The following is a 72,089-nucleotide window of genomic DNA, read 5'->3' on the forward strand; positions in this document are numbered from 1 at the left end:
CATGCATTTACCAGTAGAATAGGGCGCGGAGGAAATATTTCCCCTCATGCAACTTCCGTCCGATTTCGACGAAAGAATTCGTGTCTGTGAACTCTCTATTTGTCAGAAACATAGAGAAAATTAAATAACTTCGTGAAGGAGTGAGACATAGATTCTATATTAAGTAAATAGTCCATACACCAGTTCCATTTAACTCTGAATTTATGGCAATTAATAGATGAACTTACACTGCAATGAAGGATTTAACATGGATGCCGTTTTGACTGGCACTTTTCTTCTCGTAATGAAAATATTTCCTTTGACGTTTTCACATACACGTCGCACAATAAATCAACTGCTATGCAGTATTGCACTTTTAGTATTACACTTTCACTTTACACTAAAATAATATTATTTTAACAATAATCATACGGCGGCAAGACATGCGCGTCCGACGCAATTTACAAGAGACAAGAGAAGAAAATGAGTAAATGTTCATCGAGAGTATCTTCTACATAAAAAAAAGAAATGTGTAAAAGTGTTCTTCTTCTGTCCGTTTTTCGCGCCGCGGTATTCAAAGTCAATAACTCACTGCATCTCTGACGGCGCTTCGACAATAAACAAGTTACGTCTCAGGTCGTTCACCTTTTACATTCTCGAAACATTATTTGGTAACTGTAGCTGTTGCCGAGCGACTGCTCGATTAAAGAATGATTTAAAATGATAAGGCAATCACATAATGCTACATACTCCACAGAATCACTGACGCCATCGAGCCACTCCTGATCCCACAACAAAGAGGCTTCAGACAGGGAAAATGCTGCACGTCACAGGTGCTAAAATTAATGCACACATAGCGGATGGGTTCGAGAACAATAAGATCACCGGCGCTGTCTTCCTAGACCTATCAGCAGCCTACGACACAGTCAACTTCTGACTGCTCCTGGTGAAAATATACGCAATGAGTAGGGACTTCAGACTAACCTTACTGATTGGGAACCTACTCCAGAATCGAAGATCCTTCGTGGATTTTCATGGACAGAGAAGCCGGTGGCGGATACAGAAAAATGGCCTCCCCCAAGGAAGCGTACTGGCCCCAATACTTTTTAATATGTATACTAATGACCATCCCCTCCCCCAAGGCACCGAAAGCTTCATATATGCAGATGATTGCGCCATTCCCGCTCAAGCCAATAGCTTTGAAACTGTTGAACAAAGTCTGTCAGAAGCCCTCGGACAGCTTGCCACCTACTATAAGGAGAACCATCTCAAACCCAACACAGGGAAAACCCAAACCTGGGTCTTCCACCTATAGAACAGACAATCTGCAAGAAGACTACAACTTACCTGGGAAGCAGTGCCCCTGGAACATTACGAAACACCAAAATACTTAGGCGTCACCTTGGATTGAGCACTCACCTATAAAAAAGCACTGCATGAACACTAAACACAAAGTAGCCGCGAGAAACATCATTGTGCGCAAACTAACGGGCTGGAATAGTGAGAACCACAGCTCTTACTTTGTGCTATTCAAGAGCGGAGTACGCGTGCTCAATGTGGTACAACTCTAGCCACGCCAAGCAAGTGGACATACCGCTTAATGAATCCTGCCGCATCATCACAGGCTGTCTGAGACCAACCCCGACTGATAAACTGTACTGACTGCCAGGCGTGGCCCCACCAGATATTAGAAGGAAATTAGCGGCCAGGAAGGAAAAGACAAAGGCGTTGACTTCACCAGCCCACCCGCTGTACAAACACCAGCCCTCCCGCCGTCGACTAAAATCTCGATAATGCTTCCTGCACACAGCAGAAAACATCGCCGCGACACCGCACCAATTGAGGCTGGCAGTGTGGCGGGAAGGAAACGCTCACCTTGAGGAATGGTTTGTTCCAGACGAAGAACTCCCACCCGGCCATATGGAAGGATGGACGACATGGAAATCTCTTAATAGGCTGCGCTCTGCTGTCACACGATCCAAAGAGAATATGCGCAAATGGGGCCTCTCAAATGAAGCGGGGCTGTGTGACTGTGGACGCACTCAAACCACCATCCACCTCACGCAGTGTGTGCTGTGCCCAAGCACCTGCACCGTGAAGGATTTGATGAATGCCACCACGGAAGCGCTGGACGTGGCAAGGTTCTGGTCCAAGACTTCATAAAATAAAAAACTACTTGACCCTGCTTATATATCTGTATACTTTTATTCTCTTTTTGTATTTGTTATATACTTGGTATGTATGTGTTAATTATTCTGATTTTATGTACGATGCTTCTGACACAATTAAAAATAAATAAATAAGTGTGGTTGAAATGAGAGAATGTGGAACACAAGTTAAGTTTTAAACACACGAGGACTGTCCTCGTTCGACTCACCTGAAGGTGGCTGGTAGTTGTCCAGTCGAAATATCGTGCAATGAAGTTAACGACGACCGTCTGCAAGCCCGATATCTTTTTCAACAGTTGATTCGCCGGGAAAATATCAAATTTTACAAGTGCTCGATATTGCTACCTCCAAAATAATTACAATTTGGATATCGTCTGAGGAAAGATTAGTGTACGCAGTTGAGTGAAACTGGCATCTCGCTAATCATCGTCGCGACTGCAAGTAACTGTGGTGCTCGGCTGTGCCCGAGTGTTGACATCCACTCTCTAGTAGTAGACTGGTTTTATGGCCATATACAATCTCACTATCCCCTTCAACTGTTATTCTACGCACCGATCTGTCTCTTAAACCTCCGTTTGTTCTTCGGACTCTCTCTCTGTCTTTGTCTCTCTCTTCCGCGGGCGCATATACTCTATACGGCTAAATCTGGAACGAAGCCGTATTCCGCCTCCTGTTCGCGGGAGAACTGCTTCCAAATCAGGTATGCAAACTGGCCGGAGCTTGGTGCGGGTGCACACCTTTCCCCGTTAACGAAGGTGAGCAGTCTTTTATGCCTACTCTCCCTCCACCCCTCCCAACCCGCCAGGCACTTGCGCCAGAAGTGGGTTCTGGCGTTCATTTAAAAGCGATTAACAGCGGCAGCGCGACTCTAAAATCCGACCAGACGCGGCCTGTGATGCCGGGTAATGAGGACGGACCGCCACCGCCGCCTCCGGCGCCGCCCCCTCTGCCAATTACCGGCGCGGACCCGCGCCGGACGCGGCCGCCCAAGACAACAGCGGCAGGCAAGGCGCTTCTAATTAGCGCCCGGCAGCCGTCATCCGGCCGCTAACGAGTGACGGCCCCCACCACTGGCCGATTAACCAACTTGGGATCAGATGTCGCAATTAGTCCGGCCCCCGGTCGTCGCGGCTGCGGACTCCTGCGTGGGGGAAGAGGGCGCCGGCCGTCCTGTCCGAAAGGTGGCGCCTCTCCGCCCCTCTCGTGTCCAGTGCACAGTGGACGCATATATGTCACTGATCCGCCAATGACGTGTGTCCTTCTACAGCTGCGTGCTGATTGGAATTGCTGGAACAAGGTGATTGGAGTTGCGTGAAAGAGTTGGAGCCATGTATTCCTTGGCAGTACCTTGCACAACTCGACCGCTTTAACTCGACAACGCGTTTCGAGAGACAGTTAGCTTTATCAATTCCTCAGAATTAAACATGAACGGATAAAAGATTAAAACAATAACAACACGCTCGCGGTATTCGTGAAATAAACGAGAATAAGTAAATGCTGGATTGCACTGTGGTGACGAAAGCCGTGGGGTAGTGACATCCACGTATACAGATGACTGTAGTATCGCGTACACAACATATAGTAGGGAAATGCATTCGGAGCTGTCATTTGTACTGAGGTGCTTGATGTGAAGGGGAGTCCGAGGTGATTACGGCCGTACGATGGGAATTAACAGACTCTGCGTCTTGCTCCAGCTGCTACCCTCCATTCATAGGTCCTTCCATTTCGCAAAGCGTTAGAAAATTCAATATTCAGAGGTCCACAGTGTCAAGAGCGTGCCGAGAATAACACATTCCACGCATAACCTCTCATCACAGACAACACAGTGGCGAACGGCTTTTACTTAACGACTGAGAGCAGCGGCGTTTGCTTACAGTTGTCAGTGCTGACAGACAAGTGACTCTGCGTGTAATAACTGCAGAAGTCATTGTGGGACGTAAGACAAACGTATACATTAGGACATTGGTGTAATTTGGCATTAATTGGGTACGGCAACAGACGACTTGTAGGAGTGGCTTTGCTAACAGCACGACAGCGAATGCAGCGTCTCTACTTGGACCCTAGACGACTGGAAAATTGTTGCCTGTCAGATGAGAACCGATCTTAGTTGGTTATAGCTGATGGTAGGGTTCGAGTGCGGCACTGACCTCACGAAACCATGGACTCAAGATTTCGACAGAACACTGTGAAAGCTGTTGGTGGCTCCATAATGCTGTGGGTATTGCTTACATTGAGTGGACTGGGTTCTTTTTGGTCCAAACGAACTAATCATTGACTAGAAACGGTTATCTGAGGCTACTTGGAGAGCACGTGTAACCATTCGTGGATGTAATATTTCCAAACAACTAGGGAAGTGTTATGGATGACGGAATATTGTTGACAATTCGAGTTTATGGTTTGGCCGCGCACATCTCCAGACATGAATCCCATCGAGCATTTATGAGACATAATCGAGAGCTTAGTTTGGACAAAAGATCCTGCACCGGTAACACTTTCACAAATATGGAAGGCCATTGAGGCAGCATGGGTCAGTATTTCAGCAGGGGACCTCCCCTACTTACTGAGTGCATGTCACGTCGAGTTACTGATCTACATTGGATTGAAGAGGGTCCGACACGTTAGGAGGTATCCCATGACAAAAGTGACAGAAGACACCTCAGTGTATTTCTCCTTCTGTTACATGAAAACTACCCATTTTGATGTTAATGGCCTCGTCATTTTCCACCCCTATACGCTAGGCCATGTCCTTATCAGCCATGACCGCTAAGCAAGTCCAGTGGATCCTTCGTCTGGTGAATGGACGTAATTCTAGGCTGGCATGCTCGAAATACCACTGCATGTGCAGACTTTGACTGAAACACAATACCATCTCATCAGTGACCTACTTGCCCCTCGTTTTACAAGCGTACCGCCCACCACAGCTAGGGTCGGTGTAACTTTTCTTTCGCCGTTGGTTCTCCTTGAACTGAGGTATGAGTAGCGCGGCCGATAGGCGTTGATCGATTCAGCGTTCTGGATTCCATCGACTCTGGAGCAGGAATATGGTCACCGTGCTCGAGATCACTTAAAAAATAATCGGGTGATGTAAAATATTTAATTAACTGTGGAGGGACGCAACGATATAGCGGGCCTTTGTAAATGTGTCTCACGGTAATCATTTAATATAACCAGAATAATTGTCGGTGGTAACTGATTTACATTTAAGGGGTATAGAATTGTAATGTAAATAGTGTGCGTGTAAGACCCAGGAACCATATGGAAGTATCTGGTAATAAATTGCTTATGATTCTCCATCAGTAATAGTACATGCTCATACAAATGAGTTCAATCTTTGTTGTGTTGCTGAGGAAAACAGTCAGTGTCACAAGTGAAGGCAACCTATGGCCCGGGCTTTGCAACTAATTAAACAGTAACACTGTTAAAAATCAAGGTAATTGCGCTTATAGTTTGTTAGTTGAGAGCATTCTGTTTCCCAAGAAGCCACCTGTACGTTGACATTTACAATTGTCAACCTCTTCACATTACGTGAACGAACCATCAAATACTTATAACTAGCCAACACTGTGAATCAGATAGGCTGTCAAATCATTTTGTTCTGTTGTCTTTCATTTTCACATTAACAATATTTTCATATATCATATGATCAAAGGCTAATTTTATTTTCTACGTGCGTGATTCCGGTCTACCCCCGTTACCGTAAAGGTCTGCCTGTTCTTATCACATGGGCAACTATTTCTGGCTTGTCGTAATTCCTCAGTCCAAACGTCTGTATGTGCCTTGCACCAACCCGGGATAGTTATTCCCATCTATCCAACATTCATTGCATTTTAGGACTCACACTGAATTTAATACATTCCTCATCTTTAAATAACAGAGCGAGGTGGCGCAGTGGTTAGCCCACTGGATACGCATTCGGCAGGACGACGTTCCACACCCGCGCCCTGCCATTCTCATTTGGTTTTCCGTGATTTCCCTCAACCGCTTCAGGCAAATGCCGGGATGGTTCCTTTGAAACCGAACGGCTGACTTCCTTCTCCATCCATCCCTAATACAATGGGACTGATAAACTCGCAGTTTTTTCCCTTCCCCCAAACCAACCAAAAAACCACCCTCTGCACCTTATTACCGGCATCACGCTCCAGGATTTACGTGCCTACATTGGTTTCTCTGGTGCGCTACTCTAGCGCCGTAAGATTTAAAAATATTATCCACTTCGCCGCGCGGGATTAGCCGAGCGGTCTGGGGTGCTGCAGTCATGGACTGTGAGGCTGGTCCTGGTGGAGGTTAGAGTCCTCCCTCGGGCATGGATGTGTGTGTCTGTCCTTAGGATAATTTAGGTTGAGTGGTGTGTAAGCCTAGGGACTGATGACCTTAGCAGTTAAGTCCCATAAGATTTAACACTCATTTGAACTATTATTATCCACCTTTCCGAGGCTGTTCATTAATACCATGCAGTGACCATCATTTTCCCTTTTGGTAACAGGAGCATGGAATGGTTTCATCCGACTACCTACGATATCTACTTCTGTGCAGAACAATAGAATAGTACCTAGAATTACTTCCTAAATGACTTATGGTACATAAACTCTTTCTTCCTCTACATTATTTGCACTTTACATCCAACTTTCGTTCAATTGCAGTTATTCCCTGACAACTTAAGTCATGTCCTACCATCCTGTACCTCATTGTAGTCAATGTTTTCCCTTAGGTACTCTCCTCATCGATTCGGAAGAAAAACTTATTATGTCTTACCACTGTAGATAATTACGGTGTCCTTCTATTCGAACATGTTATCATAGCGTGAGTTTCTCGCACAGTTCATGATTTCCATCACACATCTTACCGCGCCACTTGTACTTTCTGAGATAATTTTTTCTAGTTATGTCCCATATTTAATACTAGTTTTCGCCAGTTATCGACGAATGTTTTCTTCACCTGCGTTAGGTTGCTTCTCGTATCCTACATTTTTGGTATGCCAAGTGTTAATTTTCTTTCAAGGTAGCAGAATTACTTGACTTGTTTACTATGTGGTTCCGCTTTGTAACACTAATACTAATTTGATATAGAGGAAATCGCAAAACGGTGCAGAATGTTGTAAGATATTCCGTATGGGTAGAGAACAACGGTGGTGTGTTGTCGACGATTTCGCAATCCACCTTGAAACAGCAACCTTGCTTACTGTTGGCTGACCAATGCTCGACCACATAAGGTGGCACAAATTTTCTGGGCTATGATTAGCTGAAACGCTCGACTGAGAAGCTCTCCCTGTGAAAGCAGGAACGATAGGGTGGCGTCCGTTGCTGAGAGTGGTCAGAAATTTAATGGTCTGGGCAAAATTCTGTTCACTGCTCAGAATGTCTAACACTGAATGTCGTTGTTATGAAAGTGATTCACTCCAATAAAAAGATTTGGGTAAGGACTGTATTCAACAACAATTTTGAACGTAAGAGTGGTGTAATAATTTTGAGGTTATATGAGAAAGAGATTGTGGCATGACTAGAGATGAATCTGGATGGATATGTGACCAGCTGTGTTAATTGTTCTGAGATTTCATCAGAGGCTTTCAGGCACGGTCGGGATTAGCGTGGTGTCATGAAAGTTTAGTCACTGAAACAGAATCACTCAGTCGCAGACCGTAGCTGAATCGTGTCACATATGGATAACAGTAGTGTGAAATTGAGTTCATCCGTTATATTTATTTACAGGTATTAAGTACAACATCTTGTGGAATAAATCGTCTATTGTTCATAGTGTTGTCTCAAGAACTATAGCACAGAATAACAAGGTATCACTTGGAAAAAGTTATATGTTCTCTTTACCTACCTGTATTTTGCTACGATTATAACCACTACATCAACAGTTCATAAACAAAGCTACGGCCGAGCATTATCTTCTGCAGTGAGAGGAACATACTTACAAGACAAGAAGTGAGTTATAGAGAAAGACTGTTAGGTCTTTCTGATATAGTACATCTCCAATGATAACCCTCGCGTGTACAGTCGGCCTGTTACAACCAGCTACAGGGGCACGTTTCAAAAGAGTGGAGGAGCTGAACTTGCCATCCGTGGTGGGGATCATTTTCGGTGACTGGGACGTTGAATAACTGTAGAGAAAGTGAACTTGCAATAACAGTGACTTTATGACTACAACAGTGACTCTGGTCAATTGGACAGGATAAAGTATAGGTTTTCTGAATGTTAGAACACTGCTTACAAACTTTTACAGGGACACTGGCCTTAATCTTTTGGATTCCAAAATTACTCGACATTACAGTGACATTCATCTCATAAAGAGGCACGAGGATGTCTGAGGCGGGGCAATGCTAGACAGCTGTCGTGGCAGAGAGCACTGCTGGATGTAACAGTAAAATCGAAAATCACCATCTGCAAAGAGCAAGAAAGCCCGCGCAACCCTAGACAACGAGCGGCAGTGTGTTATAAATTTTGTGGCAGATTAATCTGATGTTATCTTCAGAATGACATTTTCACTCTGCAGCAGAGTGTACGCTGATATGAAACTTCCTGGCATATTTAAACTGTGTGCCGGACCGAGACTCGAACTCGGGACCTTTGCCTTTCACTGGCTCTACCAACTGAGCTACCCAAGCACGACTCACACCCCGTCCTCACAGCTTTACTTCTGCCAGTACCTCGTCTCCTACCTTCCAAACTTAACAGAAGCACTTGCCCGCGAAAGGCAAAGGTCCCGAGTTCGAGTCTCAGTCTGGCACACAGTTTAAATCTGCCAGGAACTTTCATATCATCCCACACTCCGCTGCAGAGTGAAAATCTCATTCTGGAAACATCCGCCAGGCTGTAGCTAAGCCATGTCTTCGCAATATCCTTTCTTTCAGGAGTGCTAGTTCAGCAAGGTTCGCAGGAGAGCTTCTGTTTAGTTTGGAAGGTAGGAGACGAGGTACTGGTAGAAGTAAAGCTGTGAGGACGCGGCGTGAGTCGTGCTTGGGTAGCTCAGTTGGTAGAGCACTTGCCGGCGAAAGGCAAAGGTCCCGAGTTTGATGTTATCTTTCTTAAAAGCCCAGGACAGTAGCGTAATACAGCACCACAACACAGCACATGGCTGCAGTGCGCTCATGCAATATTAGTCATAGTTTTATAGGATGGTGCTGTAAATAAATTGCAGTAGCATTTGCAACCATGACAAGTGAAAAGGAAAAAGGGATCGTAGTTACGAATAGAGAAGTATGTTACTTTTCTCAATGGAGAGATCATAATCATGAACAACTATAAGAAATACATGATGAGAGATCGGCATCAGTGCAAGACATTTAGGATGTCATGAAAGGTCTTGACCAGGTGTATCCACATTCGAATGGCGCAGAAGAGAGTGTACCAAGAGAAACCCACCACATAATATACTAACATTGTGCCTGTCGAGAGAAATGGTGAATTATCTTATGAAGCTGCAACGGTCGCAGGCTCGAATGCTGCCTCGGGCATGGAGGTGTGTGATATCCTTGGGTTAGTTAGGTTTAATTAGTTCTAAGTCTAGGGGACTGATCACCTCAGATGCTAAGTCCCATACAGCTTAGAGCCATTTGAATCATTTTTTTGCAAACATGGAATAACGCGCTGCACCTAAAAAATGACGCAGCGTTAGCACAAAATCATATGGTCACATTAAATGCAAAGCAAGATCATAACAGGACGCTTGTAAGTCATGAATTGTAACGCTAAGCAACATCGGGGTTTTTGCACCAAGCAAAACATGTACCTAGTCCATAAAAGTTTTCCAAGTTACTAGTTTATTTTTCTTCTTTCGTTCTGCGTGTGATCGTGTATTCCATGACTAGTCTCTCAAGCCATCAAAGGGAAAAGCTGATATAGCGACGATTTTCTGCTATTTCAAACCGAAAAACAGATTGGACTGCAATCTCATTTAATATCAATAACGCATATTACCGTTTTGTGACATCGTCAGACTGGACTATATAGCGTACGTTTTGAATGTGTGTGAAAAGACGCGGGAGCGCAAAAGACGGCGACCTCTGTCATGATCAATATGTCGTGTACGATAGTCAAAACTGATCCTTGACTGAATTTCAATCTCCTCCATTGTGCTAAGCTCCATGGCGTCCACCTCTTCATGGAGAGAAGATCTGCCATCCGTTCTTCACCATTCAGGCTTCTTTGGCCACACTGGAAACATTTTCGCCACCTAACCACTCTGTTAATTGATGCTGCATGGATCGTTATTGCATTGGTTCTCTTAAAATGAAAAATAATTACCTGACGTTAATAGATATTATCAAACATGGGAAGGCTTTTTCTGTTATCCCTTTTGTTGAGCTATGCACGAAGCTGGAGCGGAAATTGTAGCGTGTACCAGCAGTGGACACGTGATTGCCCCTGCTACACACTAATGCCGGATGACAGAATTAGCATTGTTCGGTTCTCATTTTGGGAATTTTCCATTAGAAACGAAAACAAAAAAAATTTAACTGTGTTTGTAGCGTAACATCGAAAAAGTGTGGTTTCCATCTATTCGTGGAAACACATTAGAAATTATGAGGCAGGCCTCCAAAAAATATGCACAATGCACTGTTTACAAGTGCAATATCCAAAATAAGTAAAATAGTATGCGGAATACAAATCCTCTAACGGTGCGATGATCATATGTGGTCAAGGAGTCGAATCAGGACTCTATGGATGTAATCCACAGCACTCTTAGACCACAACAGCACGTTACCGATATTCTGCACCCAGTTTTGTTGCCTTTCATGGCACGTCATCCTCGACTTATACTTCAAAAAGGTAACCCACTTCGCACATGGAGTGATTTCATACGGCGTGTCTTGGTTCTTCTCACCCCCCACCTTGGCCAAAAGTATCGCCGGATCTCTCCCCAATTGAGAATATTTGGAGTATTATATTCATTGCCCTCCAGCCAGTTCGCGATTTTGACTATTTAACGCGCCAATTGGACAGAATTTGCCAAGATGTCCCATAGGAGGACGTCCAGCTACTCTATCAATGAATGCCAAGCCAAATAACTGCTTGCATAAGGGCCAGAGGTGAACCAATGTTTTATTGTCCTGCTCAATTTGTGGTGTTCTTTCTCTGGAATTAATCAGCATTTTTTCTGAAACTGAGGTAGTTTGTTTGTCTGTATATGTACGTCACGTCTACCGATGTCCGTCCCATTCAGATAATTTTTTCGTGGTGCGTGTTTTTTTTTATTTTAATATGTATATCGGCTGTTGTCCTATTGTCTCTCCTTACAAGGATGGATCACATCTGGTTAGCTTAGCTGATAATTTGTACTGCACGCATTATATTTTAGCTGTACTGATAGTCGTGATTTTTCCTGATCTTCGACGTCTGCATGAAGTTATCCTTCAAGTACACAGCGGAAGTCCGCATCTTTGCGTGCTGGCCTAATCTACATCGGTGAAGAAGTTACTCGACTACTGCCCTGGCCAACGTGTTCTCCGGGTTTCTGATACAACAAACATCAGACCCTACGTTAGTTTTAGACAACAGCCAAAGTTGCAAATATCAGTTTTTTATTTGATTGTTGACTAGTTTGGGGTTATCCAAACTCATTTACATGTCATCCAAACAGTTAAAGCGGAGCATTGCGTAATAGTTTGCATTATACTACTTTGGCTGTTTGGATGATTTTAAAATGGGTTCTGAGAACCATAGCTCAGTATTAAAAGAAATGAATAAAAGCTGCATTTAGCACCTTTGGCTGTTTTCTACATCAAACTCGTGATCAGAATTTTCTGTCCCGTTATTAACACAACGTGACCATGGGCTGCCGAGAACCAATTGTGGCATCACTCTCTAGTCACTACGAATTATTAACTACAGCACCGATTTGAAGCAGTTTCGAAAGACGTATACAGCACTATCATCCGCTTCTTCGATCGGTACACTGCCAGGTAGCGGCGTAGCTTATTCTCTATGTGACAAGTTTATGTACTACAATACACATGCTGTAGAACCCGTAACGCATTCTTCCATTTATTTTATTTATTTATTTTATTTTTCATCAGTCTACTGACTGGTTTGTTGCGGCTCGCTACGAATTCCTCTCATGTGGCAGTCTCTTGCAATCTACATCCTGATTTACAAGTTGGATGTATTCCGATTTCTGTTATTATCCAGAGGTTTTACACTCTACAGCTCCCTCTGGTACCACTTAAGTTATTACGTGAAACAGATGCCGTAACACACTGTCAGTTCTTGTCAGTGTTTCCCACATATTACTTTCCTCGCCGATTCCACAGCGGACCTCCTTTCCTTAAACAGTCCACCTAATTTTCCATATTCTTCTGTAGCACGATATGTCAAATGCTTCGAATCTTTTACTTCCGCTTTCTACACAGTCCCTGGTCCGCTGCCATACAATGCTGTGGCACAAAGTTAAATTCTTAGAAATCTCTTCTCAGAAATTTCTTCCTCAAATTAAGGCCTGCTGACAGGGTGTTACATCTGTTTCACGTAATAACTTCCGTGGTACTAGTGGGAGCTGTAGAGGATAAAATCTCTGGAGGATAACAGAAATTGGAGTACATCTAACATATAAATCAGAATATAAGCGCCTTTCGGCGAGGAATGACGTTTGCCCCAGTGCTAGTCTGCATTTTATGTCCTCCTTGTTACGTCAGTCATGGGTTATTTTGCTGCCTAGGTAACAGAATTCCTTAACTTCATCTACGTCTTGATAATCAATTCTGATGTGAAGTTTCTCGCTATTCTCATTTCTGCTACTTATAGTTACTTTCGTATATCCTCAGTGTACTCCCAGCCCATATTCTGTACTCCTCAGACACCTGGTTCCACTCAGAAAATCATGTAATTCCTCTTCCTTTTCACTGAGGACAGCAATGTCATTAGCTAATCGTGTCATTGATATCCTTTCACCTTGAATTTTAATTCCAATTTACTACCTAAGTTGTATTTCCGGCTAGCGTCTTCGATCTACAAATTGAACAGTAGGAGCGAAGGACTGCATCCCTGTCTTACAGCGTTTTCCATTCCAGTACTTAGTTCTGGGTCTTCCACTCTCGTTTTTCCCTCCTGGCTGTTGTATATATTGTACATTACCTGTCTCACCCTATACCTTACCCCTATTTTTCTCATAATTTCGGAAACCTTGCAGAATTTTACTTTGAAGAATGCTGCTTCCTGTTAACAAATTCTATGAAAGTATTATGATTTCTCCTTAGCCTTGCTTTCATTATCGAACGCAGCCTCAGAACTGCCTCTCTGGTGCCTTTACCTTTTTTAAAGTTAAACCGATGATCGTCTAAGACATCTTAAGTCTTCTGTTCCTTTCTTCAGTATATTATTCTTGTCAGCAACTTAGATGAATAAGCAGTATATGTGTTCTACAGGCTGTCATTGTGTCACTGTACTTCCTGACCCAGTTTATACACCAAATTCCCGATGGGCAGTGTACATGGGGAACTAACCTCAACTGCCTAAGGCACCAAGCACCAAGCGTGCTTATGCTCCTGACAGCACTCTTAAAATCCTTGTCCCTATCGAACAGAATTTAACAGGGCTTCCATTTGAGCTACTATCTGGGCTCGGGAAGAATGGAATCCGTAAAGAACTTACGTTATGAGGCAAATACGGGGCAAGTAACTTACCTCCATAGTTTTCCCTCAAGCGGAGAAGCAGTCCTTATCGAATTACATTCGTATCTGTAATGCGAAGACGCAATTTCTCTTGACAGCATGAGCAACGGCCGTATGTTTTCCAGCTGTAGACGTCTGTAGCGGGATTCTCATAGCCTGGTCTCCGCCGCAGAGATAAAACGGCCGCCGGCAGGCCGGAATGAATTACAGCAGAGGAAACGCTCTTTGGGGAGCACCCAGCGCAAGCAGCGAGAAACAAGCCAGCAGGCCGGATGGAAACTGGCTCCAGGGGCGCTAAGTGAAACAAAAAAGCACCTCGTGCAAATTATCCCCGACTCCGAGGGATTCTGCTGGATCGTGTTATAGCAACGTCTTGCAGGTGGCAGTCGACGGAGAAATCTTCTGTTCCGCATGCACTCGACTATGGCTCTTCTATTTGTATAAAAAACTGAGCATTCTTAATACTTTAGATACTGGTATTTAAGGCTTCTATCATAAATCAACAACGTGCGTACGTGTATGTGTATGTTAGACATCATTTTCTGGAGCGACTTCTGTCAAATTTGGCACTCATATCCTTTACTGAGATGCAAGAATCATTATAGGTCTAAGAACCGTATACCTGTCGTAGTCCAAGAGATGTGACGTAATAATCAATGAGACGTATGAAAAACTGATGAATCATTGATGACGTTTAAATTTGTTACTTCTGTGCTACTACATCTATACAGAATAAATTTCGCAGAAAGGAATCTCATCTGCTGCTAAATACACCTACACAATTATATAATGGAGCCATACATAGTTCAGGAGGTATAACAAGATAAACACCGAGCTGCGAGAAAAATTACCACTTTGTGCATGACGTTTAAATCTGCACTACTGGCCATTAAAATTGTACACCACGAAGATGACGTGTGAGGAGAAACGCGTACCATCACGTTTCCGACTTTGATAAAGGTCGGATTGTAGCCAACCGCGATTGCGGTTTATCATATCGAGACACTGCTGCTCGCGTAGGTCGAGATCCAATGACTGTTAGCAGAATGTGGAATTGGTGGGTTCAGGAGGGTAATACCGAACGCCGTGCTGGATCCCAACGGCCTCGTATCAATAGCAGTCGAGATGACAGGCATCTTATCCTCATGGCTGTAACGGATCGTGCAGCCACGTCTCCATCCCTGAGTCAACAGATGGGGAAGTTGGCAAGACAAAAACCATCTGCACGAACAGTTCGACGAAGTTTGCAGCAACATGGACTATCAGCTCGGAGATCATAGCTGCGGTTACCCTTGACGCTGCATCACAGACAGGAGCGTCTGCGATGGTGTACTCAACGACTAACCTGGGTGCACGAATGGCAAAACGTCATTTTTTGGGATAAATCCAGGTTGTGTTTACAGCATAATGATGGTCACATTCGTGTTTGGTGACATCGTGGTGACGCACATCGGAAGCGTGTATTCGTCATCGCCATACTGGCATATCATCCGTCGTGATGGTATGGGGTGCCATTGGTTACACGTCTCGGTCACCTCTTGTTACCACTGACCGCACATTGAACAGTGGACGTCACATTTCAGATGTGTTACGACCCATGGCTCTGCCTTTCATTCGATCCCTGCGAAACCCTACATGTCTGCAGGATAATGCACGACCGCATGTTACAGGTCCTGTACGGGCCTTTCTGGATACAGAAAATGTCCGACTGCAGTCCTGGCCAGCACATTCTCCAGATCTCTCTACAATTGAAAACGTCTGGTCAATGGTGGCCGAGGAACTGGCTCGTCACAATACGCCAGTCACTACTCTTGATGAACTGTGGTATCGTGTTGAAACTGCATGGGCAGCTGTACCTGTACACGCCATCCACGCTCCGTTTGACTCAATGCCCAGACGTATCACGGCCGTTATTACGGCCAGAGATGCTTGTTGTGGGTACTGATTTCTCAGGATATATGCACCCAAATTGCGTGAAATTGTAATCACATGTCAGTACTAGTATAATATATTTGTCCAATGAATATCCGTTTATCATCTGCATTTCTTCTTGGTATAGCAATTTTAATGGCCAGTAGTGTATTACTTCTTTGCAACTGACTCCATTAGCAACACTTTTCGCAAACAGTATCCAGATATGCAGCTCAACGTCCATACACAAGTACATAATTGAACGACAATAGCTCTATAGATATCAGTCATACACACTGAGATGGGTGACTAAATCCCGAATAATGGATGAAGCTTCAATACATTTACTTTTTACCACTAAGACACTCCTACAATCGATCAACTTAAGGTAGTCTCTGACACCTGGCAGCGCTTTGAACAGTTTCAACTGAGAAGCGCAAACCGCTGTGGTCAAAAACGGCTGTCTTCTATAGTACTATGAAGCTATGTCGCCTCAGACACGTTTACAAAACGCCGTTGAAGACACGCGCCTCTGCTGCGCGCAGCTGCCTGGATATGTAACTAGAAATATTTTTTAGAATCGAGTTCTGAGTTTAATAAACATTACAGAGAATATGTATTCTGCGTATTACTTTACGTAATTTGGATAATGTTCCTATAATATGAACATTGAACATATTTTTTTAGGACTGCCTCACAATTTCAAATGTGTTTACACGAATACATGGAGACACCATTTTTTCCGATATTACGCTACGAACACAATTCATATTTTGTTTTCGTCTCTAACAGAAAATTGTCAATATGAATACGGGACAATGCCGGTACTGCCTCCTGCATTAGCGCGCAGCAGGGGTAATCACGTGTGCACTGTTAGTACACTCTGTAATTCCCGCTCCAACTTCGAGCAGGACTCAACAAATGGCGATAGCAGAAATTGCCTTCACCTTTTTGTTTAGTTACCGGACGTTACTCCACTAGTATTTTTCATTTTAAGGGAACGAACGGTGGTACGATGCATGCACCATCAATTAACACAGTGGTTAGGTGACGAACATGTTTCCAGTGTGTTCAAAGAAGCGTGAATGGTGAACGAATGGCAGATCTCTCTGTCAAGAAGGGGACGCTTTGAAACATATCGCAATAGAGGTGATAGTCCGAAAATTGAAATCAGTAATGGTTCAGTTCTATCATACACGACATATTCAACATGACAAAAGTTGCCGCCTGCTGCGTTCCCATGTCTTTTCACACACATTCAACAAGCATGCTAAGCAGTCCATTCAAAGAAGGAAAACTGGAGGATAAAATCCATGTAGTTGTAAATTTTTACAGAGTAGTAGGGGGGATTAAAATGAATTTATAATTCTGTCCTACAGGGTATAAGAGTCAGGATGTGGGGGGGGGGGGGGGGGGGGGATTAGAATTATCATTTTTATTCTTCTTGATTATCTCGAAAACTTCGCAATTTAGCGAAAATGTAGTCGGTATAAATTTAAATTACAAGGTTATTACAAAAAAGGTACTGTTCATTTTGTCTCCGAGACTGACGGTTTCCGAGTTGCAGGAGATGGAAAAACCACTCATTATTAAAAAGAGTATTTAAGTGGTATAAAATTAATTAAATTGTTAAATAACATGGGTTGAGACCACTTTTAAATATCTGTATTACGTCTAAACGCATTAGATTCGAATTAAGGGATAATTTATGTGTTGGTGGTGTAACAGGATGTAATGGGAGGTTTGGAGGTTAGGAGCATACCTAAAGTGGGTCGCCGGATTACGGTCACCCTATTCTCTCCTTCATAAGTGTGTAAAATGAAGAGCGAGCGGGCAATTCCCCCATTCTCTCTACCACACTACGCCACAAAAAGCTACTACAGGGTGTTTCGCGATGTTACACTGACAATTCGCCAGCTCACCTTATGAATCGCTGGACACGTAGTTTGCAGACATGCCCGAGAGTGTTTATTTTTTGCAAAGTGCGCATGTAATACATTGAATACAGAATTGAATTACTAATAATTGTAAGGCGGGAAAAGCATACGGACAGAGTTTACCTTCATCTCTGTACATTCTTCTCCGTTGCTGGAGGGTAAATTGAGTCTTTGTCATACTGTATGGCAATTAAAGCGCTCTTCTGGAAAAGGCTTTCTCCACTACGAGTGTTGCTCGTTCTTCAATTTAAGGACAGGCCTACCTTCCCAGCGTTTCCTGTCCTTTTCACACACTAGAAGAAATACTACGGGATTCAATAGGAAATGCCACACATTCTAAAAACAGGTTAGTTTTACACAGGATTCAAATACACCGTATTATTCCTCAGTCTATTGGCTATAAACCTCTATTTATAACATAGTCTCTGTTCGATGAGACGACCGTTGGCAAACTTACTGGGAGGACCTGTATGCCCATATGGTACCACTCCACTGATCGACGTAGGAGCCATCGTCTCGCTCCATACCATCCACGCACTGGTTGCCATTGAGTTCATCCTTCTTTGACCCAAACTCGTTGCTCTTTACGGTCTTCTGTTAGGCGGTGAGGATTCCACAGGACAAGCACTTTTGAGAACACCAAATGGTGGACGAGTATGTCAAACCCTACCAACAGAGAATTCGAGTTGTGCAGAAAGGTGTCTGATTGTGATCCGTCGACCATCTTGAATGAGAGTGTCCTTACGTTCGAGCATTGCAGGAGTCACAGCTGTGTGGGGCCGGTCGGCACGCGGAATTTCGGATGTGTTTGCGCAACCTTGTTGCGATGATGACAGACGCCTTCTCAAATGAGTCACCGTGCTTTTGTTTACTGCCAGGTCGCCGTAGACATTCCACAAATGCCTGTGAATAAGAGTTTTCCGCCAAATAAAACTAAACTACAGCTCTCTGCCTCGAATTCACCTCTGTTACGGACGGTATTTTGAAGGTTAGGGAAAGCGCCGTCACCTAGCGGAACGTTATGAATTTATAGAGGCTAAAACGAGAATAGTCCACGATATCTCGCAACAAATAAGGCATATTTTCAACCGAAGTTCTCCGAGGAAATAAATGTGTTGCATTTTTTATTGAAAGCCCCTTGTAACTTCCCTGAGCTCATGTTCAATTAGCGAAGTTTTTTTCGTTTTGTTAATTGATATATATTTTCTGTTGTTAACTGAACTATTATGTAATGAACTTAACATATGGAACTACCAACTGCCCCATGAGAAACATGCTGTAAGCAGGTATTTGGCAAAAACGATTTTATTGTCTTCACTGCCATTGTTTGGAATACTTTTCACAGTTTGGGGTTCAAATGTATAATCCCATCATCAACTTTCCGAATGTATGAAGAGGCCCAGGGGCTTAAACTGTCTCCCTCTGTGACATAAATAGGTCACCTAAGTGCTGTTTAACTTTAGATATTCCAATACAAGTCAAGTAATGTATTACAGCAAATTTCTTTTCTAGATATGAACATGATCAGTCCCATTCCATCATACATACTGACACTCACCTTGCATGATATACTGTAGGTGTGTGGCAAGTGACTCCAGTTAAGTGCAGCCACTCTGCATGTGCCAGCAATCCCTGAATGAAAGATTACTCTCTCAACTAACAACAGAGCTAATGGTGAGAAAAGCGTAGTAACTCTGTGGTCATTCATCAAATCACAATAAAATGACTACAATACAGTTGCACGGCTTTACAATACGCTTCAATGGCCGGAGGAGAAAGATATACTTGTACTAATGCAATACTTTTCCCACCAACACTACGTCTGCCACTGACAAAACCACACTTGGAAATTAAGTACTTCTCAAGCATTATTACAGGAATGTAGTTATAACTCATTTAACAAATCAGACTAAGAGCAGCCGACCAGTTGCAAAGGATAAAGTAATCTTTACCTAGGTTTCAATAGATATAAATCTATCTTCTTCAGAAGACGGCAGTATTATAACAACATGAAGTGATATGTCCTTATCGTTTAGGCAAACATCTGCATAGTTACATTAATTATATAAAATATAGCCCTGAAAACAGGGTTTGTCAGACAAATAAAATAGGTACATAGAAGTTGCATTTAACAAACTGAAAATAACTCCAGTGCATAAACACGAGCTCAGTGAAGTTAGCGGCACCCCTCCGGAAGTGTCAGCACACTGAGAAGAATAAGAAGAGAAGCAAGAAGATGATACTTTAATGTCAAATGGCAGATAGGGCGGTGTTTCGCGGAAATGATCAGCTGCACGGACTCCGACTTGAATCCATCTAGTAGAAGTCTATGTAGCAATACAATGTCAAGTTACTTGCGTTTCGCAATTTGTATTTTTCTGCACAGTGGAAGTAGACTTGGGCAACATCATGTATAATGACTGTGGCATGAAGCTGCCTTTCACTGGAGACTATGGAAATTGTATGGACCTGTAGTATAAGCAAATGATTGAAATTAGTTTAACTTTATAGTCTGCAGGCATGGTATACTTGAGGGAAACTTCAAATAATTTGAGTACGTCGCTTGTTCAGTTAAATCTATTGTGCGAGTGCAATTATAATATATAATATGCTGCATGTTTGACTCACAGACCACATTTAAATAACATCCAGCAGTTTCCTGTAGAAACTTTATACGATTTTATGTTATGCAGTAGATCTCTGGAGAAGTAACACATGGAGAAATTTATTTAGGTAATTTACCAAACCTAAATCTGGAGCATGCGCCTTACTGTCAGCATCCATGACCAGCTGTATCTTTTCCACCAAAGATCAAACCAACTATCTTCCGGCGAAGCATATATGATTACCTCAGATAAGAACAGCACCGAATTACATCTTCAACTGCAGATTCCAAAAATCAGCAGCTAGTCAACCTTCAGTACCTAAATGGATTCAATTATTTGCAACATAGAAGGAAACTGTTGAACATTCAGAGATAAGGTGAACGGCTAAAATTTTTAAAGTTCAAGTCTGTAGGCATAAACTCACTTTATCAGAACTCAAAATACATGTAGTTTTATAAACAACAACAGTGACATTTTCGCAGTTATTATATGCACAACTCCAGTATAAATACAGCTTGTTAGGTACAAATAGCTTTTGAGAATATTAATAGCTGAAATACCGCTATTTTCGGTTCATTTGAAAGTAGTTGTTCTGTAACATTGATGTTTAATGGGCACGCCTTTATTCAAACACACATCACATAATTTACTTAATTACTTAATACACTCCTGGAAATGGAAAAAAGAACACTTTGACACCGGTGTGTCAGACCCACCATACTTGCTCCGGACACTGCGAGAGGGCTGTACAAGCAATGATCACACGCACGGCACAGCGGACACACCAGGAACCGCGGTGTTGGCCGTCGAATGGCGCTAGTTGCGCAGCATTTGTGCACCGCCGCCGTCAGTGTCAGCCAGTTTGCCGTGGCATACGGAGCTCCATCGCAGTCTTTAACACTGGTAGCATGCCGCGCAGCGTGGACGTGAACCGTATGTGCAGTTGACGGACTTTGAGCGAGGGCGTATAGTGGGCATGCGGGAGGCCGGGTGGACGTACAGCCGAATTGCTCAACACGTGGGGCGTGAGGTCTCCACAGTACATCGATGTTGTCGCCAGTGGTCGGCGGAAAGTGCACGTGCCCGTTGACCTGGGACCGGACCGCAGCGACGCACGGATGCACGCCAAGACCGTAGGATCCTACGCAGTGCCGTAGGGGACCGCACCGCCACTTCCCAGCAAATTAGGGACACTGTTGCTCCTGGGGTATCGGCGAGGACCATTCGCAACCGTCTCCATGAAGCTGGGCTACGGTCCCGCACACCGTTAGGCCGTCTTCCGCTCACGCCCCAACATAGTGCAGCCCGCCTCCAGTGGTGTCGCGACAGGCGTGAATGGAGGGACGAATGGAGACGTGTCGTCTTCAGCGATGAGAGTCGCTTCTGCCTTGGTGCCAATGATGGTCGTATGCGTGTTTGGCGCCGTGCAGGTGAGCGCCACAATCAGGACTGCATACGACCGAGGCACACAGGGCCAACACCCGGCATCATGGTGTGGGGAGCGATCTCCTACACTGGCCGTACACCAATGGTGATCGTCGAGGGGACACTGAATAGTGCACGGTACATCCAAACCGTCATCGAACCCATTGTTCTACCATTCCTAGACCGGCAAGGGAACTTGCTGTTCCAACAGGACAATGCACGTCCGCATGTATCCCGTGCCACCCAACGTGCTCTAGGAAGTGTAAGTCAACTACCCTGGCCAGCAAGATCTCCGGATCTGTCCCCCATTGAGCATGTTTGGGACTGGATGAAGCGTCGTCTCACGCGGTCTGCACGTCCAGCACGAACGCTGGTCCAACTGAGGCGCCAGGTGGAAATGGCATGGCAAGCCGTTCCACAGGACTACATCCAGCATCCCTACGATCGTCTCCATGGGAGAATAGCAGCCTGCATTGCTGCGAAAGGTGGATATACACTGTACTAGTGCCGACATTGTGCATGCTCTGTTGCCTGTGTCTATGTGCCTGTGGTTCTGTCAGTGTGATCATGTGATGTATCTGACCCCAGGAATGTGTCAATAAAGTTTCCCCTTCCTGGGACAATGAATTCACGGTGTTCTTATTTCAATTTCCAGGAGTGTATTATCACATTTTGTAATTTTGTCTTTGTGTTCTCTTCCGTGTTAAACTGTGGGAGCGTGTGTGAATATCTACAGATTTTATTAACAACTAGACATGTGACAGCGCAACAAAACAGTAAAGCTGTCTCTTCGTGGAGGTAGTCATTATTTGCGTCGTTATAGGATAAAGAGAATCGTAAAGAGTCCTGTGTACATTTACCTCAGATGATTGTTAGATAACGCTTGTCATCGACTAAATGAGACACTGCATCTAGTCAGTACAGAGGTGACAAATGTTTAATTTCGGTTTTCTTTTGCCAAAGCGTTAACTAGCATACGACAGTCATTTTAGTTGCATTTACAGAGTTGTAGTGAAATAGTAAGGCCTGTAATATACAGGCAAACGTTTTAGTTGGAGTAAATGTGTAACAGGGGAAGGTGAATGTGCAGAGACAGACGAACAACAAGTTTTGTGTTCGCAATTTCATTTGCTCGAAATGGTGACAATTTAACGGCAAACCCTCGCGTTTACAGTCAAAGCGTTTATGTACGTGTTTTAGCGTTTACTTTTTCATCTGGATACGCAGTAGAAGTTCCGCTGTTGCAGGTGGTCCTTTGACTGAGCTGTTGCAGCAGGCCTATTATTAGTTATAAGCATAACCTAGTACTCGCTAAATACTCTCTCATCGCTCGGATGGGAATAGAAATTGCGTGCACGTTGACCGTTCTGTCACCAGCAGTAGATCACCAATACCTCTATGTCTATGAACTATGTGCTTTAATTAGTTCAGGCAGACACGCAGTAGCCAACTCAATCGACTCTCTTAATGTAATTCGAAATTAGACCGTTCTAATGAAGGACGGTGTGCACATGGCGGACAAAAGCTGATCAGCAGTCTAGAAGGACAGGGTACAGTGCTGCAGATAACGACCTCATCTGATTTACTCCACAACCACTCCATAGTGCGTGCGGGTAATATATTGTTAATAATTTTCAGTCGTATGCACTTTGCGTATTAAGAGAGTGGGAAATAAATGTCTCTATTCCTATGCGTGCGCCCTAATCACTCTCTTATTCCACTAGCCCAACGCGATAAACATTATGACCGCTGCAGAACTGTCACACTGTCTTCTTCGGATAACAGTTATTAAAATCTACTGAACGTTTTTCAGTACCATAAAGTTGTTCCTATTCCTTACATTCCCACTTGAATTCGCCAATCATCGCCGACAAATTTCAGTATATGTTCATCCGTTTGTCTCATTTCTAACAGCATATTTCTATTACAGCAAAATATTAATGTCAATTATCCATTCACTAGACAAAATGAAAATTTTGGCCAAGAGGATATGATTTTCTTTACGGTCTAACAATGCCGATACTTCAAGTAAGACAACATGAGGTGCGAGCAGCCGGGACGGTAGAGCTGGCGAAAGGTCTGTCATGGGAAGAGTGAAAGTGGCTCTTGGAATGTTTTAGGAGCTTGCCATATGGATACCTCCGCTGTGACTAAGACAGGGTTTGAGAGGAGAGTCACACTTTGGCAAAAGAGGAATGGACTCGACCCTACCCTGAGTTGGGGAAGACTCGAAATACTCCACAATTAATAAAATATTCCGTGGTCGGACGGATTTCACATTTAAACCCGACTTTTCGTCCCCACCTGCGAAGGACATCATCAAGGGAGATCGTAAATTGTTCGGGTGTCAGATGCACACCCTCGCTGCAGCAAAATTCTATTTACGCTTGCACAAGCACAACGACGTGACGTCACGTACTTTTAATACCAGAGCCCAATTCACCATTATCGACTGCCGTCGTCCACTGTTACTGATACTCCATGTTGGGGGACTGGTACACATCTTCTTGATCACCGTGATGAAAATGTCATTGAATTTCATGCCCCTCACCTTACTATTGAACTTCCTGTGATATTTAACAATCTATAAGGCGTTTTTGTATTGCCTTTCATTGTATCCATTTAAGACTACCAGTACTTGAGTTCTATTAAAATTAATGTGCTGGTTACCTGGCTGAAAACACAGCAGCTAATCTGCCAGTCTTTCGCCTTCTACAGCTGATGTTTCTCTCTTTTAGTCGTATTGTGACTGCTCTTTTCGGTAAAGGGATTCATTCGAAGTTTCAGTTTACCATGGAGGATGAGACAGGCGGAAGATTTTCTTGGGGTGCTAGTTTTGAAGAAAGAAGCTGGTCACTTAGGCCACACAGTTTACTGTAAACCCATCACAAAACCCACCTCACAGCCCCGGTATCTAAACCGGGATTAGAACAACTAACCACAACAATAGCGTGCAAGGTACATCTGCAAACCAGAGCTGCCTGATGCAGAATTCGATCACCTCACCAATTCATTGCTTAAGAATGGTTATTCGGCCGTTGAGGTAAAAAGAGTGTTGTCACCGCCGTGCAAAAATCATACCGATGCACAAGCAGCTGTGAATTCGAAAGATTTACTGCCTTTTATTAAGGACGTTACCGACCGTGTAGGAAAAGTCTTACAAAACAGGACATCGCTATGATCTGTATATCCACTCAGAATATAGATGATCACCTAAAATTGTTCAAGATCCTCACAAACCGCTGGAAGAGCAGGAATTTACAGGTTTCGGTGTAATTGTGGGGAGGTACACACAGCCAATACAAAAAGAACGGTAAAAACACTACTACAAGCGCACAACGGCATCTGTAGAATGGGAATGATTGGTGCTTCAGCTGATGCGGAACATGCTTTGCACCCAGGGGACCAACGCATTCATTTTGTTAGAACTCAAATATTGGCAGCCATAAGTGGATAGCATGAAAGGCAACACAGAGAGACCATAGCGATTGTTGAACATCGCTGGAATTTCAGTAGTACATAGGAGGGCCTGAAATTAAAAGATATCTGGATCCAGGTGCAGAAGATGTTTACTAGTCTTCCATCATGGAGTGACTGCAACAACAAAGGACGGCAATCGACAACAGCCAACTGTGCTCGTGTGTGACGCCACGCCATTCCGCGGAAGCACGCGGAAAGGTAATTTTGCTGCTGTCAGTAGCGAGCTAGGCTCTGAGCCGGACACTTAAACAACTTACGATCCCCCTTGATGATATCTTCTGGAGATGGAGAAGAAACGTTGGTTTTTAAAGTGAAATCTGTCCGACGACGACATAATAACCCGGAATATTTTATCGGTTGTGACACTTTCGGCCGTGAAAGATCACATTTTACACGAAACAGTCCATCAGTAGAGACACCGTTTTGGTAAGAGATACAGTATATGTACTAAAATTCTCTTAATAACTGTTCCAAGTGGGAATAAGTGTTGATCGCAGTTGGTGCTAAGAGGAGCTATTTTTAACTACGTGTGCCATGAAAACTGACCTACCTGACGCCACACTCAAAAAGTTTACAAATGAGGATGACGTTCCCTTTCTTTAGGCAAAACGTGATGAGGGATGTCAGAACGAAGACCATATTACTAGTGAAGGTCAATTCGAAGTAGTGCAATAAGCTGAACTATTACATTAATAGATAGTTCAAAGTAAAGCATGTTACGGTGGAGTGGGAAGTGACTTTTTATTGATGAGCAAAAGTTTTAATTTGAATTGTAGCATCAACTTGACCTCATATTTTAAGGATAAAAGAGCACACTAGCGAGATATGACCTCCTGTTATGAAGGTACAGCCATTAAACTTCCGCCAGCATCGTCTGTTTGTCAATCGTACCGCCCCACTTAATACGCCTATTGCCCGAGCACGAAATACTGTACACTGGAGTGACAATCAGGGCTCACCTGTTCGGAGGATGTTGAATACTTTGCAAGAGGAGGAGCATGAGTGACACATCCGCCGGACATGTATGGAAATCTTATTCGATAACACATGTTATCCTACAGAAAAACTGTAATATGAGTATCTAATATGTCGATCATCACCAGTCACATGTTGAATATTATTTTTAACAATATTCTAGTATTCATACTCTGCAGCTATACGGATGTCTCTGAATCAAAATGAATAGCTTTAAGCAACTGATCAGTTACTATGAATCGAAATTCATTATTTTCGATTTATATTTCAGTCATGCCAATGAAGAATACCAACAGGCTTGCCACAGTGGTAACACCGGCTCCCGTCAGATCACCGAAGTCAAGCGCTGTCGGGCTGGGCTAGCACTTGGATGGGTGACCATCCGTTCTGCCAAGCGCTGTCGGCAAGCGGGGTACCCTCAGCCCTGCGAGGCGAACTGAGGAGCTACTTGATTGGCAAGTAGAGGCTCCAGTCTCGGATACTCACATACGGCCGGGAGAACGGTGTGCTGACCACATGTCCCTCCATATCCGTATCCAGTGACGGCTGTGAGCTGAGGATGACACGGGATCCGGTCAGTACCGTTGGGCCTTCATGGCCTGTTCGGGAGGAGTTTAGGTTAGTTTAGTTTTCATTGAAGAGTAGCACATCTTCAGAAAATGTATTTCATTTTAAAAGTGAAGTTAACAATTAAAGAAAAGAAGTCACGAGAGCGATGTGATTAAAGTGAGCTACACTTCTTCTCTAATGGCACACTCATTCATTCCATTCATTCCATTCACTTACACTGTGGTTGTAAATCGCAACCTACCAAAATTAGAAGTAAATGGGTCCTTGGCACTAGTTACAGGTTACATACAACGCACTTTGACAAAATGAACATCGCGTGTTAGGCCTAATAATGTAAAAATAGTATTTTACAAGCCTCTTACGATAGTTCAAAATCGAACGTAGATCTGCTCTAGTTGGGCGGAACAGATGACAGACATACGGTAGCGCCGAATTCTAAAAGCAGTAATTTCGGATACTGCATATTGTCAGAACTGCGGCTCAAAGTCTCACGCGGGATCGATGGCTGGTGCTGCTATCTTGCTAGTGTACATTTCTCTCCGTAAAGTATGAAGTCAAGTGGTTGACGTTTCTTTGTTAGATGGGTTTTGATGAGGCGAACAAATCTTATGCCGCAGCACTGAATCAGTAATTTCCAAAGTACCAGAAAGTTGGGCTATACCAACCATCCAGCAGCGAATATTCTCAGAGTTGACTTACATAGCAGCGAATGTCCGTACAGTCGCAGTCAGGTGGGGAATTGTGATAGGATTGCATAATCTTTTGGTCAGCGGCGCTAAGCAGTCAGCACTTCAGTAGCGCTTGGCAGATTATTTCGTACCGGCATCATGAATATTTATGAGTAATGCTCGCCTGGTGTTTTATCTCCCTCTGGCGTCGTCGATTCGTAGGGAATGCACTGAGGAGACGAATACTCCGAATTAATCGCTGCTATTAATATCCCTGAATTCTGGTGTGATGCACATACCTCTTTGATTACGAATATGAAGCTTATGTTTACCGTCTTTATTAGAGGATACTGTTTTTACCAGACAGGTTTGTCACTTACTTTCTCACAAAGCATGTTCCTTGGCCCATCGTTTTATTCAAAGTGTAAGGATGTGTCGCCAAAAGGACCGCTACGTCAGAGCATGTGCAGTGAAATCTAGGTAGAGACTGTAGCGACGCCGAATGGGCCGACTTGCCGAATCAGATATGTGGGTACGTGTCAGATGGTGTTCTTGACTGTTCGTAGCTTGGCCAACTGCCAATGTTTTCGGAGAAACGTTGTGTTTTGTTCTTTAGAACTAAGAGGTAGAAACCAATGTAAATTAGGAGATAGATGAATCTGCTACAAACAGCGTGGTCTTCGAGCAACATAGTAGGGCTTCTGATGGTATTTAACCAGTCATTTACGTATCTTGAAAACAGGTACCTTACCTTCCTTCGTGGCATCACGGGTATTGTTTCCGTTTCTGTTGGACACTCCACGAGAAATATAATTCTCTAGGTTCCGCTAGTGAAAAAAGCTTCGACACTGTCGCATATCTGTAGAAAACAGTCGGTACGATTCTATTTTAATTGTTAATCGACGACGAGGTGCAGTGTCCAACGCCTTTCAGTAACACGGGATGATCGAATCGTTCACCTATATATTCTGGACGCAGTGCATTGTGAGAATATAAAGCAAACCTGTGTTTCGAGCGTACGCGGTTCTCTAAATTCATACAGATTCTATGAGACACATTGCATTCCTTCTAAGAACATTTTATGTTTTAACCTAGATTACGTCTGCACACTTAAATTGAGGTCAGCGACATTCATCTGAAGTTTTGCATAGTTTTTGTTTTATCAGCGTTATAGGCAGGGGTTGCCAACAGCCTTGGAGAATTCCCGTTCAGTACGACATATAGCTACGCGGGTCCCAGGCCACTGACAATGCCACAGAGAGCCTGAACTATCCACTACTAACGCCGATAAACGTGGTTTGATGTCTTAACTGTTTTCACCAAATGCCGTTTCATTTCATTATTTGTCACAATAAAATAAATCTCATGGTTTGACCTTTAATGTCTGCATATATTGGCAGCTGCATATAAATTTACATGTTGCTGAGTAACCTAAGTTCAAATGGTTCAAATGGCTCTAAGCACTATGGGACTTAACATCTGAGGTCATCAGTCCCCTAGACTTACAACTACCTAAACCTAACTAACCTAAGGACATCACACACATCCATGCCCGAGGCAGGATTCGAACCTGCGACCGTAGCAGCAGTGCGGTTCCGGACTGAAGCGCCTAGAACCGCTCGGCCACAGCGGCCGGCAGTAACCTAAGTACTGATGGTTGTTGGGTTCTAGTGCAGTTAGCTAATTAATCAAAAAATTAAAAATCTGTAAATAAGTTGTGATGTACAAAATTCGAAATTTTCTCGTTCGACATTAATATACGTGAGAGAACGATTTCTAAGCAAAGGAATAATAATTTGGCTTTATTTGGATTTGTGTTTCAATTTATGAGCCTGTTGTCAACGTATTGGTGTCTATGTCACTGGTGGTGGTTATGTGTCTTTCCTTGGACGTTTGTGGGTTGCTAATAAAACGGCGATAAACGTAAGACTACCGTTTTATCAGGTAAATAAAAAACACTGGTCGATATGTGTACCAACCTGAGACTACCTTCGCTGACGATACAAGGTACTAACTGCTTTACTGAATTTGTTTCGATATACTTTTTACTATGCCTCATACACCACAGTACCCAATTGGCAGTCACTGTATTTTAACTAGGCGTAGCTGAGTTATGGTAACTTTAGAACTCGTTTGATCGCCGGTAAAATGTCATTACCAATTTGTTCGCGTCTATCTAAACAATAGCAATATACGCTGATAGACAATCTTCTCTGTTAGTATGCTACTTTATCAATATATATTATAAAAATATGTGTACAATGTGCGTGCTGCTAAAACTTAGGAACAATTCCCTGTGCCATCAGGAGAGTTACTTGGAGTGGCAGCCGTCTATCCTCCTTCCACGAAGAAGGTTATCGTTTTTACCTGAAGGGTGCGCTTTTGAAGATGTAAGGACTGGGAAGTTTCGCTGTCTAGAAATTTCTAGAATCTTCCTGAATATTCTAGAGTATTTGACAACATTTGAGAAGATTCGTGAGTACTGGAGAGCATTCCACAACATTCCAGAATGTTCCACAACGATCCGGGATGTTCTGGAATGTTCAGGAAAAGTATGAACACTCATGAAGGTTCCATAACGTGCGGGAACATCCCGGAACATCCCAGATCATTGTGGAACATTCCGGAACACTCTCTAGAGTTGTAGAGTATTCTGGAACATGGTGAACCATTCTAAGCCTTTTTGGTATGTTCTGTAATTCGCACTGGAGGGGCTAGCCATTGGTACAGGTACATAAAGAAAGATATGTGGGTTTGAACGTCAGTTTCTTATTGTGGAAAAGGGAGGAACAGTAAAGGTATAGCAGTGTGTGAAAAAAAACGAGCAGTGAAATGTGAGTAGTCAAAGTGATGCGGTGACTAAATATAAATCGAAAATAAAGTGTGAAATGTGAGTAAAGTGTACTTAGCGTATTTGTTAGTAAAAAGTGGATCTGATTTATATTTTAGACAGTGCCTAAAAGTAAATGAGAGGGAGATCCCCCCATGGACTGAACATTACAAGACCGGCAAGTAATCCTTGAAGTGATGGCAGGAACTCTAGTTAAACTCTTGGGAAATTATCGACAGAAACATCCAGTTATCCCCACGTTCATGCTAATAGACGAAATCAATGCATGCTTGAAAAAGATATCACATCTCTGGCCACATACAAGAAAATAATATGACGAACAGAAAACATTAGAGCTGAACTAATGAAAGAGGGAGCAACAGCACATTTGGCTTAACAACTTTTACTGACAGGCGAAGACGCATGTCCTACTGGCAACACAAACGTCCTCATTAAACTCAACAGTAATTTCTGCAACATAGCCACTGCTGAAATCGAACTCATAAACCAATTTTATCCAAAAATTGTCCACAACTATAACAGTCTGAACTCGCTATTTGAAAGGGCAACTTTGCCAAACTAAAAATAAAATTTTGTATGATATCAACTTTAATATTCAAAAGAAAATTCCCAATGTAGAGAGAATATATTTATATTTATCGACTCGGTGGTAAACATTGAAGAAAATGTGAACTTCCCTACAGAGTTAATAAATTCTTTGCAAATATTTGGAATGCCATTAATGCCTTCCACTTAAAATTGAATCTCCGACCATACTGCTCAGAAATCGCAACTCTCCAAGACAATGTAATGGAACAAGGGTGATCGTTGAATAGTTATCATATAACATCACCGAAGCCGAGCTTATGATCGGAAATACATAAGACAAACATTATTACTCACCAGGATACCACTGATCACTACCGAAATGCCTTTCCAATTCAAGAGACTGAAATTTCCAATAAAATTAGCGTAAAGTTTTACAGTTAATAAAGTACAAAGATAAACTTCAAAATATTGCGGTATCAATCTGAAAGATTCCTACTTCTCTCACGCCCAACTATACGTAGCTTGCTCACGAGTTCTTAGTTCTAAAAATTTCTACATGTATACCCTGGATAACAAAATGAAAAGCGTGGTTTATAAATAAGTATTTTAAATAGCTGGAATATATTTTAAATAAAAAATCTTTTACCTGTCCTACATTAACAAGTATTGCAAATAGTCAGAAAATCTTTTCAATAATAATTTCTTACCTCTTATGCTTTAAAGTTTATCCTATTATTCCAACTACCACACGATCTCATATCAACTTCTTGAGTGAAGCTGAGTATGTAAGCTAGTACTTTATACATAGGATACAGACATGAACACATGTACTCACACAATCAAGCTATACATACACAATATTAAGCAAATACAATAATTATAAAAAGTAGTAAACGTTATTTACTCCATCTTTGCGTGTATCTGTGATCATGACTTTGTACTCAAATCAATGCTACATGTGAAAAAGACTGCCCTAATACTTAAACTCACTGTTTACTTTGTAGTTAATTTTTAAATGGATATGCCATATTTGTATCATTTAGTCAAATTATTTTTTTTTTTTTTTTGAAAATACACAGGGTGCGAATGTGAGATGCTTGTATAAATATGTCTAATAAGACGAAGCAGACTAGACATTTTAACTGATAGGGTACAAAGCTAACTGCAAGCGTAACTACGTAATCTTCACACTGCACCACATGAAATTACATATTATTTTGTGATCAATTACTAACAAGTTATAGGTTATTATTGCTTTAATTACCAGTTGGGATCTTAAAGGTCTATGGTTTTAGAATAATACGCCATTTCAGGGTATTCAGTTTTACTCTATTAATCAAATCTCGTTTTATATAATAGGAGTTGTTGCACATTTATTTAAATGCATCGAAAAAAGACGATTTTAAGAACCTTGTATTATAAAAGGACAAATCTTAACAATGATTTATTTTACATACTTCCTAATTAATTTTCATCTAGGAAACATATGAGGTATATTGAATAAGGAATGAACATTAACAAAGTTAACTGGTTTAGAGAAAGCATACTTTTGAAAGCAAAATCTGAAAGCTTACATCTTCTATTAACTTTTTATTTGTTATAAACTTCCACTAAATAAATGAAATCAACAAAATTTTTAAACCAACAAAGAAACATTAACTTCATTCATTTAATACTACTCTTTCAAGGTGACTGAGTTAACTAGTTGAAACTCTTTTTGTGAGAATTATATTGTTCATATAATCGTAAGCAACGAGTATTACCCATTTGTCGCTGGCTAACAGCTGTAGAGAGTCTTCTGTTGCCGGATGCTGTGAGGTGTTTCGCTCGACCACTCTGCTGTCACTGAGATGGTTGGGAAAAGAGCAAGGTCTCCAATTTAATTTAGTAAAATTAAGCTGATAATTATTTCATTCCTGCGTACTCCCTGAACACAGATACGACGAGAAAGAATTCATGGAATTCTTCAGAATGGGGTTATATGTAATGATGAGACAAAATTTTGAAATTTTCGTGACAGGAAAGGTGAACTTTTATTATGAAGTGACACACAAATTATTTAGCTTCATTTTCAAACACAAATGCGTGCTATACCCTTACAAAATAGTAAGTTCTACTTCAGGGAAGTTAATTTAAAATTTAATTTGTCCTTCTGACTCTTGGTCTATGCACCCATTTACAGTTTATACAAATGTCATTCTCTATTCTGACAAAAGAATGTATTCTTGGCTGTTCATGGCGTAAGTTCTTCTATAACTGTTTCTACCACACTTCAATAAAAGTCCAACTACTTCATAATCTTTTTTGGACTTGATGTTGCTGCAAACTGCCAATAAACCGATCCCGATGTCCTCCATTTTTCTTTTGTTTCTTGAGAATCTCCTTCATCAAATTAAATTAGCTTCTTCTCCTATCCTTCAGTTCGCCTCTCTTCAGGCGATCCATCTTTGAATAATTCACATGCATAATACTTCGACTAAAGGTCCACCGATACGCCATATCGCGACATCTTTACACATTCTCCGACAACAATGTTCCTTACATCGGCAATTTCTCAAAATAACTTCAGTGTAACTACTTCTTGTTACAATACGTCCTTCCAAACACTCTTCCACAAGTCACAGTCTAATAGATAGTTCGAAAAACGTCTTCTTATTCCATGTTACGTGACTGCTCTCGCACTAACAAATTTCTGTCATCGTCAGTCCATTGCATAACTGTCTCAGGTCTCCCACCTCGAATACAAAATACAAATATTAATTTTGATCTAACGGTAGTTTTACTTGACTATATGTAACGCAAAACTGAATCTGCATACAAAAGAAATGAAATAATCGAACACCACTATTGGCCAGAAGATCCTTTCTGTTGCTGTTCAGCTGCCTGGTACACAGCTTTCTTTTTTACACCAATTCGGTGACTTGGGATTCAATGAAGATGAGATGAAATTATTAGGACAACACCCAGAAACCAGAGAAGAAAACATCCGTCCTTGCTGAAAATAGAACCCGAGACATAGAGATCTTGAGGGAGATAACATAATCCCCAGGGATATCCTCATGCTGGGGTTACGATAATCTTGTATGTATCGTTCCACATTTAATATAATTACTTCATGCAAAAAGCATTCCCCTCATTACTCAGTACCATCCGGGACTGGAGCAACTGAATTACATTCTCCGCCAGGGTTTAGATTACCTCTTGCTGTGCCCTGAAATGAGAAATGACCTGCCCACTATCCTTCCCACCCCTCCTACCGTGGTATTCCGCCGTCCACCGAACCTCCACAATATACTCGTCCATCCTTACACAACCCCTGCTCCCAATCTCTTACCTCATGGCTCATACCCCTGTAATATACCTAGTTGCAGGACCTGTCCCTAACATCCTCCTACCACCACCTACTCCAGTCCAGTCACTAACATCACCTATCCCATCAAAGGCAGGGCTACCTGTGAAACCAGTCATGTGACTTAGAAGCTACATGGCAAACTCTGTGCTTCATTCGATGTAGGCATGACAACAAACAAGCTGTCTGCCCGCATGAACGACCACCAATAAACTGTGGCCAGAAAACAAGTGGACCATCCTGTTGCTGAACACGCTGCCAAACATGATATCCGTCATCTTAATGACTGCTTCACAGCCTGTCCCATATGGATCGCTTCCAACAAGACCAGATTTTCGAATTCCGCAGGTGGGAACTTTACCTGCAATACATCCTACATTCCCATAACCCTCCTGGCCTCAACCTACATTAGTCACTGACCCATCCAGCCCCCCCCCCCTCCCTGCTCCCATTCCAGCACTATGCAGCTGTCATGTCACCACCCCACCCAGTATTTTAATTTCTTTTATTTCTCTCCTCTCCGCTACTAACCCCCTCCCCCCTCCGCACATTCTCTCCTGCCATCTGTCTAAACTGCAACACTTGACTGTCCGCCACTCCCACCATACTATCTTTCCCCCTCCCCACCACAGCCTCCTCCTTACCCCCACCCAGTCGCCACTCCCATTATGCACTGGTGCTGCTGTTCGCAATGTGGTCTCAGCTCTCTGAGACTGCAGGCATGTGTGCAAGTTGCGTTTATGTGAGTGTGTGTGTGTGCCCGTGTGTGTGTGTGTGTCTACTGTTGACAAAGGCCTTAATGGTCGGAAGCTTTAATTGTGTGAATTTTTTTATTGTGCCTATCGTGACTCAGCATCTCTGGTATATGAAGCGTAGCAACTTCTCTCCGCTGGTATTGTTTCATTTCATCCTGAATTTTCCATTGTTTGAAAAAGCCGGTTCTATTAGACCGCATAAATTTGCACCGATAATTTTTATGTAAAAACATACAGTCACTAACATTTTACGTTTTGATGAACAAAAATCGGTAAATAAATATCCTAAAACCTTACACTGTGTAATCTCCCCACGGAAAATTACCCTCTACTACGCAATAATTAATAATGGTCAATCAAATCATCCACATTTATTCACTTTTGAAAAGTATGTGATCGGATTTTCTAGTAATATATGCGCCGACAGCTCGTCGACGCCAAGGTATTTTTCTAGTACGTTTATTCTTTGGAATAACAGAGATACATATATGTATACTCCATGGTTATTATAGACGGGAAACTAGGACAGCTTCAGAAGTATCTGTTGGAAGATTGTCGGGTTGCTAAAACGGACATATTTGCTCTTCTTCTCGCTAAAGCGAGCTATTAACGTTTGTGCCACTAGCGGGTTATTTGAGAAGAGAGAAAAATTGTAAACGCAAATTAAGTAAGAATGGGAATCAACAGAAAACGGGACATGTAATGGAGATGGATTGAATATACAATTTTCCTCAGAAATAAGGTTTGTGACCCTTTTATTCTAGAGTAAATGACGAATGAGTTCTCTGTCTGAATCATTGATGATTGTCTTGGTCCTCTAATTAGTGGGGAAGTTTCAACTGGAAAAAAAATACAGTTAACGAAACAAAGGCCACTTTGAAATCAACACATAGAAATTCCATTGGATAAAAATCTCTATCGGCTTGGATACGTGGAATGTTCTGACATGCTGTGGCTTCACTTATATTAAAAGTCAAAACGCTTGTAAGCAGATATATTTCAACAAAGCACGGGACTGCAATGTGGCATATACAGTAGAATAGTATAGATGTTATCACCGCTTCAATATCAAATGATTGCATTCTGAATCTTAGTGCCTTGCGATTGCAGTGAGTGGGAGCAACACTACAATTCTGTAAGTCAGAGATTCGAGCCCTTGTCGCTGGCTTATCACCTGTATCACAAATGTGAACGGATCGTTTATGTGAAAAATTCGAAGTGGCACCGTTGTTGGTAGTGTACGTTGAACTTGATAGACTGTAACAATGGAAATAATTTGATACAGGTCAAGAAGATAACGCGTGTGGAACCGAAATGATATCTAGCTCACTTGAAAATCTAATTGTTTCATACATTTTACTGTCCAAACGCTGTTCTACACTAAATGCTGTCTCCTATGAACCACTAAGTGAGCAGGATCAAAGGCTGGAGGAAGACAAGTGCTTACCACTCACAGCCGAAGCATCCCTAGTAAAGCACTGTGGTCTCCAAACCAGAACTTGTGCTAAGAACAACTACGAGTTCTGCCGAACGACTATTGGAGTTGTAATACAGAACCCTTGTGACGGGATACATACAGCGAAAATCCCCAAAATATCATCGAGACACTCCCGTAAATAACAAGAGCCGAAAAATTCGAGAACTAATGTCCAATCAGTTTAACTGCTCATGCATGGAAGTTGTTGATAACAGTTACATACATAATAATGACAAAGAAAGATCAAGATTTGTCAGATGGTGATCAATCTGTGTTTAAGACAGGTACAGGCACAAGAAAGACCATTCTAACATAGTGCTTTATACAGGAAGTAAGACTTAAGGAAAATCAAAAGACCTTTATTTGAAATGTCGACCTCGAAAACGCGTTCGATAAAGTTAAACGGTGCAAGATGTCCGAAATTCCCAGAAAAATAGAAGTAGGCTACAGACAAATATGGGTAATATACAATATGGACAACAATCTAAATTCATTAACGACAGTGGAAGACTAGGAGAGAAAGTCTAGGATTGGAAATTGTATTTGAAAGGGATGTCGGTTTTCTTCTCCACAGATCAATACGTACATCTGAGAAGAAATGACAGAAGTATAGGCACAAGAGTGAAAATAATATTCAAAGTGAAAGAATATCAGTGATAAGATTCGCTGCAGATATTGGTGTACCCAATGAAACTTTGGAAGAATTACAGAACCCGTTGAACGGAATAAACAATGACCACAAACTAATGATAGCGAGAAAACCGAAGAAAAAAGAACATAGGAAAGAGTAGTGTAAATGAAATCAGCGATAAACTTAACTTCAAAATGAGGGTTTCGAGGTAGATGAAGTGAAGAAATTGTGTAACTTTGGAAGCAAAATAACTGGTGATGGATGAAGTAGGGAGGGTAAGATGTTCTCCATTTGAATCATCTAGGAGTGAAAAATATGGAACATCCTGACAAGAAAAGAGGACATTATTATATAACAGTTCACCTCAGAGAGTAGTACCCAGGCAGTTGCTAAAAGGAGCTGCGAAGAGGAAAATGTGTAGGGGAAGACAGAGACTGAATTGTATTCAGCAAATAATTGTGGGCGTTCGGTTTAAATGCTATGAATTCAAGAAGTAGGAGGAAGATATTTTTAATGGTGACTGAGGACAATGTACTGAGCAACATTACAACAGTATTTATTTCATTTGCTGAGTTGTAGTTACAGATATTAGGAGTAGTGATATTTTACGTTTGTTAGTACTTCCAAGTGAAGGGTTACCCGAAAGTTCGTTAAAATTTGAAAATTCAATACCTCTCGGAACAACGTAAGTAGAGAAGTAAAAATGAACAGTCATACTTAAAATGCTATAGAATTTTAGGTAAGCCTAAAAAAGGGCAGAAAATGACCAACAGACGGTATTTCATTTGATACAAAAGGAACAAATTGTATAAAAATTGTTCCTTACCAAAGACGATGCTCTTTATAACAAATCTCAACTCGTTTGTTCATTGACGATGCTGCTGTGTGTAGGAAACTATCTTTCTTGGTCGGTATTTAAAAAATGCAGAAACATTAACACAAAATGTCTGCTAGGTTTCTCTTTCATAAATAACGCTACATCTTAGGAACCGTGATCTCTTTTGTTACAACAGATAAGCAAACACCGTCTGGTGACAAGTTGTTTTATTGTCACCCTATCGCTTTCAAAGTGCACCGCTCATTTTTTTTTTCAGGAGAAATAAGCGATAACAGTGATAAACTTAATCGGTCATTGCAGAAAGAGTGTTCTAAATGGGGAGTGGGTGATTAAGAGTAGTCCGATTAATTCACGCTTGAAGGACAGTAGTGAACCAACAAATTGCGTTGCTAACGGAGCTCGAAATCAGAAATAGAAAGATCGTGAGTCATTACCTTGTGTCCTTTTTGCAATGACTATATCAAAGTGTGGCGCGTTGCTGCATTTATCTTGTTAAATTTGACAAACTGTGACAATCTCGTTAGTTGCTCACAACAGAAGGACCAAAATATTTTACAGCTAACTTAATCAAGCTTCTGCACCTAGCGAAAAGAAAATTAATGTCTGAAGCTTCACTACATGAAAAATTTATCGTTACCACATATTAGTGTAAAGTATATCTTTTATCTGAGGGTGGCTGTAGGTCAAAGTTTATGACATCCATAACACGAAAAGTAATCACTCATTATTTCACTGGTACCATGAAGGCGAAGCAAAGAAAGGAGGAAGTGAAGTTTGTTCATTTATGTACCGTTACATCCAGAAATATAAGCCAAAATACATGAATAAGCTTCCCTCGTTCTCGAATTGTGCCGCTCAGAATAACAGTGCTACAATGATTCAGTTTTGTTTACTCTTGTATCAACTGGGAGATTTCAGAAGATAAAACATTGCCTTCCTATACAGAGTCATAGTTTTCCACAAATGATAGAGGTAGGTCTATAAAAAGCTTCGTGAATCATCATGACAGCACCTACGTACTTCAAGAGTGTGTCCTAATGATGAAAATTGCTTCAAGGGAATCCTCAGTGGAACCTGTTGACCATTTTGCTATAGCAGCATTTAAACACTGGTGACCTGTATGTTCTGAAAAGTCTGGCCTCTCTGAGCCAAGCATGAGAATATATGATAAGGAACATAAAAATTTTCTCCCTTCTAAATGGATGACTTTTGAGTATGACGCACATTATCCTGGTCAAGTGAAAACAGAGCAGTTCATTGTTACTGATGATTCTTGTGGGATGTATGGCCGTAGTCGAAGCAACTTTTCGGTTCCTGACATTCGTCCAGACCTGCGCTGGACACTTTACAGGTGTTCCTGGCGACGGTGAGTCTTGCCGACTGACGATTCGAACATCATAGAGCGACATAAATACTGTTTAAAGTTGGCTAGGTCGAGTTTACATGTGATCAGCAGAGATAACCTGTGTCAGAGATAAAACTTAGCTATCGATTGTCGTCTGTCAAGGATAAAAACTTATCAGTGGATTCTGCAGAGCCACTGTTCATATATCATTGAGTTTCATGCCTTGTGTTTTTATGTTGAAACTATCACTATGTTCTCATATTCTGATGGTTTCTCTGTACAGTCGTGGATAACAGCTTATCACAGTAAATAAAATTTTAGTTTCGTCAAACTTTACTTCATGAGTTCCTGATGCTGCTACAGCTGATTTTTCTGTTTTCCGTTATCGGGAAAGGCTTTTATGTTCTTCCAGTATTGTATTCAGCCTCTGTTTGTCGTTCCAATATAGACCTTTCGTCACGTACACGGAATCTTATACACTTCACTTTCTGACAGATTCCGGCGATTGTCCTTTACAGATCGGAGCGCTTGACATATTTTATTTGTTAGTCTAAAATCCGGACTGATGTCATGTTTCTCTAAAATCTTGCCCATCTAATCAGTAACCTTCTTCATAAAAAGGAGAGATACCGTGTTCTTCCATCGCTGTGTTCTATCGTTGTCCTTTTATCTATTGTTAATCAGTGCAGAACCATACTTACTTGCTGTCTGAATCGCCATCCTCCTGCAAAGTCTTCTTCAGATGTTTCAATTTAGCGTCCAGGTGTCCCAGCGTGTAAATTCCTTTGCTTCTGTATACAAGACTTTTATTTGCTAGTCTCTTATGTTGAGGATGACGGTTCGAGTTCTCATGCAAATACCTATCCGTACGCGTGATAAAATGGCTCAAATGGCTCTGAGCACTATGGGACTCAACTGCTGTGGTCATAAGTCCCCTAGAACTTAGAACTAATTAAACCTAACTAACCTAAGGACATCACACACATCCATGCCCGAGGCAGGATTCGAACCTGCGACCGTAGCAGCCCCGTGGTTCCGGACTGCGCGCCTAGAACCACTAGACCACCGCGGCCGGCTACGCGTGATATTCCGAAAACACACCAAGTTTCAACTTTCCATCAGCTTGTCTCGTAACTAAAACAGCCAAGAGAATCCAATATGCACATTGCAGAGATTATATTCTACATCCCTCTCACTTTAATCTTCGCAGCCTTTAAGGTATTGTATGTCTCTGCATCGGAATGTGTCATTACATTTTCTTAATATAAATAACAAAAGACTCTTTCGAAGCATCTTTTAACATGTGACCAAACCACGCATGTGTCATTGACAAACGTATAACATCGACTCGGTTTCTGGTATGCATTGTCGCAGCACGTAATGGTTTACCCATTGTGACACTACCTGCTTGCTCATAAAATTCATCGTGTCACTGGAAATGACTAGAAGTGAGGCAGTGGTCAGAAAAACATCCGTTACATAAACCATAACTTAGTTAACTGTAATCATAGTCTCTGCACCTAAGTTGAATGAGTCACAATATTTCACTGATAACTGTGTAATATGTACCAAAATATGTCATGGAGTGTAGCATTCCTCTCTAGGGTGATGTATGAAACATAAATGTCGCTGCATGGTGGTTGAAAAGTGAACCGGTTGGAATAAATGTGTAAAATTCAGTGGTGCAGAGATAAGATATATTTTTAAAATGGTCTCGGGACAGAACTATAGTAGATCGAAAGATATCCCTTCGGCGACTGGTGACTATGGCACGCAATCTAGGTCTCGTATTAACAATTGTGGAACATAGTAACTGTTCGTAAAACTTCGTTATCTTAAGCTCTGTTCATTTGTTTATGGAAATGGCCATGTTCTTGGGTCGTAATGGTGGTGTAAAAAGTGTATGTAAGCGCGGGCTTCTATAATGGAAAAAGTGACTTTTAGTAGTAATTATTTACACTAGTTTCGCTCTAAAGTGGCTGTTTTATCCTACGTATCGACCGATACTGGCCACAGCAACTCACCCCACCATCTACCATCATTCCGAGATGGTCCAGCGTCTACTCCAACCAGCGTGCGAATCGTGATCTCACTCGCTGCTATGCGTTCTTCGGTGTTGCCTGAGCTGCAGACGCAACGTAAAATGTAAATCAGAAAATAAAGGGGAATATTAAAAGTAGGCTTCGGAAATAACGTTCAGCTATATTCCCAGATACGACTGCAAAGCAAAACCAAGAGCTTCCATTTAAATTTCCCTGGTTGCATGTATTTGTTATTACGCCGACATTCATTCAAAGTGAACGAACATCTACCTCAGGGACATGTGTTAAAAATATATTTTGTACTGACCGTCCATTGTAATCAAGGTGGGAATGAAGACAAAAAGATTCAGTTTTCAGTGCGATTTTCCTCACTGACACGGGTAATACACCAATGGTAAGAAAATCGCAATACCAGGAAGGAGTTGTGTGACAAATACTAAAGTTTCGGTAGGCGTGTTTCTACATCTGAAAAATGTAGTTCATTGTTATAGGCAGTCGCATAACAATAGCACTAGGAGCACCACTATCAGGATGCATACCAAGTTTGTTTCGAATACGCGCTGTAACCCTCGTGAACTTTAGCTACCTTAAAGAATGAACGTGGTAAGTTGATCATCAGTGCCATTATAACGGTCGTGCACTTTAGTTACCCTTGAAATTGGACTTGATAAGTTGATCAAAGGTGCCATTGCCAAAACCTCACTGCGGTCTTATTATAGGACTACGGGAAGCTCGATGTTCCTTGTGCGATACTGCAGAGAGACCTGACAGGAATGTAGCCACTATACATTATTGCCGGCAGCGGTGGTCACTACAATGTACGATCACAAGAAGGCCAGACGCCGGACTGTTACGTGACACTACGTAGGGGGAAGACAACCGTGTACGGAGTATGTATCTGGCGCATCGTACTGCATCTGCAGCAGTAATTTGAGCAGCTGTTGACGCCACAGTGACACAACGAACTGTTCCAAATGTAATCCTTCAAAGACAGCTCCCAGACAGATATGCTGGCGCGTGGTGTTAGCCGAGCTGTCTAAGGCGCTACAGTCATGGACTGTGCGGCTGGCCCCGGCGAAGGTTCGAGTCCTGCCTAGGGCATGGGTGTGTGTGTTAGGTTAGCTTAGGGACTGATTACCTTAGCAGTTAAGTCCCATAGAATTTCACACACGTTTGAACATTTGAACAGATATCCGGTAGCGTGCATTCCATTGACCCAAACCACCGCCATCTGCGACTTGAGAGGTGTCAAGCGAGAGCTCACTGGAGAGCGAATGGAGGGAGGTCTGTTGCGTTTTCTGCTGAAAGCTGTTTCTGTCTCGGTGCCAGTGATAGCCGCTTGTTGGTTAGAAAGGGGCCAGTTGATGGAGTGCCAGACACACTGTAACTGCACCTTGTGATGGGTCTGGCCTGCGATTTCGTATGACAGCGCGAGCACTCTAGTGCTTACCCCATGCACCCTGACTGCAACATTGTACATCAGAAGGTGATTCGCCATTCATGAACAGTTTACCAGGGGGCGTTTTCCAGCAGGATAACACTCGCCCACATGCCCTATCATAGCTTAGTATCATCTAAAGAGTGTCTACATGTTGCCTTGGCCTTCTCGATCACCCGATCTGTCAGCAGTCGAGTACATATGGGACATCACCGGACGACAATTCCGGTGTCATCCACAAACAGCATTAACCGTCCCTGTATTGCCCGACGAAGTGCAGGCATGGAACTCCATGGCACAAAGTAACGTGCCGGCACCTGTACAACTTAGTGCATGCACATTTTTGGACTCTTGCAGTCGACGTTCTGGCGGTTGTACCGATGATTAGTGTACTAACATTATACGTATGCAATGGCTTATGTCACGGTCGCGTTAAATACAATACTGGCCATTAAAATTGCTACACCACGAAGATGATGTGCTACAGACGCGAAATTTAACGAACAGGAAGAAGATGCTGTGATATGCAAATGATTAGCTTTTCAGAGCATTCACACAAGGTTGGCGCCGGTGGCGTCACCTACAAGATGCTCACATGAGGAAAGTTTCCAGCCGATTTCTCATATACAAACAGCAGTTGACCAGCGTTGCCTGGTGAAACGTTGTTGTGATGCCTCCTGCAAGGAGGAGAAATGCGTACCATCACGTTTCCGACTTTGATAAAGGTCGGATTATAGCCTATGGCGATTGCGGTTTATCGTATGGCGACATTGCTGCTCGCGTTGGTCGACATCCAATGACTGTTATCAGAATATGGAATCGGTGGGTTCAGGAAGGTAGTACGGAACGCCGTGCTGGATCCCAACGGCCTCGTATCACTAGCACTCGAGATGACAGGCATCTTACCCCCAAGGCTGTAATATATCGTGCAGCCATGTCTCGATCCCTGAGTCAACAGATGGGGACGTTTGCAAGACAACAACCTTCTGCACGAACAGTTCGACGACGTTTGCAGCAGCATGGAATATCAGCTCGTAGACCATGGCAAAACGTCATTTTTTTCGGATGAATCTTGGTTGTGTTTACAGCATCATGAAGGTCGCATCCGTGTTTGGGGATATCGCGAAGAACGCACATCGGAAGCGTGTATTCGTCATTGCCATACTGGCGCATCAACCGTCGTGATGGTATGGGGTGGCGTTGGTTACACGTCTTGGTCACCTCTTGTTCCCATTGACCTCACTTTGAACAGTGGACGTTACGTTTCAGATGTGTTACGACCCGTGGCTCTACCCTTCATTCGATCCCTGCGAAACCCTACATTTCAGCAGGATAATGCACGACCGCATGTTGCAGGTCCTGTACTGGCCTTTCAGGATATAGAATATGTTCGAGTGCTGCCTGGCCAGAATATTCTCCAGATCTCTCACCAATTGAAAACGTCTGATGAATGGTGGCCGAGCAACTGGCTCGTCACAATATGCCAGTCACTACTCTTGATGAACTGTGGTACCATGTTGTAGCCGCATGGTCAACTGTATCTGTACACGCCATCCAAGCTCTGTTTGACTCAATGCCCATGCGTATCAAGGCCGTTATTACGGCCAGAGGGGTTGTTCTGTGTGCGGATTTCTCTGGATCTATGCACCCAAATTGCGTGAAAATGTAATCACATGTCAGTACTAGTATAATATATTTTTCCAATGAATATCCGGTTATCATCTGCATTTCTTTTTGGTGTAGCAATTTTAATGACCAGTAGTGTATGTTACGTAGACAAATGTATTCCCCAACTTTCATTAATTATTTTTTTTTTTTTTGTGTTTCGATTCTTTTCCACCAGTGTGTTAGCACGAAAACTAGAAAATTGAAGCAGAGGGAAGGTACGTTGCCAGACTTCATCACGTAAAACAACCAAAGCTATATGAGAGTCGGAATGACGTCTTTCATGGTTGTTCCTGAGTGAGCTGTGATATAAAACGGGAGAGGTCAGAAGGAGTACGCTGATGCGATTTTCAATACGGGCGGGAGTGCGGGGCTGGTTGCTGCCAGAAACTCGGCTTGCGCCCCTGCCTCAGGACGGCCGGCAGTGAATGGCGCCCACGATGCACGTCGCCGCCACTTGTGGAGTGGGCCGCCGGGTGCATTCACGGCGTGACGTACACCGAGCGGGGTGACCCGCCAGACACCACAGTATGCCGAGCGCTCGCCCGCCCTCGCCTATTTGCATCTCAATCGTGGCGAGCGAGTATGTGACGGAGCAGCGGTAGCGGCAGCAGCTGATCCAGCGCCAACGCAACGAACGCCTCGCCAGGGACAGCGGTTAGGAGACCTGCTACCTGCTGGCGAAACATCAGGCAAGGCTGCTCCGTGATCCCCAGGCTGCACGCTCGGCTGTACCGATCAACGTGTTGCTAAATATCTGGCGGCCGACATGCTACACAGCACTGTACTGACCTGCCGCGGGTCCTTTTGATGATAACACGTATCCTCATCGTTGGACTGTGTTATGTTCGCACTATAACACAACAAATATTCCGTGATAACCAAATTTATTTGACCTTCCGTCACTCAAAACAAAACTTAAGTTCGACTACACAACGCTTCGCTGGCTGTAGCACCAAGGAGAAATCAGAGTCACTAGTAGAGAATACAAGTCCAACCACAGCCAACCAGTCGATACCGACGCGTCGCAAGTTTCCAGCCAGGGAGGCCACAGTACGGTTTGGTCGTCGTGAATCCAGCAGTCGAGTGGTAACACAGTCATCGGCGAAGATTGAACTGGTTAAACGGGCTCAGGGTGCTCGCTTAAATCCACGGGTCCGGCCAATCAGAGTGTTGGTAGATGGCGCCCTTATACGGTTGCTCACTCTGGCGGCAAGGGCAGCGCTGCCAGGGTAATCCGTATCGGTAGTGGTGTGTACGCTGCCACTAACCCCACGTAGACGCGTTCACTTGCGCCAGTTGTTGAAATCATGTGCGGCGCCAGCGGTACTAGCTGTGTGCCGCGCGTGTTGTAGCACGCCGCGCCGAGTTGACGGCTGCTGTGTAGCGGCCGATACGACAGACTGGAAGTACAGATTCTGTTCGTGGCCAGCGCCATCGCCGGATCTCACAACTCTGGACTTTTTCCTACGGGAATAGAAGGGGGAACCGATAGAGGTACTCAAAGTACCCAACGCCACACACCGTCAGGTGGCTTGGGGAGTACGGATGTAGATGTAGACGTTGGTTTTTGAAACCCACGTATGAACAGATGAAGATGTGCTTGCTAGGGCCCAAGCTACCGGTCCCCATGTACTACTGACACCAGGGATCCTTGAGAGATTGTGGCAGAGCTTCTAACCCCGTTGGCATGCATGCAGTGAGAGTAGCGGTCGCCATTTTGGACAGTTACTGTGAGCTACGTTATTGTTATGCAGTATACAATGTGTATGTCCATAATACAGTGAATGTTCATTTCCAATTATTGGTGTCCTATCTCACTATAATAGTTTGTGGACTCACTGTCATTTGTTTCAGTTTGACACAAAATGTTTGAGACACCATTATAAACCACGTAATATAAACTATATTGTACTGGAGTGTCAAAATATTCCTTTTATGACAATTACTTTTAAACTTTTAAAAATTTTCAATTGCAATTCTTATACTCAGAACAGCTATAAGGCGAAGGCAATGTGGAAAATGTATCGCCAACTGAATAAGCTTCCGGCAGGCCACTGTGGCCGAGTAGTTCTAGGCGCTTCAGTCCCGGACCGCGCTAGTGCTAAGGTCGCAGGTTCGAATCCTGCCTCGGGCACTGATGTGTCTGATGTCCTTAGGTTAGTTAGGTTTACGTAGTTATAAGTCTAGGGGATTGGTTACCTCAGATGTTAAGTCCCATAGTGCTTAGAGCCATTTGAATCATTTGAATAAGCTTCCAGGAGGTAATTCGAAGTTTAAGTCATAAGAATAAAGAAACGAGGAACGAAGTACATGTCATGATGTATATATGTAACAAAAGGAAGCAACTAAAATATGGCATTCTTAAAATACCATATGCCAATCACAATACTGCAGGCCAACACAGCACAACACAACGTCTAGGGACTACTGTAACATGGCGCTCCAAATCTAAGCTTGGTGTAATAAGCCACCAAATTAGGGCCAGAAATTAAGTAACGAATAAATGGATACAAACAAAAACTGTAATGACAGTGAGTGGAAGGACACTAGAAAGAAAGTACCGTCTCAAGAATGGATAGAATATTATTTAACGCTACTGCAGGAAAATATATTGGACTGCGAAGGAGAGAAAGAAGTTAAGACTGTCGAAAAATAAATATAGAAATAACAAAGGATGTGCAGACAGCGTTGCCTAAAATAAAAGTAAGCAAAGTGCCAGGGCCAGGAAATATACAAATACAACTTTTGAAGTAAGCAGGAAATGCGGTGATAAGACACGTACAGAAACTTCTTCAGAAAAGGAAAACGGGAGAAGACGCCACTATGGAATGAAATTTGCAAATATACTTCTCTCAAGTCAAAAAAGTGATAAGAATGTATCCACAACTTCTAGAGGAATAGTATATATTCTGCCAACAGCCAAACTTTTCTCCCCTATTATGGGTAATAAAATGCAGAAATAATTTTTTTTTTTTTTTTTTTTTTGCATCACCTTGGTTACGAGAGCTACGGAACCTGTATAGAAAATTGGAATAGAGGTCAACGTAAACATCACTTCCGCCCTTTTTATTGCTCATGAAAACCACACATTGAATGTTGAACCACCAAACCGAGGCCTTCAGAGGAGGTGGTCTAGACTGCTGTACACACCGGTGCCTCTACTAAACAGGTGCACGTCCTCTTGCACTGATGTATACCTGTATTCGTCGTGGCATACTATCCACAAGTTTATCAAAGCACTGTTGGTCCAGACTTTCCCACTCCTCAACGAGGTGGATCCCTTAGAGAGGTTGGTAGGTCATGTCGTCCATAAATACCCCTTTTCAATCTATCCCAGGATTGTTCGATAGGGTTCATGTCTGGAGAACATGCTGGCCACTCTAGTCGCGCGATGTCGTTATCCTAAAGGAAGACATTCACAAGATGTGATCGATGGGGTCGCTAATTGTGGCCCATTAAGACGAATGCCTCGCCAATATGCTGCCGATACGGTTGCACTATCGATCGGAGGATGGCATTCACGTATCGTACAGCCGTTACGGCGCATTCCATGACCACCAGTGACCTACATCGGCCCGACATAATGCGACCACATAAAAAAGGGCGCCTCCACCTTGTTGCACTAGCTGGATAGTGTGTCTAAAGGGTTCATCGTGACTAGGTCGGCTACAAACGCGTCTCCGTCGATTGTCTCGTTGTAGGCATATGCGACAATCATCGGTGAAGAGAACGTGATGCCAACCCTGAGCGGCCCATTCGGCATGTTGCTGGGCCCATCTGTACCGCGCTGCGTGTGTCGTGGTTGCAAAGATGGACCTCGCTATGGAGGTCGGGATTGAAGCTGCGCATCATGCATTGCCCACAGTTTGAGTCCACGACGTCCTGTGGCTGCATGAAAAGCATTATTCAACATGGTGACGTTGCTGTCAGAGTTTCACCGAGCCATAATCCGTAGAATGCGGTCATCCATTGCAGTAGTAACCCTGCCATGTCATGGACAGTTCCTGTCTGTTTGTATCTCCTCCATGTCCGAACAATATCACTTTGGTTCACTCCGAGGCGTCTGGACACTTCCCTTGTTGAGAGCCCTGCCTGGCACAAAGTAGCAATGCGGACGCGATCAAACCGCGGTATTAACCGTCTAGGGATGGTTGAACTACACACAACACGAGCCGTGTACCTCCTTCCTGGTGGAATAACTGGAACTGATCATCGGTCGGACGCCCTCCGTCTAATAGGCGCCGCTCATTCATCGTCGTTTACATCTCTGAGTGGGTTTAGCGACATCTCTGAACAGTCAAAGGGACTGTGTTTGTGGTACAATATCCACAGTCAACGTCTATCTTCAGGAGTTCTGGGAACCAGGGTCATGTAAAACATTTTTGATGTGTGTAGAAAAGGACGTATCGCCTTTAAGTGAAGAGCAAATTGGATTCTGGCAACGACTTTCGTGTCTCGATAAGATTCACTGTATCACACAGTTATTGAAAATGTATAGTTAAAAATAAAAGCATATCAGTACCATTGTGGGCCGGATGAAAGTACACTCCTGGAAATTGAAATAAGAACACCGTGAATTCATTGTCCCAGGAAGGGGAAACTTTACTGACACATTCCTGGGGTCAGATACATCACATGATCACACTGACAGAACCACAGGCACATAGACACAGGCAACAGAGCATGCACAATGTCGGCACTAGTACAGTGTATATCCACCTTTCGCAGCAATGCAGGCCGCTATTCTCCCATGGAGACGATCGTAGAGATGCTGGATGTAGTCCTGTGGAACGGCTTGCCATGCCATTTCCACCTGGCGCCTCAGTTGGACCAGCGTTCGTGCTGGACGTGCAGACCGCGTGAGACGATGCTTCATCCAGTCCCAAACATGCTCAATGGGGGACAGATCCGGAGATCTTGCTGGCCAGGGTAGTTGACTTACACCTTCTAGAGCACGTTGGGTGGCACGGGATACATGCGGACGTGCATTGTCCTGTTGGAACAGCAAGTTCCCTTGCCGGTCTAGGAATGGTAGAACGATGGGTTCGATGACGGTTTGGATGTACCGTGCACTATTCAGTGTCCCCTCGACGATCACCAGTGGTGTACGGCCAGTGTAGGAGATCGCTCCCCACACCATGATGCCGGGTGTTGGCCCTGTGTGCCTCGGTCGTATGCAGTCCTGATTGTGGCGCTCACCTGCACGGCGCCAAATACGCATACGACCATCATTGGCACCAAGGCAGAAGCGACTCTCATCGCTGAAGACGACACGTCTCCATTCGTCCCTCCATTCACGCCTGTCGCGACTCCACTGGAGGTGGGCTGCACGATGTTGGGGCGTGAGCGGAAGACGGCCTAACGGTGTGCGGGACCGCAGCCCAGCTTCATGGAGACGGTTACGAATGGTCCTCACCGATACCCCAGGAGCAACAGTGTCCCTAATTTGCTGGGAAGTGGCGGTGCGGTCCCCTACGGCACTGCGTAGGATCCTACGGTCTTGGCGTGCATCCGTGCGTCGCTGCGGTCCGGTCCCAGGTCGACGGGCACGTGCTCCTTCCGCCGACCACTGGCGACAACATCGATGTACTGTGGAGACCTCACGCCCCACGTGTTGAGCAATTCGGCGGTACGTCCACCCGGCCACCCGCATGCCCACTATACGCCCTCGCTCAAAGTCCGTCAACTGCACATACGGTTCACGTCCACGCTGTCGCGGCATGCTACCAGTGTTAAAGACTGCGATGGAGCTCCGTATGCCACGGCAAACTGGCTGACACTGACTGCGGCGGTGCACAAATGCTGTGCAGCTAGCGCCATTCGACGGCTAACACCGCGGTTCCTGGTGTGTCCGCTGTGCCGTGCGTGTGATCATTGCTTGTACAGCCCTCTCGCAGTGTCCGGAGCAAGTATGGTGGGTCTGACACACCGGTGTCAATGTGTTCTTTTTTCCATTTCCAGGAGTGTATATGATAACGCTCTGGAATATAATTATGAAGTGCAATGAGAGGTATTAATGTAAGAGAAAAGTGCATTAACCTGGTTAACAAATTATATAAGAAAGCAGATGTAATGATCAAAATGGGAAACAAGGTTACACGAAGCATTTTCGTTGACAAAAGTCCAAAACAAAGTTGTGAGATGTCACCTACACTATTTAACACAGGCAGTAAATAACTCGTAAAGGAAATATTCAAGCATGGAGTAAACGTTAGTGATGATACTCCTCACTCTTTTTTTTGTGAATGACCAGATAATATTCTCTCAAGATGAAGGGGGTATGGAATACACATCCAGAAAGTTTATAGATGAACATAAAAATGGTGTTTAGCAATGAATCTGGAAAACACGGAGTGTATGTGTATGGGACAGTGTTCGGTGACAACTGGTAAAGGGGAAGCAGAATAAAATCCTGCAGAAGCTACAAATATTTGGGACAATAATAATTTTGGAGAATTGAGCACTTCACTGATACAGGTACTTTATAGAGCATGTCTAACTATAGGTGGCGAAAGAAGATTTTAAAGTAACAGCCACTCGTTGAACTAGAGGAAGGCCACCTCGAAGAGGGGTAAAATACATACAGGAAGCAATGGAAGACAGAAGCCAGCATAGAATTACTGGAAGGAATGAGTCACTCCTAACTCCAAGGGGAAACGCTGTGGAAGAAGAAGAAGAAGGAGAAGGAGAAGGAGAAGAAAAAGAAAAAGAAAAAGGAAAAGAAAAAAAGAAAAAGAAATGTGTACTCACACTGCACCGGTTAATTTTGAAGGAAAGGGTACAGAAAAATAAAGCTCAACATTAGTTTCAACACTACACGATGAATGCCAATTTAAACTTTAACCTGTGAGTTCATAAATTACTATGAATCCGGTTTTAATGTCTTGACTCATTCCCCTTCATACGAAATCTGATCCACAAGTGAACACCGGTGTGATCTTACTGACTTTTACCTGATAGGCTGTAGTGACTAGGAACTTCTTAATAGCGCAATGGAATAACGAATGCGAGATTTAAAACAGCTAAAGCAAGATGTTAGAACTATAACCTTTGCAAGAAATCTAATATAGCTACCTCCTCCCAGTGTTACACAATCGCTCCTTTTAGAAGTAATAGGAGCGATACAAATGGACTCGCACACGGTATACTACAACTAATAATGAATTGAAATGATCTAATGTGGTAGCTCAATATCTTCGTCTTCAACACTGAAAACACCAGCCATCAAGTCCCAGTGCGACAAGCACTTAATTTGTTAGCCGAAAATTTCTTTTAAAAATATTGTGTCCACCTCTCTCAAAGCAGATAATTCTGTTTCGCCTTATAATATAACGAAACTAGAGGTGATTTTCTCGTAAACGATGTTCTTAAATGAGCACACGTTAGGATCTATACAGAGGTCAGAGGAGTGGAAAATGATTCCGCAAGAGTCGCAGATAAATCAAAACTGAACTGAATTGTCTATAATGTTTAGATAATGAATATAAAGTCTAAAGTGTTACAGACAGGTGCCCTTCTACGGCCCATGTGTCTGCACATGAACACAAATGTAAAAAAGACCGGAATGTAATCCTATATTCATATTAACAACCCAGTATTATTTAGAGAGAGGAAAAACAATGGGATGGAAACTGGTAGACCAGTAAGAAGGAATATAAAATGTGTACTCATTCCCATGTGGCCCAATAGGTTGAGAAACTTAACAACGGAACAAACGTTGCTCGCGTTATACACAATACCAGTGTATCATGTGAATAAATTTGAAAAAACACCCAAGTATAATTAAGCAAAGTTTTCGTAAGCAGGAAACCGCATCGACACAGGCCTTTCACTTCAGTGTGCCCAGTTCAATATTACAAAAGAAGCATCCATATTAAATAATTCGGCACGTCCAACGAGGCAATCAGAGCGTGTGCACAGCAGCAGACGGAAGAGAAGAGTATCCAATTTGTCCACTATCATTCGGCGCCTCACTAATCGACCTCTTACGCCAAGCAGTAATATTGGAGCACTAACGTTCGGGTGTAAGTGACTTGCTCAAGACACGCCAGTATGGTTCTCAAAAAATGGCTCTGAGCACTACGGGACTTAACATCTATGGTCATCAGTCCCCTAGAACTTAGAACTACTCAAACCGAACTAACCTAAGGACAGCACACAACACCCAGCCATCACGAGGCAGAGAAAATCCCTGACCCCGCGGGGAATCGAACCCGGGAACCCAGGCGTGGGAAGCGAGAACGCTACCGCATGACCACGAGATGCGGGAAGTATGGTTCTCAACGAAAGATAAGCTACTCCAGCTAACCAAAGAGTGGCTACATATTCTTTGAGACATACAAGTGCTTATTGATACGCATATGAATGCATAGTAAGAAAGTGCTTACAGCATATGTCTTTGGAGGAATACCGCCCATATATTGGTAATTTGTTTTATGAATCCATAAAATGTGTTCGAGGAGTAATCACAAATTTTTAGTTGTCAATTCGAATAGATCACTTGACCACTGGAAACTGATAATGGTGTTATTTCTGGCCTGCATATTATACCAAAATGATGTTCTAGTCAGCAAAGACTTTGACTGCAGAAATCTAAATTTAGCTGCACGTTAAATGTTCCACCTCAGAATTCACGTCGTTGCCTTTCTGGAAAAGTTTACCACTTTTCATTCCCGCTGAGTGCAAATGCTCGTAATCAAGCTATAAATAGCTCGTACCCGAATAGTACAGGAAATTTAACCTGTACCTAATCTCGACCAAGGCTTTTAAATGACTTCATTCCCACTTACAGAGGTTTCCAATTACTAAAGAGGCACAGAAAGATGAACAGGGCCCTTAACACTATTAACACAGATTAGGAAATCATATGTATCCATCTTAGGTATTAATAAACTGCTTCAACTTTAGTTACTTCTTTATTTTTAGATCGCTACCGGTTTCATGACGCGAAAAGCCACATGTTTAGGTAAACATCTCCACAGCAATAAATGAAGAAGGAGTAACAACTCTGAGACGTCTACTGATATGATAATTTTCTATAATTATATTAAGGTTTTAATTTTTTTTAACTTTTGAAGATTTTTTCATAAGAAGTGTATAGAATGATCATTATTACTAGACATGGAGGGTCTATGGGTACAGTGCGGCGTGTTCAGTTGTTGTGTGGTAGTACACTGATCTTGTTATTTACATGCTGTGAGCGTGACTGACTTTGTTGATGCCACTTCATCGACAATTATCTTGTTGTTTTACCCTATGTGAGCGATCTATTTTGTGTGTCATATTGTGTACAGGAATTTGTATTGAGGAGCTTGCGTACCTAGTCCGTCGATGGACGATAGTTATTTTGGCTCCGGGAGTAGTTAGCGATGAGCGTAGTCGTAAATTTATATTTAGCTGAGTGCCAATGTAGCAATCTTAATTAAGGTAGAGAGTTGTTTTCTAGTTCTTTCTTCTGCAGTTAATTCTAAAAGCTAAATTCATCGTCATGTTGCTGCCTGTGGCCAGGAGCCTTATATTCTAACTGTTATTGGTTTTGGCCCGATTCTGCATGCAGGGGTGAAGTCAATCTGAAATTTGTTTTGTTGTAATAGAGGTATTTTGTGTTGTTGTGCTCTTGTTGAACCCTGTCCTTAAGAACTGTATTGGACTATTAACTTAGTTCTGTTTATTTTTAATCTTTCCTCTACTGTCCAGGAGAATACTTTGTGTCTTTGTAAAACGAAACCCACACCAGCTAAGCCCCAGCCCGAAGCCCACTCCGCCTAAAGCCTACACTAGAATCTTAATTACTGACTACTGTTGAGGAGCTGAGAACCGTAAGGGCCTAAACCACATCATCGTTGGCACTGAGACGGTAGCATTTTTTCATGCTTCTGATTTGTGTTGATCTTATAGTGATATAGGTTTATCTGTACTGTGGGTCCTCATTGTACGAATGACCTTTCACGAAGAGCTGTCTCACAGATTTCTCTGATGTTCACTTCAATGTTGGTTCGAAGACGGTATGCCTTAGGTCCTCACGGTTCACAGGGCCTCAGTTGTATAAAGCCACTGGCAAAGGAAAATCAAACACATTTGTTGAATGAAATGTAGAGAGAACTAAAATGATGATGGCATACCGGCGTATGTAAATACAACAGGTTAGCTTTCTACGCTGCAGTGTTACATACACTATCCGTATAGATAAAAGCAAGAAAATAAATTAATATTTTCTTGCAACGCAGAGATACCTAAGCTTGGACACGTAATACCTAAAAAATCATTTTAAAGCGTGAAGGAAATTATTATATCTACTGGTCACTGGTTTGAAATAACTCAAGTACGGCTGCGTGGGGTAGCCGCATGGTTTAAGGCGTATTGTCACGGTCCGCGCTGCTGCCCCCGTCGGAGGATCGAGTCCTCATTTTGGCGTGGGTGTGTGTGTGTTGTCCATGGCATAAGATGGCTTAAGTCAGATTAAGTAGTTTGTAAGCTTAGGAATCGATGACCTAGGCAGTTAGGTCCCACAAGATCTTACCACAACTTTACAACTTAACAAACTTTAACTCAGTAACAAGGAAACCTTTATAGAATTTACTGAAAACGTGAAATTCCTTTATTATTCACAGAAATTACAAGAAGATTGTTACTGGACGTATGTCCAACTAATTGGAATGAAATGGAAGACAACTAGAAAATGACAAAAAAATTATGCAGATGATGGAAGAAAAGTCACTATGTTACAGTCACCTTATTTGGTTTATATACAGTTTTTATATCACATATCTGCCAATTTTCAACCCACACTGATTACCAGGTAGCAAATGCGCTCAAATTACTTACCTAGCTATTTAATTCAATATTCTATGTGTATCACTGCTAAAGAAATTACACTACCCGATGAAGAGTAACTATACAGCCGTTGGGAGATATTAATATGCGATGAGTCCATCCTTTGCCTTTATGACGGATTGATTTGAGGACACTTTAAATGAGGCGTCTAGATGTCTGTGGAGGAATGTCAGCACATTCTTCAAATGTTCAAATGTTCAAGTGGGTGTGAATTCCGGTCATAGGTTCCTAGACTTACACACAACTTAAACTAACTTGTGCTAAGAACAACACACACACCCATGCCCGAGGGAAGACTCGAACCTCCGCCGGGAGGGGCCGCGCAGTCCGTGACATAGCGCCTCAAGATGTTCCTTTCAGTACAGGACGTCACTCTGGGCTGGCCAGTCCATTTAACGAATCTTATTGTTCACGAATCACTACCTCACTGATTCAGCTTTAAAGTGTGATGCATTGTCACGCTGATACAATCTGAGTCTCTGAAATGCACTTCAACAGTATGCAGCACAAAATTCTGTAAAAAGTGTTCACTTACTTCCGCATTTAGCGTTTTCATAAGGGCAATAAGGGAACCACAAAGCAACACCACCATGCCGTAGCAGGATCTCACTCGTATTTCACAGTTGGTACTACACCTGTTAGCACTAGCCAAATCCAAACACTTCCATAGCATTGTCACTGGATTTGATTCATCACTTCAGATCACTCGTTTCCAGTGATCCACTGTCACGGTTGTCGCATTTTACGCTACCTCAAGTATCACTTAGCACTGACGAAAGATGTGTGTAGATTATGAGGAACTACTCGACCACATTTTCTCTTGCTTATCAACTCACTACGCATAGATATTGTGTTAGCTGAATTGCTGGAAACACTTTAGACCTCACGAGTGATTCATTCCGATGATATCATGCGATTTGTTTCGACCAGCCTCCGCAGTGCTCGGCACACCCTGTGTGTCAATAGGTGAGGTCTGCCTGATCTTCATTAGTTGTTGTTCCTTCGCGTTCCACATGACAGTCACATCACTAACAGTCGACGTGGCCAGCTTTAGAAGGTTTACAGTGTCACTAACGGATTTATTACCAGTCTACTTTCGACGTCGCAGAGCTCTTTTGACCGAAGCACTCTGCTCTTACTACTACTGCTTCTCTGCTGATAACACAATTTTCCCCATCTCCTTTATTACTGGTGGTTTCGACTACTGCGGCACCTATTGGCTAATTCCGTGTTAAATAGGGGTGTGCAGATACTTTTGATGTGATAACATATACAGCAGTTATACCTCAGTGTGGAGGCAGTAATTCGTTTTAAACGTGCAAACTGAGGTCGAACATAAGCGAACTGAAATGTGCCAGTACATTGCTGGACTGATAGTTCTTATGTTTCATTGTCGTAATGTACCTTAAGTAACTTTATTTGGGTGTAATTGAGGCTAGGTGATATATTCTCAAGTTGATAGGAAGCAATATTCAGTGTCTGCGGAGATCACGACTTCAAGTTACATCTTACTTCTCCCTATATCTACACTAGTGACCAAAATTAAAGCGACAATAAGCTATTTTCCCGTACTGTTTCTAGTTCATGATATAACAGATGCCCGTTCGGTCGTGTTCTCCACAGCAAATAGCAAATCAACCACGCCAACAATGACATCAGGGCACCTTTCAAGTGGGATAGTGTTTGTCAGCTAGTCCCACGTCCACAATCGCTGTGTACAGACTCACAGATGGTGCAGTATGGGATAGACAAGACGCCTACCAGACTCTCTGCGGTGGAGAGCCATAGGAAGAATGGAAGGAGGACAGTCGTGAACTGATGTGGCCCAATTTCTTAATGTGAATAATTTTGTTCTTTCAGATGTGGCAGCCGGTTATAGGTTCGAAACTGTATCCCGAAGACCAGTGCATGGCGGACCACGAGTGACATCAGAAAGAGAGGACCTTTATTTGACTGGAAGGGCAGGACGGTACCGCCTTAGTAGTGCACGGCAACTAATGTCAGACCTCAGAGCGTCTTACTCCTATACCACTGGCCATTAAAATTGCTACACCAAGATGAAATGCAGATGATAAACGAGTATTCATTGGGCAAATTGGTTATACTAGAACTGACATGTGATTACATTTTCACGCAATTTGGGCGCATAGATCCTGAGAAATCAGTACCCAGAACAACCACCTCTGGCCGAAATAACGGCCTTGATACGCCTGGACTTGAGCTTGGATGGCGTGTACAGGTACACCTGCCCATGCAGCTTACCACAGCTCAGTATTGTGACGAGCCACTTCCTCGGCCACCATTGACCAGACGTTTTCAGTTGTTGTGAGATCTGGAGAGTGTGCTGGCCAGGGCAGCAGTCGAATATTTTCTGTATCGAGAAAGGCCCGTACAGGACCTTCAACATGCGGTCCGGCATTATCCTGCTGAAATGTAGGGTTTCGCAGGGATCGAATGAAGGGCAGAGCCACGGGTCGTAACACATCTGAAATGTAACATCCACTGTCCAAAGTGCAGTAAATGCGAACAACAGGTGACCGAGACGTGTAACCAACGGCACCCCATACAATGACGCCGGGTGATACGCCTGTATGGCGATGACGAATATACGCTTTCAATGCGCGTTCACTCCGATGTCACCAAACACGGATGCGACAATCATGATGCTCTAAACAGAACCTGGATTCATCCGAAAAAATGACGTTTTGCCGTTCGTGTATCCAGGTTCGTAGGTGAATACACCGTCGCAGTCACTCCTGTCTGTGATGCAGCGTCAAGGGTAACCGCAGCCATGGTCTCCGAGCTGATAGTCCATGCTGCTGCAAACGTCGTCGAACTGTTCGTGAAGATGGTTGTTGTCTTACAAACGTCCCCATCTGATGACTCAGGGATCGAGACTTGGCTGCACGATCCGTTACAGCCATGCGGATAGGATGCCTGTCATCTCGACTGCTAATGATACGAGGCCGTTGAGATCCAGCATGGCAATCCGTATTACCCTCCTGAACCCACCGATTCCATATTCTGCTTACAGTCATTGGATCTCGACCAACGCGAGCAACAATGTCGCGATACGATAAACCGAAATCGCCATAGGCTACAATCCGAACTTTATTCAAGTCGGAAACGTGATGGAACGCATTTCTCCTCAGTACATGAGGCATCACAACAATGTTTCACCAGGTAACGCCGGTCAACTGCTGTTTGTGTATGAGAAAACGATTAGAAATTTTCCTCATGTCAGCACGTTGTCGGTGTCACCACCGGTGCCAACTTTGTGTGAATGCTGTGAAAAGCTAATCATTTGCATATCACAGCATCTTCTTCCTGTCGGTTAAATTTCGCGTCTGTAGCACGTCATCTTCGTGGTGTAGCATCTTAAATGGCCAGTAGTGTATTTGTTCCCCACAGTGTCTGCCATTAATTCGTTTCATGTATCCCTGAATTAACACTTCCTTAAATTCTTCATATGTTGTGGCTCCATAAAAGCTTCTGTGCACGCTGCATAAGATTTAGCTTCCCTTGTTAGTCCCAGTTTTGCAACACTCAATAGTTCCCAGAATGAGATTTTTACTCTGCAGCGGGGTGTGCGCTAATATGGGAGACAAGGTACTGGGAGAATTGAAGCTGTGGGGACGGGCAGTGAGTCGTGCTTGGGTAGCTCAAATGATAGAGCACTTGCCCGCGAGAGGCAAAGGTTCCGAGTTCGAGTCTCGGTCGGGCACACAGTTTTAATCTGCCAGGAAGTTTCACTCAATAGTTCCTTCTCAAATCAACTTTTCACCTCTGTCAGATTTCCAAGGTCTCTCAGGTAGGCCTGTAGTTTCTTTGCTGCCTTACCAGAAAAAGGAGCAGTTAAACTTATGATTAGCAAATCTATAGCCCACCGTAAGGACCGCCATTCTAACACCGCCCCCCCCCTTTCCCCCCACACACAGTTCTGTATAATCTGCCGTTAATTGTGCTAGCTTTTCTGGCAAAATGCATACAGTTTCCAGCTCTGATACACGTTGCATCTCTGGTTGTGTCGAGCTTTGTTATTGACATCTGTCATTTTGAGCAATAACACTTACAAAGTAAGAAAACAAATTACGTGAACTAATTATGAGTCACCTCACCTCCTATCACTGCCAAGCTATATGCCCCCAATAATTACGTGATAAACATTTTACTTTAACTGATTCTGTACATGATGCTGAGTAACTCCCAGGGCTACACTACGCGCATCTAACACGCACTAACCAATGATGGCTTCCTTTACCACAAAAACTAGGAAAATCCACTGGTTGACTACTCGCAATGGAATATGCCTTACAAAATTCGTGACTGTAAAATTCTTTCTCCATGACCAAAATACAATCGAAATTATTTAGACTCACTGTACTTCAGCCGGTAGCTTCCGTCGCTGCATCAAGAAGGCGACATCAGTGATCTGAAAACAATGTTAGATTTCCCATAAATTGTCAACTGTGGACAGTGAAATAAGACATCAGGATTACACTAGGTTTCTTTACTCAACTTCGTCAGCCACAGTATGTCAGGAACAGCTTTGTGGAGGCACAGGTCTCTCATGTGTAACAACAGAATCTGGCATTACTGACAGCACGAAGGGTGGGGCCAAGCATGTGTTCCCACTGTTTGCTTAGTAAAGGAGGAGTGCAGTGGTGAACGTATTGGGCCTATTTAAGTAATTTCGGATCCGTTCGTCCGGCTATCCAAGGCTCGTGGTGTGGGCTGTGATACTGATACAAGAATATTTTAGTTCATGAATGGGTGAGTACTTTACGATCTAGACTATGTTCTATTAGTGCTTAAGGCACGTACTGTAAACATTGCAGTTGTGTCTACTGAGGAAAGGCTTCCATCTTTCCACTAGTATATTGTAGCGTTGGCTGTTGCTGTACTGGGCACAGCCGGCTCTGCTTCGTAACGCCTGTCGGCCGTTTTTTGCCTCACAGTCCATAGCAGCCTAGTATGCCTGTGGTTGGCTCTGTAGTATCTCACTTCCACTCTACGTTATAACTGAATGCGGTCGATACAGTACACTACTGTCCTTTAACGAACGTTATTTATTTATTCCATATATCATTTATGTTATATCACATTGTCATTTATGCCTGTCTATGAAGTTAGTTATGTCATTTTCAGAAGCAGTACTTACATCACATTTTTTCTATACTTCACTTTTTATCCATATGTCCAATACTACATATACATAATTTTTAAATGGACAAGTAATTGACCAACATCATTTGTTTTATATATTTCTAAGAACTTTTTTCTTAATTATCACTTATATTGACCCACAATCACCTCACCCGCAACCCCTCACAATTTAGACTCCACCTACCCTTTAGTCGTCACTCCAGTTAATTTAATTACTCACATCTTTTTGCCCAACCCTATTCTTAAATTTCTTGTCTATATTCCTTTCTTTTTACCTAAGGTACAACAATGTCTTTTTGTCCTTATTATATTCTACACTTGAAGAATCGCTTTTTCTGTCTTACACTGTAATGATTATTGATGGATCCATCGATAACACCGTCTATCTCGGGCTTATTTATTACTGTGATGCAACTTGTGACATTCTCCTGATAACAGATGTTTACACTCTAGTATTATCATTAACATAATTCAACTGTAGTCATGTTTCTTATAGTTTTGGACTGTCTGATGTTTTTATGTGAGTGTACGAATCATTTGGAGCACATAAATGAGGTGAAGGACCTGTAAGCCTAGTGGTCATGGTTGACAAGAGTATTTTAGATCTGATTGTAAGGTAGTTTAGTTAGTTTTCATTTTTTCTCTTGTTTATTTATGCCTCATTGTAAATGTAGTACATACATTCAACTGTTTTATCCTCTGATGAGCTTCAAAATGCACTTATATAGATTTTGGCATACTGATGTTTTAAGGTGTTACATAGTTCTCTGTAGCTTCTTGACAAGCCTTACTGCCTACTTGCTTTCATATCTCAAGGTTAATGTAATTAAATTATTCTGAACATTCTTGGCTGATAGAACAATCTATATTAATTTGTTTGTGCGTGCGTGCATCTTGTCCACTTCTCTAACGCTTGTTTGGAGACGGGTAGCTGTGCTCATTTGGCGTCCATCTTAGAAGATTAGAGGGGTCCACAATTTGTGTGGTTGTAAACTCGGCCCTTGTCATATACCACAAATCCAAACCCATGACAGCGGAGTTCTGAACTTCTCATCCTGGTTAATAGTGGTGAGCATAATTGGCAACAACAAAGATGTAGGACAACTCTTGGTCCGAAATTTCTCCAGTAACTGTTATCATCAGTCTCAGGTCCAACATTGCTTCAGCAGGTGTTTGTGCTTCTCAGTAACTATCAGACCAACAGTCACTGTATTCGTGTAGATAAAAGTTCCTGAGTAAGTTTCAGAATGTGAGTTGCGTTTAAAGGTTTCTTTCTTTGGTTATTTCAAGTAAAGCAGAAAACTAAATGGTCTAGTACGTAGAATTCACATGGAATACCAGTAAAGTCAACTGAAATTTCATAGTAAGTTTCGTTTAATCCAAGTTTTAAGTAACTAAATTAATTTATTAATCTAAAGTTTATTTCTGTTAACACCTTCTAATAATTTTAAATTCATTGTCCACTTTTGACTCAATAGCTAGGGCCATAAATTCCCCGCGCTCTCCATTCCACTGTGAACAGCAACTACAGTTTGTGTCGTGAAGGCGCGTCCGGTTCTTAATTAACTTTGTGGTTTACGGTAAACATTCTTACACTGAAAGAGTATTCAAAGATACGTCCTTTGTGGACTGCCGTTCCTGAAGGTTCTAACAACGAATCTCAATCCGTTATCTATCCTACTCACGTATAGTTTTACACATGGTTCGTTCACTTCAAATGGCTCCATACTTTTACTCCTAGAATTCATGCGGCTGTGATAGTTTCGCGTGATAGCCAGACAAGCGTGTAATGATTTTATAATGGGTGCTTCTGCGTCATATGCTACATTTATTTATATGGATGGACAGCTAACGTCTGTGGAAGAGTCGTCGGGCGTCTGAATGTCTTCTTAACTATCCCTACAATTAACTGACGTCGTCTCTTCTCTGTGTGCAACAGCGTCGTCTGTAAAATACCCCGGGCAACTTCCGACGTTATGGAAGAGACCATTTATATATATTATGAAAAACAATATAACAATAATCGTAAGACATTCCCTACGGGAACCCCCGATTTATTTGTTTTACAGCTGAAGATTTTCCTACGATGAGAATGACATGCAATGACCTATTGACCTATATCCTAGAAACTCTTCGAAGTAATTATACAGCTTTGCAGATATTCCTCAGTCTTGTATTTTGTCCGTTAGGTGGCTGTGCGGAACTGTGTCGAACGATTTCCAGAAGTCAGGGCGCCGATATCTACCGCTTTTTCCTATCTTCAGTTTCACCCGACCGTTGTTTTGCGAAACCATGATGATTCCTAAGGAGGAGGTTTTCAGTCTCCAGAGATGTTACAACACTTGAGTGTAAAACATGTTCCAAATTGTACATGAGATCGACGCTGGAGGTACAGACCAATTTCACTGAATTTTCTCATGCTGACAGATTAGAAGGAGCTATGTGTTTTACTTGGTGAAAACTTCCAATAGCCAAGACTGCAAGTCTCTTTTTATTTTTATTTTCTAGAGACATAACTTTCATCTTCTTGTCTTTAAATTATTTTCGGCATTAAACGTGTTCTATTTTGACTAAAGTTCAGTCTTGATCACGTCATGTATGTTTTAATGATACAGGTGACCGGTTTCGGTTCTTTTTACAAAACCATCATCAGACCTGTGGATAAATTTTAAGAAATACTAGATACCAATCTTTAAATAAGATGAAAGTGTCTAATGATGTCAAACTTTAACAAGATAAAATAAAATTAATTATACCCTGGCTCCTTTAGGATGGTAGGCGGAGCTCTCCTCGCTGCTACGCAGTCAACTGATGGTTATGAGTGCTGAGCACGAGCTTAAATATGCAGAGGCTCCGCCTACTTCCTGTCACACTACTTCACAACTGCCAATCAGCGTTCATAATATGACGCCATCGTCAAAGTATAAAAGAAGGAAATACACTAATAACATAAAATTGATTCATATAAATATCTGATTAACAGATAGTTAGTATGTCTACAGCTTATTTATATTTTGGATAAAAACAGGGAACTACGATGTGTAACAGTTGTGCCCTCTATGGGCAACCTTAATACTACTACAGTGCCAGTTACATCAAAGATGTGAAAGTCCTTGGCGTTGTGGTATATATCGATTATACCGAGTCGCCTACACCACAATTGCATCTTTGTTGGATGTTGCAGAATCGTCTTATTTTAGCTGTAGTTTTTATAGCAATATTCTTTATAGCAGTAGGGTAGCAGCCAAGAGTAAGTTCCACATTATATATATCTGAACTACTAATTAAATTTTTTTTTAAATCATCGATCTAAAAGTTTTTATAATAATCAATGTCAATTTCATATTTTTTTTTATATTGTGCAGAATATTTACATACGTTTCTTTTGCCATGGGTATAACTAGTCTTATATTTTTAAAAAACAAAAGAGTAGATGATTTTATTATAAAATTTCGTCAAAAAGGTCGAAATAATATTTTTCGCGAAAATTTAATTGTTCATTGAGCAGCTTTGATGATTTGGTTTTCAAATGAGCATATATCTCGATTTCTTCTAGGATATTCATAAGTAAGCCTTTATTTGCATAATGAAGAACTTGTAAATTCTGTTGTACTGTCCCCTCAGCATGATTATTGAATGCTATATGATGACCAAATACGGACTTTGTTCGTGAGGTACCCGACGTATGTTCTTTGTACCTTGCTGCAAAATTTCATTGTGAGCTAGAGCCTCATGCTACTGCATTATGGTGGATACAGTATAGTACTTCATACGAAAGTTTGACAGAAATAAAATATTTAATGTTAAAAAGCACATTGTGTACATAGTATACCTGGAGGTCGCATATGACTGTTAAGTCTTAAGAATCACAATGTGAAGATAAGAACAGTATTTACGATTTTTAATAATTGACCGTCATCAGTAAGAATTATAAATCGTCTGTGAGCGCTACGTACATAGACATGGGTAATTCTTTGTATGAAGTAGTATATTTTATCGCCAATAATGACAACATTGCACGAGGCTCTATCTCACAGTCAACACTTATAGTAACAAAAGGTTTTTCAAAATCCGAAAATGACTTCTACAGTTGTCGAAACCGGTTGCCAGAAATAAATACAAATTTATGCGATCTTGGCTATTGGAAATATTTTACCAAGTATAGGCCTATAGCTATACGCACCTGTTCGACGACCACTCTTGTACACGAGATTACCCTGTGCATTTTTCCCAATCGTCAGGAACACTTCCAGCTTCCGGTAACGTCGGGTACATTGCCGCTAGAGGAAGTGACCTTGGATCGCATTTTTATCTCGTGAGGCCCATTATCCTTTCCACTGTTGAGCGATTTTATTTTTCTTTTCCGTGTTGAGCAGCATTTTCACTGACTTTTGTTGGTAGTTGGTCGACAAGGTCAAGCGTATGAGTATAACAGATATTTGCAGCACGCTCAGAGGGAAGAGGGGTGCTTCCTTGATGTCCGTTGCCTCCGCTGAATTATAAAGTGGGAATGAAAACGAGGCAAGATGAATCTGGCTTGTCAGGGCAATTTTTAGACTAGTGGGACCACTTAGAGTTAACGGGCAAGCAGGGCCGTTTCGGGAGGACTCAGAGTCCCTGTAAATGTCTGGCCGGAGAGCTCTCGCGGCAGCAGACGAGACCGGGGACGAGAGCAGTGCTAATTTGCCGTCTTCCCGCGGCTTCTATTTTTTTATTTCATCCTAACGGAGATGCGCCGGGGGAGAAGTAGAATAAAAAGAGACAGAAAATTCTTCCGTGGTTTGGGCGACAGGGGGGGGGGGGGGTGGGGAAGCCGTCGGCCACCCTGCTGCGGCTGTCGCGTGGCGATAGCGGCACTGAGCGCACAGGACAGGACAGGACAAGCGCAGGCAGCCTAATGGAACGAGGGCCCAGACGGCGCCGGCGCTACCTCGGCGCGGCTCGGCTACGCTCGCTTCCCAATGGTCGCAGCCAATCTGCATGCAGAGTGGGGGCGCAACGCCGCCCTGCGCCAGGTGGTCGGTCGGCTATGCAAATACGCGACGCGCGGCTGCCGGCCACTCGCCTCAGCGTGCGCTTCGTTTACATCGGAAATACGGGCCGGCGCGCCGCCCCCTGAACTCTGCTGCACAGGAAACGCCGGAGCGCTGCTGGTGGCAGTAATGAGCCGTCTCCTCAGTTCCGCGATGTGGCCTCATTAACGGATAGTCCACGACTTGATTAGGAGCACCATCAGATTCAGCTTTTAGTTGACGTGGAAACGTCTATATGTCCGTAACGGTGACAGTCGATCGCACTTCCTTACGCGAAAAAATACCGTCAGATTTTTTCACTAAAGTGCGCGTCATTTACGACGGCGGCCGAGTTTAGGTTCGTTCTGTGCATCTGACACCACAAAACACAGTCAGCCAATGAACAGAGAACGAGGTTGCCAGTGCTCGACTGCAGTGCAAAGCACAGACGAGTGTCTTCAGTTTTAGAAACGTTTAGTCATAAATAAAGTAACTGAACAAAAGCAATGTCTTGATAGCAGATTTTCTTTTATAGAAAGTTTGGAAAAAGCATTATTTATAGCAGTTTCTTCATATTCTATTAATTAATTAAACCAAACAAGCAATAAGCCTCCTAATTCAGGCGATAGCAAGGAAAGGTGTTTGTATCATTCTCACTAACCGCTCTTTCGCAATAAAGAACAGCGGTAATTGCTTCTTTCTTATTGTACTTCGACGAAACGTGCGTAATTCATAGTCATACCAACAGTGTTTGCATGTTGCGTGCTACTTTAAACACTTTCAGAAGACTCATTCAACGTCAAGTTTCGTTAGTGTAATGGTTGAAGTATTTGACTGCTAAGCCAGAGGTTCTGAGTTCAAACCTGCTTAACATTTTCTTTATTTTAAAACAATGTCGAAGTGTCTTAGTTTATGAATTTTATTCGTTTGAATGTAATTTTTTGAAATTTCTAGTGGCAACTAAAATCGACCATACAGAAAATATACGCTATGGACTTTTACCTCTACAAACTCTTCAAAATTTCGTGAAATGGTTTACTACATCTAATGCTGCACAATAACTCCGTTGAACATCGAAGCAAAATTAAGTCATTTATGGGGGGAAGGTATCAGTCAAGAAGATGTGTAAAAATCAATTTATTGGGCCAAATAGTTTTTGTGAAATCGAATGATAAAGTGTGTCAAAGCAGTCGAAACACCATGAGTCTGTACTGGCGAGCAGTGCAGTGATAAAATCGCGCACAGTGTGGAATGCGGGGAGGACGTCTCTGTAGCAAGGGTTAATGCGGCCGCGGTGGCTTTACTTCATAAACTGCGCATTCCCCCCGAAACGTAAGTTTGCGAACTATACTATGGCGCTGCTTCTCATGGCGCGTACAAATGGCAATGCAGCAATCTCCCGCGTCTGGGCGGGCATACGCGAACCGCCAAGATAAAAGAATTGAATTATACTAACTGTGAGACTATCTGTACGAAATAACGGCTTTGCCTACAACGGACACATCGTGTTCCTACGTGTTTTTCCCCAAGTATCTGTTTTCCCTCTGACGTCATCGCACCGGTATAGGCGCTAGCTCGTGCTCATTATGAATCTGCTTTGTCTTAGGTCACCACACGTTTAACTGGGAAACTGTTTCGTGTGTCACTGTGAAGCGCTTCCGGGTGACTACTAGGACTCAAAGTAAGGGAATATAAATATTCTCTGGACTGTAAGTAAACATCGGTATTTAAAAAAAATTAAATAAATATGAAAACTGAGATAAGTACTCGCTCTCTAAGGGTTTCGTACAAGTATGTGGCTCTGAGCACTATGGGACTTAACATCTGAGGTCATCAGTCCCCTAGAACATAGAACTACTTAAACCTAACTAACCTAAGGACATCACACACGTCCATGCCCAAGGTAGGATTCGAACCTGCGAGCGTAGCGGTCGCGCGGTTCCAGACTGAAGCGCCTGGAACCACGCAGCCACACCTGCCGGGCGTACAAGTTTAATTGTGTACATAAATCGTAACAATAATTTAGCCTCACCCAATGGCGAAACAGTGATCTGTTCAGTTGGACCAGAGGACCAGGTCCATTGCATGTAAACACAGTTCACACCATGAAGGAGCCAGCACCAGTCTGCGCAATACCTCGTCGACAAATTGGGTCGAGGACGACGGTTCAATCCCGTCTCCGGCCATCCTGATTTAGGTTTTCCGTGATTTCCCTAAATCGTTTCAGGCAAATGCCGGGGTGGTTCCTTTGATAGGGCACGGCCGATTTCCTTCCCAATCCTTCCCTAACCCGAGCTTGCGCTCCGTCTCTAATGACCTCGATGTCGACGGGACGTTAAACACTAACCACCACCACCACCACAAATTGGGTCGATGGCTTCGTGGGTCTGCGCCACACTCAAAAACCCTACCAAATGAAATCGGGATTCATGCGACCAGGAACGGTTTCGAATTCTCTAGGGTCTAACACCTATGCTCACGATCTCAGGAGTCGATGTCGTGCTGTTAACAAAGGCACTGCCGGCCTTAGTGACAGAGTGGTTCTAGGAGCTTCAGTCTGGAACCGCGCGACCGCTGCGGTCGCAGGTTCGAATCCTGCCTCGGGCATGGATGTGTGTAATGTTTTTAGGTTAGTTAGGTTTAAGTAGTTCTAAGTTCTAGGGGACTGATGACCTCAGATGTTATGTCCCATGGTGCTCAGAGCCACTTGAACCATTTGAACAAAGGCACTCGCGTCTGTCGTATATTGTCATAGCCCATTAATGGCAAATTTCGCTCGTCGTGCGTCCTGCATTCATTTCTGTTTTATTTCACGCTGTGTGTTGCTTGTGTGTTAGCATTATGCAAACGCCACTGCTCAATCTCGTTAATTGAAGGGCGTCAGCCACTGCGTCGTCCGTGGTGGAAAGTAATGGCTGAAATAGGGTGTCCTCGGCACAGTCTTGACACTGCGGAGCTCAGAGTATTGAATTCCCTAACGATTTGCGAAATGGAATGTCCCATGCGTCTACCTCCAACTACCATTCCGTATTCAAAGTATGTTAATTCTCGTCGTGGGGATATGATCACGTCGGAGACCTATTCAAATGAATCACCTAAGCACAAACGACATCTCCGAAAACGAACTGCCCTCTTATACTTTGTGTACGCGATACTACCACCATATGTCTACGTGCATAACGCTATGCCATGACTTCTGTCAACTCATTGTATCTTTCTACTAGACACGACGTTGGCGAATTTCGTGTCCGTTACACACCCCATTTATCCAAACTGGAGAACGGAAATTTCAGTATGAGTTAGAATCCGAACCACGTGTTGTTTCTGGCGACTCCTAAGATCGTTGACAGGTGAAGGCTGGCTTAAAACAAAGACTGAAGCATACGTGGTCCCAGTAAGATTCGACCGCGTGACTTACAGGTTACCAGGTATGCACTCTACTACTAGACCACCATGCAAGATCACACTTCATCGAGATGATTTGATGAACGAGATTAGATCAAAATATTTGACACGTGGCTGTATCTTGTCACTGAATTGACTTATCAGCTTAACCCTTTCCACACTGGTCCACAAGATCGTGCAGGTTTGGTTCTTACCTTGCCGCGGCTCAGCTACATCAGTTTTTTGCGTCACTCTGGACTGCAAAGATTGCGAAAGTTCCCATCTTCTATTTAGCAGTTGTTTTGTTTCATTGTACGACCACCGGAGGATAACAGATAACTTCAAACTTGAACGAGAGGACAGAGGCATGGGTCCCGAGGTAAATACAACATATTTTCCAACATTTCGTTAGTTTGAGGCAATTCCTACTTAATTTTACACTGGGAATATTCCTTTTAACGTACATAGGGTGTCTAAACAAATCCATGAAGTACCAGTTGGACATTATACATGTTTGTATAGGGCTTTTTGAACAAACTGTCAGCCTGAAAATTTTTTCTGTATTTTTCCCTGATCCTGCAGGTGATAGTGTATGGAAATTGGTACATTACACATAAATCCTAAAACAATTTTCTCTCAGGGTGGAAAGGGTTAAATTATTTGCCGGCAGCGGTGGCCGAAAGGTTCTAGGCGCTTCAGTCCGGAACCGCGCGACTTTACGGTCGCAGGTTCGAATCCTGCCTCGGGAGTGGATATGTGTGATGTCCTCAGGTTAGTTAGGTTTTAGTAGTTCTAAGTTCTGGGGGACTGATGACATTGTATTTTAAGTCCCATAATGCTCAGAGCCAATTGAACCACTTTTTTAAAATTATTTACCCCTCCGAGGATCCGGAAACCGTTGTTTGTGATATAATTTTCAGCTTCATAACGCAATCCATTACTGAGAAAAAGTAATCGTAACAGACGGCCATACCTTTTAATTGGATTGATTTACGAGCTTAAACTTTTTACCCCACTGGACCCTAAACCTCAGTAGTTAACACATCTACTCGTTCCTGAGATAGAGGGGTCATAATTGTAAGTCAGACAGACGGACAACAAAGTAATCTTCAGGTTTCCGTTTTTACTGATAGATGCTTGAGCCTAATTAACGAAGTAATGAATGATGTCGTCTCATATTACTGGTATATACGCTAGAAAGCATAGAAAACACTAGTTAGTGGAAAGCTCGCGTCGAGAGGAATTGAAAATCCAAAACAATCTAGTGCCGAAGAAATGCGATAACTACTGCTGCGTCGAAATGGAAAAGAAAATAACGGTGCAAGGCGATTGTGTAGATGATCCATCGAGCGTACAGTGATAGTCCAAACTTCTACGAATCACGTGCAGGCTCCTTTGAAAGTATGATAATATAGAAAACAGTCATGGCAACGTGATAGCGCTAGACGAGTATGTATTACCAGCACCAGGTATGTTAGTTCTGTCAACCGACGTAACATACGATGTACTTGCGATTTAATTGTTGTCCTGCACTGTAGAACCATTATGTCAAGGAGGTTGATAATTAAATTACGTATTAATGCGAAACCATTGTTACTGTTCTGTCCCCACGTTTTCACGAAAAGTCTACGACGAGGACCCAAACTGTGGGTGCAGAATTATTTTGCTTCAAAGAAGCGTGGCCTATTTTATTCCGTTCATATTCGAGTATAATTACGACTGTCTCGAACTGAAAAGCGAGCAATGCTTCTAGTGGGAGGAGCAGTTTCTTCCAGAAGAACGACAAAACTGCCGTACACAATAAGTATTAATTTCCCGTCAAGCCGTGAACCGCCGATTTCGCGGTCTCCGAAGTTTCTTTTCGTCGCTATATAGACCGACCGTCCATATCTCCCGCTCTCCCTGTCTCCGACAAGGGAAGCACACGCTCAAAGCGTCAGCTAATTTGCTCTGCTTTCGCAAAATTTGTAACAGCTAATTTCCTGTCAGCGCCTTTCCGCTCCTCTCGTAGCTACTGTGTACGTCCGAGACCAATATCCGGCTTTCGGAACAAGGAAAGTTTTGTCCTGCTTGGAGAGGATCGGCGGACCTTCCCCTAATCCTACGGAATGGGTAGCGATCTGAGACGACAATGCACTTTTGAAGGTCGACTGATTTCTGCATCTATACTCACCTGAGTGACGTTACGGTGTGCGGCGGAGTTAACTTGTTGTACCACAGTCACTTGTCACCTTTCCTGTTGCATTCGCGAATATTGGGTGTGCCGAATGATTGTTACGAAACCTTCATGTGGGACAGAGCATCTCGACTTTTAATTAAGGTATTTCTACGAGGTAGACGTAGTGAAGTCGACAAGTGGTTAAGGGTCACTCGAGGCACCCACCCCAGCATAGGTGGGCCACTGTGACTCGTTGCTGTCCCATATCGCTTGAGCACCTGCTTGAACGCTCTCATAGCACGTACTGCCAGACCTCTGCTGAAACTCATAGTTATTTATAAACTGCGGCCAAAATGTGATGGCGTACCACGTAATAACATGTCGGTCGTCCTATTGGCAGGCGAAGTGCAGCCACTCGACGTGGCATGGACTAAACAAGTCATTGAAAGTCCTTTGCGGACATATTGAGGCATGCTCCCTCTGAGCCATCCATAACTGGGGAAGTGTCGCCGGTGCGGTTTTTTGTGCACTAACTGACCTCTCGATTATGTCCCATAAATGTTCCATGGCATACACATCGGTTATGTGGGTATTATACTCATTCGCTCTAATTGCGCAGACCGTTCTTCAAACCAATCATGAACAGTTGTGGCCCAGTGAATCTATTCCATCATTGTCTGGCATGATGAAATCTATGAATGGCTGCAGATGGTCTCCATTATCATTTCCAGTGAATGATCGGTTCGGTTTGACTGTAGCATCCATTCGACGTAAGTACAGCCGACACTATTATGGAGCCAACACTAGGCTGCATAGTGCTTTATTGACAACATGTGTCCATGCCTTCTTGGTGCACTCCCCAAACTCAAGCCCTTCACCACATCTTACCAACTGAAATCAGCACTCGTCTGAGCCGGCGACTGTTTCCAGTCAACCAGGGTTCAATCTATGTGGTCACGAGCCTAGGAGAAGCGCAGCTGGCGATTTCGTACTGTTAGCAAAGGCAGTCTCGTCGGTCATATGCTGCCCTAGCCCATTGTAAGACGACGTGGTCTCCTGACCTTCATCGCTTGCATATATCGCCCTCACAATCATATTCCACAAATCAAGACGCTTCATTCGAACCCAAACTCGATAAGATAAAGTCAATATTGTATGAATTCATGTAAACGATATGCAAAGAACTAATTAATCGCAAGTGCGCACCGTGCTTGAAATACTCGAGGCTGGCGTACACACATACATTCCTGACACAGGAGCTTTTAGTTTGAGAGAGGCAACCACATG

The sequence above is a fragment of the Schistocerca americana genome, chromosome 5, assembly GCF_021461395.2.
Source record: "Schistocerca americana isolate TAMUIC-IGC-003095 chromosome 5, iqSchAmer2.1, whole genome shotgun sequence".
NCBI classification, from domain to species: domain Eukaryota; kingdom Metazoa; phylum Arthropoda; class Insecta; order Orthoptera; family Acrididae; genus Schistocerca; species Schistocerca americana.